Genomic DNA, 72,089 nt, shown 5'->3' with positions numbered 1-72,089 from the left:
AAAAATGCAGTATAAAAGTGTAGTCGTTACAGGTTTTTTTGAATATATTCTTTATCCGTTGAATATAAACTCTTTTCAAATGTTTTGATAATATCGTACTTCCACTAGAAAAATAATATGTGCCACTTAAAACATACACACTAGATATAATTATTACCTCCTTCGATGCAGAAACTCTCTTCAATATGCATGGTTCGGTTGGTGGTTGGGTTTCTGCCAATACATTCATATACTGTGTCTTCTTCACTGATGACACAGTACTTGTACTCGATTTTTCTCCGTCTACCAATTGATGTCAATAAAACGTCGAGTACCCCTTCATAGAGTCTTATGTCATTCACGACAGTTCTATTTAAAAAAGTTTATGTTCGAATCAACAAATGACGTGACGTGACATGTGAAGAGTATATGTGTATGATGTTATTTCTATGCAGCATTAACACAAAAATATTGGACTTAATTTGAATTAAAGATATTTTATGTTGACTCTAATGGAAATAAATTGTACTCCCTTGCTCGTTATTTTATTTCTCTATTTATATAAAGCTGAAAAGTAAAATCTTTATTGATAACTAACTGGCCATCAAGAGTTTTAAATTCACGGTCTAATGATATCAAGATGATCATGAAATTAAGGTGACTCATGCTACATACTAATATATGTATGTTCCTTGGTTTTGGCTTAAATGGTCTGTTTTCTACCAGATTGTATAACAACAGAGATGAACAATTTCACAATAGTCAATTTTCTACACCTCAACTTCAATAGTACCTATAGTTTTTAAGAAGACAGTGCTTTCTTTCGCCCGAACTAATGCAATATTCTATTGAAATAATAACTTTAATATTCAAAATATGCGTTTTGGCAGATATAATGATAGTGGTTAAACATGCTAAACTGTCTGCCTTGTGTTTTTTACCGACAGAATATGTTTATATGACTTGCATAACACCTAACTTTCTTTAAATTATTTGACTATGTACTGTAGTGTGCTTGTCATGTAGCTTATTTATTGAACCGTGGTGTACCTTATTATCATATTATTTGTAAATTCCGTGTAATGACTATTAAATAATTAAAGCTGTTTTGACTATGCTATTAACGCCATATCAATGTTGTTTATTATGTAGAAATAACAGGCAAATTGTTCTGTTGAATCATATGAGCAATGTTTTTCACAAGGAAGCATTTCACACAAGTAGTTTAGTATTTGATAATATAGTGTCAATTTTATTACTGATTGAGTAATGTGGCTAAACACTGCACTGCAACCCTAATATAGGAGAGTTATATAACAATGAATGAGTGTCCACATATTACCACTTGCCTTGTGGGGTTCATCTTGATACCAGGAGTTCTCCAACAACCTAGTTCACATATATCACCGCGTACAACTATCATCTGACGCAGCAGGTCCACTTTGAACTTTGGGGAAAGCCATGCATAGAAATATATTCGCATCATATTTGCCTGGACTGGGATTTGACTTGATCCGCTGAGAATTCAAATATAGAAGGTCAAGTTAAAATATGCTGTTATATATATTATTACGTCAGATTAGAACATATCTGTATATTAATTAATCACTTGTTGTGTTGATTATATTCAGCTCTGTTGTTGTGTTCAATTCATCTGTGAATAGGCACATCTGCTTACAGTGGCAAAGTACGTTTGCTGAGTTGTGAGTTTGAATCTTCTGTTTCTGTTTATATGTTTGTATATGTGCATGTAATTTCCAAGAACGTCTTCATTGAATTAAAGAAGCGGTTTGTACTCACGACGTTCCGATGCCTAGGTGAAGTGTTGATTCAATAAAGTACACCTCTGGTATCTATCAATTTAAACGAGAAATGTTTTCAATAAAATATTCTATATATTATATATTCTTGTTGCACTTTAAACCCATATTTGGTATACAGTGAAAAATATCAAGTAAGTTTTGTTACGTTGTGAGTCAACTAATTACTACAATAGTTCAGCTAGAATGACAACATAACTTATTTTTACCTTGTAAATTTCACTTGCAATTGATCTCTGAGATTCTGTATTCTTTGTTCTTGACTCACCAACATACGCGTGTTGACTTTGTAATTGATCATCACAGTCTTTATTTTTTGAATTGTGTGCATCATCAGCTGCTGGTTCCATGAGCGTTGGTGTTCGTGAGTTGTTGACATTTGTGTCATCAGACTTATTTTGCAATTGATCTTGTGATGGCGAGTTTATTATGTCTACAGAGATGGTTTCTTTTTCTTTAGCTGTCTGGATTTCATGTTGTCCGTGTTTGTCTGGGTTTGTCTTACTCGTGGAATGGCAAGGATGTACAGTCAATGCGGCAGAACTTGTTGCTTGTTCATCCTTTGTCAAATGAGATTTGATTTGAGAATGCAGCTTACTGTCACCATTTCTGATGCCACTGGTTTCTGGTTCTCTTTTATCTTCTATGTGTACAGAGATCATATCACTGTCTAGTTTAGTTTGTTCACCCTCTATCAAATGTGATATGTCATCGATTTTGTGTCCTTGTACTTCCTTCATATCTCCTGAAATAGTGTTTCTTATAGCAGTTGGTAAAATTTCATGTTTGTCACTGTCTAGTTTGGTTTGTTCTTTCTCTATCAAATGCGATACTGTGTGAGAACCTCGTTTTTTGTCCCCAGTTTTGCTGTCATCGATTTTGTGTCCTTGTACTTCCTTCATATCTCCTGAGATAGTGTTTTTTATAGCAGTTGGTAAAATTTCATGTTGTTTGTCACTGTCTAGTTTGGTTTGTTCTTTCTCTATCAAATGTGATACTGTATGAGAAACCAGCTTTCCATTCCCAGTTCCGTCGTCATCAATTTTGTGTTCTTGTACTTCCTTAATATCTTCAGAGATGTCTCTTTCTTTGGGTATTAAAACTTCATGTTGTTTGTCTGTCTTTAGTCCATCTATAAAATGTGGTACTGTATGGGAACCAAGCTTTTTGTCGGTTTGATCCACTCCTGTCATGTCTCTGGTGAAGGTGTCATTTTCTGCAGTTGTTTCGAAGACTTTGGTTTGTTTGTTTCTATCTGGTGTACATTCAATTACAGATGTAACTTCCTGTACACCCTCTGTCAAATGCCTTTGGATATGTGGACAAAGCTGATCATGCTTCATACAGCCAATCTTCAGTTTAGATTCATTGTTACTTGGAGCTAACTTAGGATCATCTGTGGCAGTGTATATATCAAGGAATTCAAAACCATTGTCATCCAATTGTAGTTCATCCTCATGTAAATAGTTTGCAGAGACATGGATTCCATGATTCTTGACTATCTCGTCATTTGGCGTATTATCGTCATCGTAAATGACAGATTGTAATTCAGGTTGTTGTACTTCTGAAAGTGACAATACTTGATGACTACTTGTAGTTTCATCTACCATGGCCATTGATAAATTAGGATCTATATAAAAGCGAGTTGGTGGTGGATTATTCTCTAATTTAGTGTCTTCTTGTGCAGCATTTTCATCTTTAACTTTGCATGTTCTTTGATGAAGTTGATCGCCTTGCGCTTGGGCTGTCATTGTTACATCCATATTTTGTACATCTGCAGAGCTAAGTGTTGGTGTTTCAGGAGTTGTATCATGTGAAAAAATGTTCATAACTGTTGTAGAACCTTCAGATTTTTCCGGTTGAATGAGAGTCCACTGACCACTCACTGCTAAGGCAGTGAATTCGGTTTGGGGTATGTTTTGAATAGTTTGATGCGTTTCTGATAATGGAGTATTGTCTCGTTCCTGTGTTCCAGAGAAAGGTTCCAATACTTCGATATCATCACTGGACATTGATAGGCTGGTCCTGTCTACATATCCTTCATACACTTGGATATTTAGTTCTTCTTGCTGGTCATCAGTACTTCTTGGATCGTTGGAAGCGTCTTCCACCATGTCCTGTGAAACAATTCTCACTCGAACATCAGATGGGATATTAGTTGCGGGTCCCTTGTATTTGTCTGGAGACCTGTAATCCAAATGTTTCATCTCTTTCTGCTTAGTGTCTTGTGCTTCGGTTTCTTTGTTTTTCGTGTCAGCTGAGATGTGCTCCCCTGTAACTGGTTTAGATACATCTTGTTTCTGCTTACCAACATCTAATTCCGATTTGGAATGTAGCAATACTGTACTCAAAGAATGCGCTGGAGTCTCAGCTTCATTTGTCACTTTCGTGATACAATCTGGTGAATGGATATATGGTACTTCACGATGATCATGTTGTTCTTGAATTATGGCACTATCACTATCACTATGCTGCATCAGCGAATCATCTTGTTCAAGTGCTGAATAATAAATAAAATTAACTTACATGACAGTGTTGTTAATAATAGTCATACATTGTTATTTCTCTCAAAACAATTATGTTAAGGTAGCGAGAAGGGGTTTTGAATAAAATGTGTCCTTACTTGGCACCTTCACCATTTTTCCCATGACAAAGCATTGTCTTAAAAAACCCAGATGTATTTCGCACCGTCATTATTGTCATTAAGTGTGAGTTTAAATGTCTAGGACGCAGTCGATTTGACGGCGGTCTAAATGAGTCGTACTCAATCATTTTGAATTTTCAAGGTGAATGTTCCGGCAAAGCACTCAACTATCATCTTGAAATATTTCATACGGACTATGTGTGTGTGACAGTGCCATCACAGTTTAGAATCGGTTTATCAACATCCAATCAAATGTGCACAATGGAAGCTGTGTTGGCTTGAATGTCGAGGCAATACAGCGACGATATCGATACATCATGCAACTCACATGTATTCAGACCAAAGCTATTCAAGCTATACTTAATTCCGGGTCTGATGTGTTCCGGTTGTTAGTCGCACTGGAAGTGGTAAATCATTATGTTATTATGCTTTACGGGGCCTTGCGACCATCGAGTGTGGTAACAGTGTTGTCACAACTGGGTATTATGGAGGAGCAGGTGTTATATCTCAGAACTTAAGATGTCACTGCAACATATCTATATATAAATGCTCTTTGGCAGTCATTTGTAACAAAGCCTTGGTCGGTAAACTTTCTATCGTGCAACCACGTGACATACACGGTTACGAATGCTGTTGCCGCACATGGGTGTGGAGGGAGGAATGTACGAACGTAACAACACCGTGCAGGCGGACGATTAGACTTGCAAAGTAGGGACTTCTTTTTTGTTTTACAAAAAAATATAAATAATTGTCAATTTAGCCTTTTTAACGTGACTGCGAAAGAAATCCCGACTGGACGCATCTGCAGGCTACCCCCTGCGTTGGAGTGAAAACCAGAGCGGAATTACTTCGGTGATTATGCTAATTAAAAGACGTTGACTAGCATTGGCAACGAATCGAAGTGCAGCTGTATACGTCATTTCTTATCTATGTTAATGTACGTGACCTTTCACTTCTGAAGTCCCGTCGAATTTGAAAGACTACTTATATACATTGGACATTTAAATCGACTTGTTTTCAGTAAACATGGATGAAAGTATCACCGTTGCACTTAAAAACGTTAAAGTGTACATATCTGTGTTCGAATCGAATCAAACTTTAAAAGATCACGTTTACTTTCACACACCCACTCATGAATAATCAAAGCATCATGAATAATTAATATCAGTCAAATGCTCGTATGCCCTGGACCCCCTAGTAGGGTCGAGCCAACGGCAAGGTTGGTGAGCAGATCTCCCCCCCCCCATGCCAAATTACGTGCCGCCGCCTCTGTCATTTAAGCGTGTCAGATAACAAATAATTACGAATGCCAGCGTGAAACTGGAAGAAAACATCTGGCATTTTGAGTCTTGCTGGGGCGATCATTGGCATGGCTTCCATTGTTATGCAAATGCTCAACGAGAGATGCGCCTCTGTCCCACTGTACAATTGGTTTTTCAATTGAAACGTTCTCTGTTTATGACTATGCGATATCAATTTTAAGTCTTCTTCATCATTAGCAAGTATATTTTTATGACTGCTTTCATACCTCAATCTGTAACTATGCAATCAACTTCATTCGATTTTTTTTGTAAGCGAACGTAAGTTCACCGAATGCAATCACCAAATATCTACGTCGATGTCAGCCACTACATATTTACTGTGCCTACATCTGAATCAACACTCGGAGGGTTGGTCGTAATATGACCATGTTGCACGCGTTTCTTTTCAACGACATTGCATTAGTAAAATGGTGTTAGTAAACTGGAATATTTCATTGGAAAATAATACGAAATAAAAAACGATTTAAAAGAAAGTTGCGTGCAGTTATGACCGTGTTTCTCCCACGAAGTCTTAGTAGACTTGCTAAGGGGGTAAGCGCTCCATTTTTTAGTACAAATGTCCTAGTTGGCACACATGTTCCTTAGGGCAATTGAACATTTTTCATCCAAAGAGACACTCTGTATCTATGCAAATAAGGCCTAATTTGCATAATTATTAAGAAAAATTTCTAAATATTAAAAAATATTTATTCGTGTCAAACAAATGTCTAGCTTGATATAAAATGTCTATGGACCAAGCAGAAAAATAGCATGCAAAATAAATCTTGTATTTATGCAAATAACCAGCTAATTTGCATAAATTATGTCAATTAGTACATGAAAATTATTAATTTTCGGGGTTTTTATGCACTGCATTTTGTGGTACAAACTTTCTACTTGGCACACATGTTCTTTGGATCAAAAGGAAAAGATTCATCAAAAGAGACACACTGTCTCTATGTAAATAATACCTAATTAGCATATTATGCATATTAGAACCTCAAAATACAAAATTCACCAATGGAAAAAAACAGACACGAAAAAATGGTTTTACTTTGAATGATGTCCAATTAGGCAGTATCTGAACTAAATTTTACTCAGTATTAAATAACCCCCAAGTTGCATATAATGTACAAGCTATGCATAAATTATGCAAATTGCTATGTGCACATGGGAATAAACAAGCAGCCTGTCGGCTGAGATATGAGAAGCGTTCAATAAGTAATGCCCCTGACCCACTTCCAGTTGTCTGATCTAGATGAAATTTTGCATGTTAATGATTTACATCTCTATGGGTTATGTTGCAAAAAACAGCTCTGAACTATAGTTTATGATTTACAGGTGTTTGAACTGAGTCAGGTGTGTAATGGGGCCAATGATCCGTTTTTTTGTATTTGAAAAGACGCACACCAAAGGAGACTTTTGTTGAAATGAAAGAAACTTATGGTGGTGATGCCCCATCATATGACCTTGTAAAACGCTGGCATTGTGAATTCAAACATGGCCGGAAGTCTGTGGACACAGCTCTTAGACCTGGTTGTCCCTCTTCTGCCATTGATGAGGCATCTGTCCGTCAAGTTAAGGCAGCCATTTTGAAAGATTGACACATTATTGTTCGCCAAATAGCCCAAGAGGTCAAGATTAGTACAGGGTCTGTGGAAACTATCATTCATGACCATTTGCATATGCATAAGGTGTCTGCTAGATGGATTCCTACTGTAGATAGCTCACACCTTTCCAGAAGCAAGTGCTCAAGGATGAATTTGGAGATGTGCCAAGAAGATGAGTCAAAGTTTTTCAAAAGACTGATTACACAGGATAAAGCTTGGGTCCATCACTATGATCCAGAAACCAAAGCCCAGTCAATGCAGTGGAAGCACTTGGACTCACCACCTACAAAGAAGGCAAGGGTGCAGTCCTCCGCTGGCAAGGTCATGCTCACAGTCTTCTGGGACCAGCAATGACAGATTTCCTGGCAAAGGGTACCACAATTACAGGAGCCTATTACGCTTCACTTTTGATGAAATTAAGAGAAGCTATTGAAATCAAGAGGCGGGGCAAGATCAGAAAAGGTATCCTCCTCATGCAGGACAATGCTCCAGTCCATAACTCGCATGTCGCCAGATCAGAAGCACAGGCGTGTGGCTATGAAATCCTCCCCAACCCCTTACTCTCATTTACTTTGCACCCTCTGAACTTTCATCTCTTCCCAGCCATGAAGTTGTTTTTGAGTTACGACGTGGTTGGAGGACCAACCCGGGGTGTCCAGAGCTGCATCAAACGATTGGAGAAATGCATAACTCTGTAGAGAAAGACTAATAACTGTACCAAGTTTCATTAATCTTCTGCTATGGGAAGTGGGTCAAGGGCATTACTTATTGAACGCCCCTCGTATATATGTAATGTAAAAGCAATCGGACTTGCGTTTTTTAAAAGAAATCGAAAATATCACTTTTTACCAAAAATTACAAAAACTAGCCATCAAAATTAGAGAATTGAAGAAATCAGCATGAAATGAACAAATCTAAGAGAGGCCCACTCAAGGTACATATACACCAAGTATCAAATCATTCAGGCTTGTAGTTTTTAAGAAGTCAAAAAAGTAAAACATTGACATGGACAATGATTAAGATGATGAGCTCCGCTTTAAAGAGAGAACTATCTTTATTTCAATAAGTCTTCAAAGATACTACTCTCAAACATTGATAAATAATTTCTAGAGGAATTAATACACAACTACATAAATATTGAAACTTGTATATTTTGTATTGTGATCTCAGTGAGTATGGTGAGTTGCCTTGCTTTGTATTAGTAGAGGATTTGTTAGCTGGCAATGGTGGACACTAACAATAGAATTGTCCAATTAATGACGACAAATAAAGTAGTATGGCACAAAAATTGCAGGAGCGCAGTATAATCAACAGAAGGTGGATTGGGCCAAAAGAAAAGCAGAAGTTAGCGTACAATGTCAAACCCAATTAAGACGTGGCGGCTGAATTCTTGCCGGGAAAATGTGCCATGACCATCAAACGTGAAAGAAGATTATCTCAATACCAAATGTTTCTTCTGTGAGAAAGCCGAGAATGTGAAGGACTAAAGAAAGGCATTGACACTTGGTCTTGATGAAAACGTCCATGATGCGGCAAAGAGGACTGGTAATGCGCATCTCCAAACTTAACTGTCAATAGGTGACATGATTGCTTTGGATGCAGTTTATCTGACATGCCTTACTAGCCTGTACAGTAATGTAGTCAATCTAGTCAATCCTATACAGCCAAAGTAATGAAGGTCCAAGCTTTTCAGGAACTCATAAAGTACATCAAAGATAATCGCACAACTGGCATGGTTTTCAACATGGCTCATTTGAAAGCACTATATGATAAGCGCCCTGCATCTCTTTGTTATCCTCAGAGTCAATGCCATACAACACAACTAAGAAATGATATTACCAGTCGTATTCCTGATATCAAGGCGATTCAAAAGCCATCTGATAGCCGGATTTAGTATTTGATGAGGACCTCAGTCAAGCGCTTCAGGAGATGAAAGACATGAGAACAGACATGAGAATATTGGCACAGGCAGTGAAGATCCTACGCAGAGATATGTTGGACAAAAGGCAGCCGTTCTGGTTCTTTCAACATAAACCCGGAAGCGGATTCTGTTGTGCCTTTGTTGAGATCCTTTTTGCATATGTTGTCCTGCTTATTCAGAGAAGATGGTATCATCATTGGCTCAAATGATCATGTATAACTCTGTAGGCAAAATGTCATCGAATGCCACGCCATCCACGTGAACAGGAAGCTCTATTATCCATCATGCTAGCAATGAAGGTGCGCAATGAAACAGGTAAGGAGAGTCTTGTGGATACACTTGCAGAGCGGCGCATGTGTGTGTCATATCAGCTGAGCACAGGCATTACCCATTGGGAACATGAAGGTTTTGTTCTACCTTTTCAAGCCATCAAAAGAGTCTTCACAGAAGGAGGGATTGAACATAGATTACAATCCATCATCTACAACTGCATCTCTCAGTCTGTCTTGCATGGGACGGGTATCAGTATCCTGCAGCACTTCTCAGCAGATCAGGTACATACAGAGCAGAAGATGATCTTAAATGCTGCACAAATGGGTCAAACGACCGTGAAACCACTCCCAATGTCTTACACATCAATGGAAGAAGTCTCTCTGTATAAGGATTAAATCTCGCAATTTCCAGTTTTGTACATCAGAATCTTTAGAGCATGTACTTCAAGAAGGCTTTGGGTGGCTGCAAAATGTAAATGATCACTTGCAACTGACAATGAAACACTGGATAAAGTAAAAAAGGTAAGTGGTCTTCTTGGTCAGCATGGCAGTCTCTACCAGATTTCACCCTCCTGCTCCAATTACTGTCTTCTTCCAACCCAACAGTTGAGATGATTGAGCAGCACAATCCCGTCTTCCACAATCAGCTCTACGGTGTGAAGGATGAAGATATAATGACAGTGGATGCTGCACGCTTGCATTATTTATTAAACTAATTGAGATTAATTTCTGGCTCAAACTCAGATGGATTGTTGAGTATACCAGGATATCAGATCATACTCTTGCATTCTCTAATATTATTTTTCTAGAGTGGTCATGTGTGGGGAAATTCTCTGAAGAGGAATTTCCATCCAGAACCTCCAACCAATTGGGGCTGGAAGCAAATGACTGAAGAAGCCGCCCTTGTACCAGTTTACACTACAATACCAATCATCTCAAAAAAGTTGACCCAGCTGTACATGTTGTGTGAATAGCCAACCCTGCACGAGTACAAAGAACTTACTTAAGTATAAGGCAGAAGCAAATGCGCCAAAAATGGTCCTTAGTGAGAGTAGAAACTCTGTGAAACAGACATTCATAAGTGTTCCACCTAAGATTTTCTATGACATTGTGATACATGCATTCCAATTTTGTTATAGAATAAGCAATAATAGAAGCAATAGAATAAGGAATAATTGTTTTTTCACTAGAATCTATCCTAACTCGTGCTTATGGGAGAAAGTAATCAACAGTTATGAAAACTTCCATAAATTCTCGATGTGTACACACACACACACACACACATACAGGTCTTACCGTAGTTGTAACGCCACACATTGAATTAGCGTTAAAAAGCGTTCCTATATAGGGTTGCGTTTTAATTGGAGTTCAAACTCAATTACAATGCAATACAATGTAGAATTGCGTTTTAAATAAATAAAAGATATTCCGTGACTGAACATAGAGATGTTTGCAAAGCTTGGGTTTAGTAACAGGGGAAGGTAATATAAATACCATACTTTCCCCTATAATATTCGATTAAATATTAATATAAATTATGAAACATTGTGAGTCCCCATTGTGAGGCTCCACTAGTTATCAGAACTAATTTGCATAATTTATGCTAATTAAAAGGTGGTTTGAAAGAAGAAATAGTGTTTTGCATTAAAGAGCCCTTAATCAATCATTTCTCGATAAAATCAATATTGATTTTAATATTTTGAGATTATCCAATTGGAATTGTTCTAATTTGCATAATTTATGCATTATCCATACCATTTATGAATATTTATGAATATTTTTGGTCAAACTTTATAACCACTTCATATCTGGAAAATTTGTTATTTAAAATTTGGTACTTTTTGCTTATTGGTGAATTTGGTATATTTAGTTGATATGCATAATATGCTAATTAGGTGTTATTTACATAGAGAAATGTCTTTCTTTGAATGAATATTTTTCTTTTGATCCAAAGAACGTGCTTGCCAAGTAGGACATTTTTACCAAAAAGTTCAGTGCATAAAAATTCACAAGAACCTCGATAATTGACAATTTTCATGTACTAATTAGCATAATTTATTCAAGTAAGGTGGTTATTTGCATAAATACTTGAGTTATTTTGCATAATACTTTTCTACTTGCTCCATAGAAAGTTTGTACCAAGATAGACATTTGTTTTGGATGAATATATATTTTTTAATATTATTTTGGGAATTTTCTAATTAATTTGCATAAATTATGTAAATTAGGCCTTATTTGCATAGATACAGAGTGTCTCTTTGGATGAAAATTTTTCAATTGTCCCAAGGAACAACTGTGTCAAGTGAGACATTTGTACTAAAAAATGCAGCGATCACCCCTTTTTTTGCCCTTAGCAAGTCTACTATCTTGACTGTTTAAAAGTCATTGGGCGTTAGATAAACACGCACTGTTTGCGTAAGTAAGCCAACAACAGTATACAGGTAAGATGGCATCATGTAAGCCGTCCAAAAATACACAGGATGCAAATATCGACGGCACGGCAGCAGTAACTATTCGTTTAAAACACTAATCGTAGCATCGTCTTACCGAAATTCAAGGTCTAAAGTAAACCGTTTTGTCGATTTTTGAAGAAAAAAATCAAGAAAAAATTTAAAATACCCCTACAATTCTCCAATAACTCCAATTGCACCAAGTCAATCAAAATTAACACTTAATAGATTGGAAAAAATACCATATTGTGATGAACTTTCTTCACTAGAGCTGTTGTCTTCCCTGGACAGCTGACAGTTACAAAATGGACATGAATGTTGGTTAACGACTGACTGTTCACACCTTTCACAGCATTGGACGTTGTCTGTCTCCATCGTGTTTACTTCGCATTTTTGCTAATAGACCTATAAATATAGTCAAGTATAGTATAGTTAGCATTAACATAAAAGAATGTATATTACATTTCTGTGCTGTGCTAGCGTCGACATACAAACAATGTGGCTCTATTCCATTGCTTATTTTGTCTCAAAAAATGTATACCTTCATGTATATTTATGTGTTGATTTTACATCGTTAACTATTCTGTCTTGTAAAGTCTGGTGTAAATTGTAGGATTCAAAACTTTCATCTAATACAGTGATCAGCAGACGATTGATGAAGTCGATGATTAAATTAATTGACTAATTAAAACTTCAGATTCAATTTTTTTATAATATAAAGTGTGTATGGGAACACTAATAACTCAGGCATTGAACTTGATGTGGCTTAGAGATGTTGAGGAATACATAACATTACATTACATTTGACTCAAAACAGATACCGGATTCTTTTTAGTTTTTGTTTGTTTGTTATATTATATTTTCCAAATTCAGAATTTACTGAATTTCATTTATTGGACTTGGAAAAAGAATAATTAATTAAACCTAACATCGCGTGTGGTGCCACTCGTGACTGCTACGGACCAGTTCTAGCTTGATGGGAGTGAGTGTGTTGACCTATGATGTCCTCAGTAGTACACATCGCCCCCTACCATCATAAGATGACACGTATCCATTGCTAGTATACTACTGCAAATTGGTAGTAACCTTTAAGTGGGTCCCGTAATGACCCAGTTATGTTATCTATACACATACTCATCTGATATATTGAGTACAATGTCCAACTACAGATATACATTATAACTGGAATAGACAGGTTGAGATTATCAACTGATAATTGAAGGAGAAGCTATACACTAAAATACTGTGTAACAATACAGTTGACAATAATTTGTTTTTTCTCTTGTTTTGACAATGTAAGGTGTAATCTAGAGCTATGTAGTGTTACAAAAGTCATTTTATAAATATAAGTTGACTTTCTTCACTGGATTAAATATATAACATCACTTCCGCTCATTGTTCAAATGTCAGAGAATGATTTATTAACAGCATATTGAAGACAACAAACTTATGACCTTGGTGTCGGTTTGTTTGATCTCATTCCACAGCACGTTTGATTTATTTCTATTACACATGGCCTTTTCGTTCCTAGCACGAAATGCGGGGTTATTATTGACTCATGAGTTGAGAGCTAAATGAATGTACTACTGTTCACAGGCTTATCGCCAGTGGGTGGTTGCACCAGGCGCACTTGCAATTGGTTGTCCTTAGATTAGATTAAATCTTATATTTTTGTAAATTTTATTTAGTATGCCCAGTTGAAATCATACAATTTACGGTTTCAGTAGAATATTTAGCATATTGACACACGCATGTATAATTTCATTAAATTAAATCTGATAATTTCAGTAAAAAGTCTTCGTTTCATAACGTGATTAAATTTTGCATGAATATCTTGATTTTGTAAAGCATCCAGAGAAACAGGATAGACACGCTATAAATCGTTTATACTGCACACTGAAGCGACTTCTGAGGTTAAAACTGTATTTTCGTTCACAGAGGTAAATATAACAATTATTATGGAAAAGATTGTTTTATAAAAATTGACTCATTTTGTTTTATTTTTATTCACATTAGCCATGATCAACTAATTTTGGGATTTTTCTTTCTATGTAGTGACTAAAACTTATACATGTATTCAGAAAAATATATATTCTGAAAAGCAGCTTATCTAAAATAATTTCTTTAGTTAAACAATGATTACATTCTTGCAAAAGCCTAATAACAGATATTCTACTAATCGTCACGTGATGAAAGGTCATCTTTATCAACCACTTTTTGCGAATTATTCAATAACAATTGTACTGACTGACGCACTGTTTCTATGAATATTGTGATAAAACCAGCTTTGACAACCTAGAAATTCCCAGAAATATGAAGATTCATGTTTTAGCCAGCGTGACAACAAAGATGTTAAGGGTAATATTTTTTTCTGTCAAAAGTTTGTTCACCAGACGGGGTTACTTGTTGTTGTTTTTTTCGTTGTAAACTTGGCATTCAAAAGGGTAGTATGATATCTCAATTCAATTATATTTGCTGCTTGTAAATACATTGGTGGTCTTCGCGTGTTTGAATTTGATATAAAGAAACAATGAATTTTACGGGCGTTGAGTACCTCGCTATCAGTCCCATTTCGCATAGGACATGTCACGGTGACCACCGCCCTTTGAGCACAAATCGGCTGACGGACAGACTAAATTTAACACTAAACGATAGCCAGTGTGCACATATTCTCTTATGGCTGTAATGTAGTTAAGTATCTTGCTTTGTTTCCATACAAACATTACAATGGCGTACATTGGTTAAATATTTCAAAGAGTTTTGTTTAAAAAAACAAAACATTGACAAATAAAGTGCGTCATGTCTGGGACGATTTTAGGCTTCACGAAACAATATGGCGTCGGAACGTTCACGTTATCGAATTTATCATGGAGTGGAGATTTAAAAATAATCCGAGCAGCAAGTTAACACATGTAAGCTAGTTTTTCATTGTTTTGGTCTTGTAGGGAAAACGATAGTTGAAACGTATATTTCCATTATTCAAATTCTTCACTAACTCATAAATTGTTCAGATGAGCATTTTTCCTTATATATAATGATTCGTATGTAGTGAGACTGTACGACAGAGCCCCAGGTTGATAGATCGGCTAAACACGTAATTCCACGTAATAGATTCAACTTTGTTTGAATCGATGAATAAAGCAATGAACTACAGTACTCACCTGGTCAGTGTCTGGTATAAAGACAACATTTCATCAATTAGACGCGTTTTGGGCTGCAATGACGCTACTCTACCATGTATTAATGAACGAGTGATGATATGATACGTTGCTTAGGTTGGTGATAATTGAAAATTACCCTAATCGGACGACGTTAATGAAGGGCGTCACGTGAAGTCACAGATTGCAAGAAATTGCGTTGCGCATGCGTATATAAAACAATACTCGGAAACATGAACTACTAAATTCCAGTGAATTGCGAGTAGTGCGTACGTGATTGGGTTAATAGTTATAATATATTGGACTATCAATAACCCATATTTATTTATTTAACAGGATTAAAAACAAATAACGAAAAATATCAAATAGTAACCTGGCTCTTCCTAATTGTAAACGAATCCTACGACTGCTGCCTTTATTCAAAAAAAAAAGATTTACACATCTTAAATTATCCCTGGCAAAATATCAATCGTTATCTCAAACTAAAAGCATGGTTGTATGGTTCATGTTGGAACTGATAGATCCTTTAACAATTAAAGAGAAGTAAATGCAATATAATGCAATTGATTAAGTCTAAAAGTATTAAACCTACAGTACCTTAATCTGATCACATATATCAAATAAGTGTACGTGATGTTTGAAGTATAGCGCCCTCGGTGAAAAAACAACTGAATTTGTTTGAATGCAGTGTTTGTTTCACGATGTGGGATGTCTGTTGTTAGAAAAAGTGTCTGAAAAGGATTAGTGCTGAAAATAAACCTTACAAATCCCCGTGACAACAAACTATTCAACCTTAGAAAACAAATATTTCAAAATGATTTTTATTGTCGTAACTAACCAAACACAACTTTATGAACTCGACCTATTTTCTATCATTGTGATTTAATTATTATTTTTAAAGCGAAATGGTTTTACCCAATCTGAATAAAATGATATCCTAGTTTGAGGATTTTTTTTATTTTTAAATGTGTAAAATTATTTTTCTCATTTTTTTCTCATCATATTTATTTTATCATGAAAGCGTGATAATTGAGATAATGCAAAATAAGATGTTGGTACTGAAACAAAATAAAATTACTGAAGAATAAAATTGTGCTTGTATTATTTTCATTAAGACTTGGAACTCTACAAAGCAGAGCAGAATACTAAACTAAATGAAGTGTTTATATTTACAATTTACAGCTGTTCCAAATATTAGGTGAAATTGTACTTGTTTATTTGGTACAGTGGCTTTGAGTTGTTTGCAATAAGTAAATTAAAAAAAGCTTTCTTCATTCAAAGAACACCACTAATATAAACCTAATATGCTAAGCCTGAAACTTTCTATCATTTCTCATACATAGTCGCGTATATGAAGGGAATGCATATATATAATTCGCTCATTCTACTGCAGATAAAGCGCGTCGATGATTCTTAAGGGCGGTTAACAAAGTGTCAGCATCCTTTATTTTATGTTTTTGTCATATTACCTCAAACCCACAGTCAGCTGGCACACACGTGATAATAAAATAAATACGATTCCTGGGGTATTTGAAACTAAAAATTGGCATTCCAGCTCAGCAGCCAATCAGCAACGGCTTAGTGTTCTGGGTTCTTTGTGTAATTAGATGTTCGTATGCAAGGGATTTTTCCACACAAAAACGACGAATTCGGCCGAATTTTGTTATCGGTTGGCTTATTATAACCCCAACGGGCCGTATTTTTGTGAAAGATTGGTAAAAACGCGTTTCACAACTTGTCTCTTATTTAGTTTTATGCGTCATTTCATATAGTAAATATCGTATTTATTTTATTATCACGTGTGCGCCAGCTGACTGTGCTCAAACCCAGGAAATGGAAGTGTGCATGGAGTCATGGGAAGAAACGGTGTGCATTGCCGTGTGATAAAGGTGATTGACAGGCCATACTTGTTTTCAAGTAGAATGTACCAGGTGTGCGTGTGATTAAAATAAAGTGTGTTTACAACTTTGGTAGGAGAATTGGAATCTACCAGGGGGTGACTCTGAATCATGCATATAAATTGGACAGACTCAGGACAGTTGGAGTTCATTATTTCAGTTTGGTATCCAGTGTGTGCTGCTACGATATTGTGTGACAAGTAATACAGGCTACAATCATCATTCTGTGAGACTTGTATGAACTGCTCTGCGATCTCCTGCTTTCAGCGGCGCCCTCTAGAATACCTGTGTACCTCTGCAAGCAAGACTCCTGTATTTCTTCGTTGTTGTGTATGGGGTGAGAATACCGCCAAAATTAGCTTGGTGTCATTATTTGAACATTGTTTAGTTGTTTGGTCTTTATTTGGAAACTTGTTTGGTTATTATTTGGTCATTATTCGGTTATTTGATCTTTATTTATTTAAACATTATTTTGTGCTTATTCCATTAGTGTGTTATTACTGCAGCATCGTATTGCCATTGTTTCATTATTCCAACTTTATTTCTTAATTATTTCATTATTGTGTATTTATTACAATATTATTTTGTCATTGTTTCATTCTATTACAATTGTGTCGTTATTTAGACATTATCTTGACATTCAATTGTCATAAGATTCGTTTATTTTCACGTCCAAATGTCTTGACATTCGGTTCGCTTGACTTGCGATTACCTCAACATTCGGTTCGCTTGACTTGCGATTACCTCAACATTCGATTACCTGACCTACATTAGCTGACCCCGCTATACATGTAGTATTCAATCCATAGTCCCGGGCCGCCTCCGATAAAGCGTTGCTCATGATGGCAATGAAGCCTTCGTAAAAGTTAGCGGGAATTTCTGAATGATGGCCGTTTCATCAATGTCCAGGGAACTGACTGAGGTCGTCAGAGCCTGTCGTGACGAAATATCAAATGCCGCAAAACTTGTTGTTGACTTTATCATTATATGATGACCACAATGTGCTAAGAACCGTTCACAAGACTCGTTATCGTGTCGTGAACTCGCAAAATTTGAAAGAGCAACTAATATTCTTCAAGCTGGTATTTTTATAGATTTTATTTTTCATTCTTTTTCGCCTATTTTTCCAGTTTAAAAATGTGAGCTGACTGGAGCCTTTTTTGTAGGGGGCGGGAAATATCAGTACCCCCCCCCCAGTGGGCAGGGCAGATTTCTAAAAAAAAATGGACAGGGGAACTTTTTTTAGTGAATAGGATACTTACAGCCAAACAAGGTCAGCTTGGACGTTCAGTTGCGAGACATAACAAAAAAACGCAGCCAGTGTTACATTTCGAAAATAAAAATACAAAATAAACTCAATCAGAGGCGTCGACCAGCGCGTTGGAAATAAATATTACACATTGTGACACAGTCTCACCAGCCTCTTTCACTCAGGCAATATAATTATGCCATTTCCCAACGCACTTATAATTAATACCTTGACAAAAACACCACAAGAAAAAATGTACATCAGGCTTGTAATTACTAGTAACTCAACTCGAACGCAATATTCATCACTGTAAAAGTGGATAAATAAATTCGAACCAGCCAGCTCATGACCGGAGACGTCCAGTCGTCTTCGTTGAAAACTCGCCAATTCACCATAATCGTGGTGGTGAACTGTTTAGCTGATTTTTCAAAAGATCTTATGGATATTCAATTCATATTCATCCCAACTTATTTGAATATATCCTTTCGGGAATTTGAGACATTGTTCAAACGATCCTGTACAGGGTTATGTCTGATGTCAACTAATAATACGCAATTATCCAGGCAGTACTAGAAACTATTGCTGATACTAATCATGTTTTGTAAGCTGGGAAGTTGGATACTTGAACGTGTAGTCCCCGGGCGTGTAGTAGACGAGAATAATCGTACTGTCACATGTGTTCGTCTTGGCCTTGTCTTTTCGTTTTAACCGTCACAGTCCGCTTCATTGAATGTTTAGTTTGATAATTGATGAACATATATTCATTGCTTTCAAGTTGTGTTAATACAAATATGATTTAAACTTGTCCTTTCCGTTGCCAACGTATTCAATATATGGAAATAGCATATGTGTGTGCGTTTGCGTGAGTGATTGGGGGAAATAACAGCGAAAATTATTTCCAGCTAAAATATAGTATTTTACTGTATACGAATTAGCCTTTGCGACCCCGGAATAAGATACTAATAGTTGACCCTAAAGTACTCCTAACTTTAAGTCATAACATCTCAAACTACTATAGACGCATTGACATGCGTGCATCAGTGTTTTTTTTTTTCATTCAAAAGATTTGGGGACACGGAAAAACACGCAGAAATATTTTTCCTTGTTTATACTCCACACAACGTAATTTGTCAGTCGTGGCGAGTATGTGTGACAGTTTATTACTTCTGTGTGAATATAATTAAATTATGTAATTAAACGATATGAATCTATGACCCGCGTATGTGTGTGTGGGGGGGGGGGTCGATCTACTTACCAGTGAAACTGAAACGGGCACGTGAAACTTACAACTCAACCTCGATTTATTTTTCAATAGCATACATACACATTGGCAGCGGCAGCGGTCACCCCACGAAGAAAATGTTGAAAGCGTCGCCCCTCCAAATTTCCCCCTAATGCAGGAAATAGCGTTTTAGATTGTCTACATTTCAAATTTTTGCATGCCCTAGAGGTTGTGAGCAGATCTCGCCCCCGATGTAAAATTTCGTGCCGCCCCATCTGAATTGCAGATGTGCCAAAAACGTACAACGTTGCCATAGATCTCGTCGAGTAACAATTTTTAGGGCGGAGGCGTTCTCATTGACCTAATATAAATACGGTGTTTACTCCGATGTTCGAACAAATACTGGCCAAATTAATGCTCGGTGTGCTTACTAGTAGTTTCCTGTAGGATTACATGCATAAAATGAAATACGGAGAAAACATATGGCTATGAAATGATGATTCTAAGAAGTATACTGTCAATAAATGTGATATGAATAAACACAAACATACATTATACTATAAACCGTCAAAGGTTATATATAAAGATCCATAAAACGAATGAATCCCGCCATAACACATACTGATATTTCTGGAAATTACGTAAATACATTGTGTGGTGATACTGAACAGCAAATGTTTTTAACTGCAGTGCCATCTATCAAGAACCTTGTGCAGCAAGCGAAATTTCACAGTTACAACTGCAACCCAGTTTATTTAGTTCACGGCGCAACTTATGAAAACCCGTTGCAACCGGGGCACGCGTTTCGATGGAATTCAGCTCCCCGTCTACTAATTTTTATAGCAAATTACTAGTCAACTACCGAATTGGGTTTTGTCAACCGTCGGAATAAGCTACTTTGGCCAGTAATATATGGGGGAATTTGACGGATGAGACATTCACAGCAATCGAATCAAAACAAAATTGAAACTACTTTGCGAGCGGAAGTCGACATTTACGAAAACTTCGAAGACAGCCAGGGGCGTCGATCATGGGGGGACAGGGGGGACACGTCCCCCCCCCCACTTTCTGAAGGGTGGGAGACACAATATCAACTGTCCCCTCCACTTTCTAGACTTACCCAAATATCAATAATAGGCTTATATCAAAGCCTGTGTTTGTGTAATGCCTTTGGTTCTGTGTACATGTACTGTATTCTTAATGATCAAGAATGACAATCCCCAAGTATGCTCCAAATGATTTCATTTTGGTTGCATTTTTCAAAAATTTCTACCTTCTGAGGGGGGCACATCCCTTCTCGGGGTTACACCCCTAAATTCCGACACCCCTAAATTCCGACACCCCTATGTTCCGACACCCCTAAATTCCGACATTCCGACAACCCTAGGTTCTGACACCTACGAAATTTTAGAAACGTTTTTGACATTTCACTGCGTTTTTATCTCTTTACTATAAGAACAAATATTATTATTCTTCTTCAAATATTATTCTACGCCCACCTTTTGTAACAGAATGTTACATTTCTTTACATTAAAAAATAACTATGCCGGATTATAATACTTGCCACTCTTCTGGCCATGGGCTTTCATGGAGGTGTTTTTGTGATCATCGTCGGCAATATTCTCAGACGCGATGTATCCTATCAAGCTTCAGACGCAAAATATTTATTTTTTTAATTATTGCCAAACGTTCAGATCAACAATAAACTATGTACCTGACAGTCTTCATGTGGGCCCCTGACAACTCGTACTCGGGGAGACCTAAATTACATTGTTTAGTACTTTTATGTTCGACGATCATTCAATACATTCTGAGCCGGCCAGAATGTGCCATATTTTCAATGGAAATATGTACGCTAGTGGTCGGAAGCCAACATTGGATAAATACCCCTCCATATGATAGAACAAAGCAACATGTTTTTTCTCTGTTCAGGGAGATCAGTCTTGTTACAGAATACTGACTGTACAATTAAAATTAAGACAAGGCTGTCAAATTTACATGCCATAAAATAGACAGAAACATGGGAATTAATTCGGTCAATTTTGGCTGTAGAATCTGAGCCGTTTTGCCCCAAAAATCAGGGTAAATATGTTAGCTTTAAAAAATTATACACAGCGTCAAATAAAAGGGAATTTTATGGGATCAACCTTATACAAAGATATAATTACGTAATAGCCTGTCACATATTAAATAGGAATACCTCAGACAAACACCATCATGTTATATATCAAATTAAAGCTATATTGATGTAGCGTACAAGTATTACGTTGGATATTACATCGTATAATCCATTACTTATTGACATTATGAATTCATTAACTTTATTATACGTTATTCAAAATCATCAAATGACATATTCATGTATTTGAAAATAAGTCTTTTTATGCTTTCTCAATATTTTATTTATTTAATAAACGTAAAATACAAAATCGACGACTGCACAATGGAGCGAATAGGCAGTTTCAAATACGTCTGCAGAACACGGAGGATATTGACAAAGAAATAATGTAAAGTATAAATACGGAATATACACGTTTTGGCAGATATAAGGATAAGTATTTAAATTGTGTATTATACCAAGGCCACACCGACTTAATTTTATTGATGACATCCGCGCGCATCAGTTTTCGCCTGGTCTCAAAAAAAAAAAAAATCTCCGACGATGAGTCTCCACAGATCGGTTTTCTGTCCGGAACTTGCCGACTCATATTGTCGCAAAGCGCCGACTTGTCGTTAAATAGGTAAAACTCATTTTGGACTACCTCTAAACTCAAAACCAAACTCCGCACAGTTAGATGCGCGTTACGTAAAGCGCAAAGACCTATGGGAAGGAAATTGTCTCAAAACATGCCAATTTTGTCATAAATGATCCAACATGGCGATCCACGCCACCAAAATACGAGAGCATAAAAGTTCAGAGATAAAACGGAGGGATTGTTGTAGACTGGTACGCAATTGACGTTGGCCTGGGAGATGTGACGTTTACACAGCTATACGATGAGAGAAATGGGAGAGGAATGGAGGTGTATGGTGGCCTAAAAGTCGAACAGATGAAAAGTCAGTTCGGTTGCTTTGTCCGCATTGAAGTCGACAAAACTGCAACGAAAGCAGCGGAAGTTCCTCGGCCGAAGTCCCCTTATTTTGATCATATGACAAATTTTCATCAAGATACATGTACATAATTTTCTGCATCCAATTTTTTGTTGACTCTCTGTTGGTGTTTTTTTTTACAATATCGAGCCTGTTATAATTTGTTACATAGTTGAAGTAGTTTGTGTCTACACTTAGTCTATCTGAAGTGTCACTTTAAAAGCTGTAGTTTGAATGTCAAAGAAGTTAATTTCCAGGTTGCTATTGACAAACTTATTGTTCATTTTTAATTTTTTTTTCAATACAACACAGTATTTTTTTCTTTATTATTGAGTTGATGTGTATGCCTTTGGCAAAGCTAACATCTGCCTTATCCTCCTGCCTTTTCAAAATCAAAGATGATGATACCTGTGACAGTAATACAGTACGAGATGTGTACATCAACATGTGCCTCCTACAAATAAAGACTTGTTGTTTTTTTGATACACTGTGGTTCAATTCGTAATAACAGTTCCGTAGTCCTGTGGTTTTAGCAACATTTTTTTTTTGGCAGGATTTTTTTTCGCTCTCTCGCATTAGTTTTGGGGTCTTCAGAGGACGTCATCCATAAAATTAAATCAGTGTGGCCCAACTGTAATTTATGAGTGTAACATATGGGAATATTTTCAGAATAAAGAGGAATATCAGAACAATGCAATAGAACAACGAAGAATAAAATAGAATAGTGCTTTCTGACGTCCTTAAGGAAATCTGTCTAATATGGACCTTAACCCTGAACGATGAATTATGCATCAAATTTGGAGGTAGTATAAACTTGTGCAATGTCCTCGCATTAGAGGAAGCCGGCCTATTGTACATTTGAATTATTGGATAAATATCTGATAATTCTCGATGTTTTAGATTGGTATTAGACAGGGTCTACAGCTGGGTGGTGGTTTAATTTTTTTAAACATGGAATTTTCTGAGACCTATCAAAGTCTTAGATTGATAGGAAAACGTATAACGTGTGGAGGTAAACGAGGAATGTTGGCCGAAAACACACAATATAGGAATGGAAAAGGATTGTGTGAAACCTTTGTATTTTTTGGCAATCTCAAAAACTTATGCAAACACTACGGAATGCTAAATGCAGTGCCTATTCATCTCTCGCATAATAAATAAATGATGATGAATACCGAAGTACAACTTTCATAAAAAAAGGTAAAATAATTCTCCGATAATTATCGATCTAAAACTTCGATAGTTAGGCAATCGGAGGATTTAAGGTTGGAACACCGTCCCTCGGGACGGTGGTTGGAACCACATCCAACAGAAACGGATATTGTCAAATAATTGTCGAAGTATTAGAATGATACAATGGGCAACATTGTTTAATAATTATCCGATAACATTATGCAAGATCCCGCCTTCACGGACTTTCGAGCATCATGGCCGGACTACACTACAGTTGAATTTCAAGTAATAACCCGCAGAACATCCTGGTTATATCAAGGTAGTAAAAGGTCACGCACGACTATTCAGATTAAGTTTGACACAAGTATACTATGTGTCGGAACATAGTGGTGTCGGAACATAGATATGTCGGAACATAAAGCAGTCCCCACTTCTCAGACACCCACTGTTCGCGCAAGCGCGGACATTGGCCGCTTACGCGGACCCAAAAGTGTCCCCCTCACTTTTCAGAATGGATCGACGCCCCTGAAGACAGCATAATTATGATTACTGCAGATGCGAGGCATGGCTGGCGAAAAACTGTCGTGACACTGACGTGATTGCTATTGGCAATGAAACCCACAAATTCATTGCCAATGCAGTTGTTACCAACGAAGACATCCGATTTCGTAGCGCCATGAAATGAATGGCGCGCTACAAATCAGCCATATCGACATCTTGACAATAACGGAGTGAACGTAAAACAAAACACGCCCATAACAGGAATATGTCTGTCAATAAGTACATGAGATAAGAGAGGCCGGGGAATGAGAATCAGAATGATACATGGTTCAACTTTTTACTAAAAAAAAAAGAACCGTGATGGCACTACCAAGTCCGCTGAAAGGCCGGTTATTGACCGTGTCAGCCGTGTCACGATCAACTGTGTAATAATTCCTCCTCACTTGAGTCATCGCATTTGGAGAAGTAATATTCTCTAACCAACAGGCTCTGACGACCTCAGTTAGTTCCCTGGATGTTGGCGAAACGACCATTATTTAGAAATTCCCGCTAACTTTTACAAAGGCCGCATTGCCATCTTGAGCAATGCTTTATCGGAGGCGGCCCGGGACTATGGATTGAATACTACATGTATAGCGGGGACAGCTAATGTAGGTCAGGTAATCGAATGTTGAGGTAATCGCAAGTCAAACGAACCGAATGTCGAGGTAATCGCAAGTTAAGCGAACCGAATATCAAGACATTTTGACGTGAAAATAGCCGAATCTTATAACAATTGAAAGTCAAGATAATATCTAAATAACGACACAATTGTAACATTATGAAACAATGACAAAATAATATTGTAATAATTATACAATAATGAAATAATTAAGAAATGAAGTTGGAATAATGAAACAATAGCAATACGATGCTGCAGTAATAACACAATAATGGAATAAGCGCAAAATAATGTTTAAATAAAGACCAAATAATAACCAAACAAGTTTCCAAATAAAGACCAAACAACTAAACAATGTTCAAATAATGACACCAAGCTAATTTTGGCGGTATTCTCACCCCATAGTTGTGTCCTTGGATCTTTGTATTGCTGCAGAAGCCATTGACTGTCGTCCATTACTACATCCTGGAACTGTGAGTTATCACCAATGCACACTTCCCTAAGCAATCCCCTATTTTAATGACTCTATTCATTGTATTTGTCTGTGCTTTATTTCTTGTAATTATTTTGAAAGGTATTAAAGCCAGGAGTTTTAACTCGATATGTTGGTGTATGTGTATTTCATTTCCAGTAATATTGTCTTGTCTACCCCATACTAGCAGTGAAAGAACCCCCTATCCAGTGCGAGTTCTGTGGGTGGCCCTCTCATTAGCGATAAGCAGGTCTTGCACTGTGACACAAAGTAGCTGCTGATCTATAGTTTTCCGCTAATAAATATTTTTTTTTGAGAAATTTTATATATTTTAATTTACGAACAACTACCCAGAAGAAATAAAGTTGGTCCTTGCAATTGTCAACAGCATTGCTTTTCGCAACATTCTTCCATCACAATGGAACTAATTGGTCTTTTATTGAAGTAGATTTTCTCTCTAAGCAACGCTAAGTAGTATTTAAAGCGCGGTGGTCGCCGCGCAGCGCGTGTTCGAAATTCATGTAAATAAACAATGTGTTTTACTAGCGTTGTATACGTCGCTATGAGCCCCATATCGAACAGGAAGCGGCACGACGACTGCCGCCCTTTGAGTTTGAAACCAACCAAATAACCGACACAAAGGTGAAATTTGACACCACAGTCGGAATGTGTACCGAGGTAATTTGATGCCACGTAATGTTATTAAGTTTAAAAGCAATTTTTTGCTGTATTTCAAATTTGTATTACAGCAAGTCTCTGAAGTATTGGGGCAGCCAATTTGCAAACTCGCTAGCGAATTGGCTAACTGCTTGGGTTTTGATAGACTGGCAAAGTCGAAGCATACTATGATAAATGCGATTAATCCACCGATATTTACTATATGGGGGTGGCCATTTTGATCATTGGTTGAAACTAAATAAAGAGACAAGTTGAGAAACAGTTTCCTATAAATCAGGGAGAAAATAACGTTTCACATCTAAACGATTCATTGGGGTAACATTAAACCAACCGCTAATGAAATTCCACTTCATACATAGATTTTGCGTGGACAATTCCTTTGTATACGAACACCTCATTACCCGAAGAAAATGGAACACTTTCCCTGGTATATTTGAAAGCGAAATCGCCATCCAACTAAAGTATGGCGACCGTCCCCTACTGTTATATAGATTCATTCAGAGTTGGCGTGACCACAGGACGGCGCCAGCGAGATTCGAAAGTCAATCGTTTAGTCAAAACCAAAGCAGTTATCTGATTCGCTAGCGAGTTTGCAAATTGGCTGCCCCAATACTTCTGAGACTTACTGTAAATATTATTCGAGAATAAGCACGCTTTAAATTTGTGAATAGAATCTAAGCAAAAACTATTTGAAATGACGGACTGATTCATTAGAGTAAGTAGTCAGCTGGGTAAATATTGCCTATATCTACATAGATTGCTCTACATATTGCACATAGCAACGTCATGTCACCTTTGGGACTATTTTTCGTCAGCCCCCCCCCCCCAAAAAAAAACATTATTACAAAGCTACCAGGGCAGCTAAGACGGTGCTCATCAAACCGTATGACAAGAAGCTTGATATAGTCGTGGCAAAGGCAAACTGCAGTATTGTATGATTCTTAGTTAAATCATAAAAAAATACCATTTTACCATAGTAACACTGAATGACATCCTATGGAGTTCAATACATGGATCATTTAATGTATGTCGTTAGGATTCGTTAGATGACTGCTAGTATCTGAACTATTCAATACATTCTACAGTCTACGAAATCCAAAGGTATTATGTTGGTTACACGGGTTAGTGTGGGAATTATGCTGCAGAGCATATAAAGTAAAGTAACATACACTATAAATCAGTTCCTTCATACATAAACACAAGTTGGGTGTAGTGCACAGCATATATGGAGATTTATACAGTGTGTTGAGAATGTTAGTGATGACCCAACGAATTAATTTATAGACAAACAAACTCATTTTCGATTGTTCTATCCATAGTAATGATAACTGGATTTTAATATTGAATAATACCGTAAAGTTGCAAATAAGCTAAATATTACTGAAAGTAATTGATGTGGATGTAGTCGAAAACGCCATGATATCTTTATCTTAAATTAATGTTGTTGTCATTAACTAAGTACATCAACTCGATACATTCAGTGCAAGATTCCTGTAAAAAATTAAAATATTCAGAATCAGTGCTTGATACAATAAATGTAAACCAGGATCACTTTGCCATATGGCGTATACGAATAAATTACATATTCCTATGTATGAATTGACCTCATGCACTGTCTAGTTATCTTCTGAGAGCTGCATGGGTAGCTCACAACATATTTTGCGGTTATTGTATGTTACTGGCGACTGAATGATATTTGCATGCGAAATTCACTAGTTCAATTCGGTTCAAATATTCCACTTACTACAAAGCACACATAACTTAAAGTTTGACAAGTCGTGGTTGAATGGTCGCTTTCTTATCATATAATGACGTTATGGCAAACACAATCGGTGTCGGTCCATATCATTGTTAGTGAATATGTCTCTATCAGCGGCATTGAACATAGTACAGGTATTAACCCCGGATGGGATCTAATTTAGCGATAAATACTCTTCAAGAAATCTGGTATGTGTAGAATACAAGTTTGTGAAAATGCTAAAAATAAATTACCAGTAAAATAATTTACCGCTATTTTTGCAAGAGACGGTTCTCCAGTTACCTAAATTCGTTGTGTCTTTGTTTCAAAATATTAATGGATACTCGTCAAAAGCATAATAAAACATGGTTGTTCCAACGCAGTACTTTTCTTTAAACTATATTTTTTATTCAGGTGATATTGTTTTTACTATGCTAATATTAATAATGAGTGACTTAACATTTTTATCTATTTGATGTAAATAATACGAAATAATAATACACAATACTGTACTTACTATACACATGCATATTCCACTTCAAGATAATTTTAATTATTCAATGTGTAATTCACCACTAATTTTATTGCCTGCAAATAGAAATTCACATACAAGTTCACACAGTAGAATAGTGGCTAAGTAAATATTATTTCTTTGATATTGAAATCAAGTTAGATGGATACTCCAATCAATTGGTTACAACCAAATGATTTGCCGTATTTTTATTCACAAATATTTCAAACCCAGGAAATCAATTACAACAGCGTTGACCGTCCCGAAATAATCACTAAAATGTGGTTAATTATCTTCAATTTTGCTTTACATTACATTTCAGTGAGCTATTTTGCAAACAATCCGAGTTAATATGGAAAACGTTCTTTCTTTATTATTATAGAATTAACAAAATATTCAACAAACTGTCATATAGATCAAAAATTGTGTTTATTTTGGTTAATATTCATAAATGTCTTCATAGCAATTATTTGTCCTCTCTTATTTCTCAATGTCCTGAATTACTTTGATATTGTACATATTTTGAGTAGTTTACTATATTATAAGAGGTGTGTTTTAAACTCTCGGAATTCACGCTCATACATTTTATAGAGATTATGTTATTGCATTTATTTCATATTTTTTTGTTTTCGTTTCTTGAATAAATAATACGTGTTACTCTTGATAGAAAAAGCGGTATTTTTTTAAGTAACTTTCCGAAAAAAAAAAATTAGGCATGCATTCACGACAAGAAAACTGTTTTTGTTCTGTCAGTTTTCGTGAATATGATCAAAATTTATATTATCACATGAGCCCGGGACAGCTTCAACAATAAAATCCAGACCCCATTCGGTAGCGCCGGCATAATTGAATGTTTCTCCCACATTACGGGCATACCAGAAACGGTTAAGACACTCCGGGATGTGTATCGTTCAGATTCCACCAAGGAGCAATGGTTCGACAGAGCATGTAGTGCGAGACGTTGGAGCACTTTTCATTATCCCGAATTAAAACACGGCACACATACTAAACTAAAATTAGTGTGGACATGTTCACGATCGAGTCAGGCATTGATTTAAATGAAAGTTACTTTTTCCGTGGCTGGACACGTTTGAATGGTTTCTCCTGAACGCCAATAGTCTCACAAGCGTTGATTAAGCGTACATTGGCTGAAGAGATCATGTCTAAAACAAATGACATACTGCTGACTGTACAAAACAAGGCGACAACAGCAAGTAATATTATTTTTTGGTGCGGATTTAATTACATTTTTGAAAGTACCTATCGAACCACAGAGGAAATGCACAATTACAATATACTCGGCATGAAAATGCATTTGACATGTGCGCGTATGGCAGAGGTCACTCTAAATATGTTTATTGTTAATCATTTAGTGTTAGTCAACAATATTTGCACTTTTTAGTCAAACTATTATTCCAAAATATCTGTCAAATCGTATACATAAAATGACAATTTAGCTGTGATTTCCATATAACATGATGAAAACATATTTCAACATAAAGACATGAAAAAAAAAAACTTGTAAGACACATCTTTTTTTTGCACCATATGTCGCCGAAAAAAAATATCAGTCATAATTCTGAAAAAAGTAGGGTTTTAATTGAAATAAAATCATGGTTAATGATATATTTAGTATATTTATGTGACAAGCACCATTTTATCAATAATAAGTTGATATTAAAGAGCATATTTCAAAGCATCAACCGTTACTTCACATCTACGTTACTCACAGTGGTATTCCACTTCAAGGTACTTGAAAGTACCCACACACGGATCGCCAAACACATCATTCTCGGCAACCACGTCACATGATATTTCTCCGTCGCATGCACCATAGACGATATTGTAGCTAGTAGTAGCAGAACAGTCAGTTGTCTGTACAGCACCTCCACACGTGACTCCATCTTTACGTCCATAGTTGGCGCTCAGTATGTAAATAAAACCACAATCACACTCCAGGTGGAGAGTTTGATGTTCGCACACCAACTCTGTTTGGATAATTTCATACACCGTATGCTTCGATGACGTCCCTGTCGCACCACAGTCGGTTGTCTCTCCAAAATTGTCCTGATTCTGACATGCATCGGCATCTGAGTGACAAGCACCTCCATCTAACAATGAGAAAGTTGTCCACCCTCTAGCTGCAGCTGCCTGGGCACACTTCTCAACATGAAGCTCACGCTCCAGATGGTGGAATACTAAGTAGTCATCTCGGCATTCCAAAGACTCAATGGGTTCATCATCTGTATTGGTGTTAAAGCAACCAACTTTAACTACCTCTGTTAATTCAAAATAAAACACAATATAATGCATTGTTCGAATGTCAGTTCGTGACTGGACATAAACCTAACTACACACGCACACGTGTCAGGTGTAAATAGAGGTTTGTACTAGTGACTTTATGACTTACCAGGTACCGGTTCTACAGGTGTCACACCTACAGTAATTGTTAAATAACAAACAACGTTAGTAATGTAGTTCACGAGTTTATATTTGAAAATATTAACACAATAACTTGGTTATTTTCAATGAAAATTACTATAATGAATTAGGATGAAAATGTACACGAGCAGGTGTCTCCAAGAAGATTTCCACTACAAAATATGATTCGACGGTAATGTGTGGCGGTTATCCGCCATGTTTCATTACGTTCTGGTTATTCTAATAATGTGTATTAGAAGATATGTACAATGCATTGATACACTCAATCAATATGCGCACACTTAATTAAGTAATTTAAATTTACCACCGTAGTCAAATCCGCACACGAAATCAAGTAATTTTACGTATATTCGTAATAAAATCTACGATTCGTGAATTTAGTAATTTATACTTACATTCGTAATCAACTTCGAGATATTTGTATGTTCCATGACAAGGATCACCAAATATACTATTTAAAGCAGCAATTGAACAAATTGAAATCCCTTCACAGGCAGTTGTGACGATGCTCAGACTATTAGTAGCAAAACATGCCTGATTGCTCATTGCACTGTGGGGACATGTAGTTCCATCTGTCCTACCGTAATTTGCAGCTAAGACATGAATGACGTCAGAACCACAATCTATATTCAGAGTATCACCCTCGCATACTGACAAAGCAACCAGCTGAAAATGTCAAATTTTCTGATTTGAAAAATCGAACCTCACAACCATTCACTAAAGGTTATTAATACACATGGCCAACTGGTTTGGGGATTGTTTGATTTGAGTAAGCCGGCAATATATTATTAGTGTAGGAAAAAGAAAGGGGGCAATGCTCACCAACGTTATGTTATAGTAAATATATATACTTGATAACAATTTCAATGGAAAACTGTGAACAACAGTATTAAATTGCATACAGTACAGTACAATAAATGTCTATGGGTTAGAAAAGCCAGTCTTTAAGTGCTATCAGACAAGTCCTCCATCCTCGTCCATGGCAACTTTTGTTGTGAATGAAATACCACATAAATAGTGCCTAATTAGTGTTGCCATTCTATTGTGGGAGGCCATTGTATAAAGGTATCCTATTTATATTTATACAACAATTATGAATTAAATCATAAATCATAGGATTTTTAAACAAATACAATTTATACTAAAACCGTGTTATTGAAAATGGATATTGACGTTACAAATACATAGCAATGGAAACTATACGGACTCACCTTGTCTGGACAGAAAACGGAAATCGCTAGTATCAAATATAGCAGCGTCGACATGGTAATCTAAACAAGAAAAAAAAACTTTTGATTTGGTTGGGATTAGCTAGATTCAACGAAATGGGATATAGATATAGAAAGTATAAAACATATTATGAGCCGGAAATGTCGATTAGAGTAATTCATGTTTAATTTATGTTGAACCTGAACCCTAACGCTATTCTATCCTTATTCTTCTATGATGATATAATTAGGGTTGAACAGTTTCAAGTTGTTAATTAAAAGTATCAACATTTCAGTACATGCAAATAACTATATTGCAATTATGATAGCACGTCGAATGATTATGATACTCGTACTCATTGTAATGTCTTTGTTATACTAAAAAGCAATACTGCCTATCAAACGTTAGTGGTCTGTCTCAGTGTTGCATATCGAACATTAGTGATATGTCGCAATGCTGCATTTCGAACGTTAGTGATATGTCGCAATGTTGAATATATCAAATGTTAGTGATCTGTCACAATGTTGCATATCGAACGTTAGTGATATGTCGCAATGTTGCATATCGAACGTTAGTGATATGTCGCAATGTTGCATTTCAAATGTTAGTGATCTGCACAATGTTGCATATCAAATGTTAGTGATCTGTCACAATGTTGCATATCGAACGTTAGTGATATGTCGCAATGTTGCATATCAAATGTTAGTGATCTGCACAATGTTGCATATCAAATGTTAGTGATCTGTCACAATGTTGCACATCGAACGTTAGTTATATATCGCAATGTTGCATATTGAACGTTAGTGATATGTCGCAATGTTGCATATCGAACGTTAGTGATCATTCACAATGCTGCATATCGAACATTAGTGATCTGTCACAATGCTGCATATCGAACATTAGTGATCTATCGCTATGTTACATATAGGAAGTTGGAGATCTGTCACAATGCTGCATATCGAACATTAGTGATCTGTCGCTATATTACATATAGGAAGTTGGAGATCTGTCACAATGTTGCATATCGAACATTAGTGATATGTCGCAATGTTGCATATCAAATGTTAGTGATCTGCACAATGTTGCATATCAAATGTTAGTGATCTGTCACAATGTTGCATATCGAACGTTAGTGATATATCGCAATGTTGCATATTGAACGTTAGTGATATGTCGCAATGTTGCATATCGAACGTTAGTGATCATTCACAAAGCTGCATATCGAACATTAGTGATATGTCGCAATGTTGCATATCAAATGTTAGTGATCTGCACAATGTTGCATATCAAATGTTAGTGATATGTCGCAATGTTGCATATCGAACGTTAGTGATCATTCACAAAGCTGCATATCGAACATTAGTGATCTGTCACAATGCTGCATATCGAACATTAGTGATCTGTCACAATGCTGCATATCGAACATTAGTGATCTATCGCTATGTTACATATAGGAAGTTGGAGATCTGTCACAATGCTGCATATCGAACATTAGTGATCTGTCGCTATGTTACATATAGGAAGTTGGAGATCTGTCACAATGCTGCATATCGAACGCCAGTGATCTGTCGCAGTGTGAATGAAAGAACACACCGTAGTATCAGCTCTATGTGAGTGAGAGTGCCGTAGAATAATGCACACTTGTACATTGTATGTTTTATATATAATTTATAATGAACTCGTCAGCATATGTTAGTACGCCATACGCTGCATTCACATCAAGATGAAAAATTAACATTTCTGTTCATGTTGATTTCATTACTTTGACGTATGTTAATAATTGACTGTTAGAGTTTAATCTAAATTAATATATTTATAATTAGTTGAGTCGCAAGAAAACTGGGAATTGAAATATTTAATACGCATACCGACTTGGGATGAATATACTGTTTTATTGAGATGCAAAAAAAATCAACTTTCTTATTTAATTACTGTATATTTTGTGCTGATTATTCATCGTATTTTCGGATGTTTCTTTAAATATTTCAGAAATAACCAATACGGTCTTTTGTCCTTGGTGATGCACAAGATAATGTATTCATTATCATGCTTTGTGCTGAAACTTTGACGTATGGTTTGCAAAGTCAATTAGTCCTAGCACAGAGATGAACTACATTCAAAGATTGGTTGAAACAGTAAAATTGCAAAAGATCCGACAGTTAGAAGTAACTGTTTTCTCACAGGATTTGGATTTGACTACCGTAAATTTTAATGACTATTCTTGAAGGTTTACACTTTACAATGTAATTCACTGGTTTCCACATGGTTCTGAAAAGTAGACAATGTAACGGAAACAACAATATGCTGCTCCAAATCATTATATGGGTAGTTCAGTCCGTCAGAATGTCAAATATATTGAATGAATGCTCTTTATTGATGTGCTCTGTGCGCATTTCACACGAAAATCAAATACATGAAATTGCACAGCTCATGTACATGTATAATTGGAAAGGGTTAACTGCACAAAACATCAGTGCAATGTACTGACGACATTGAAAACAATGACTGAGAAAATTAACATGAGTGGTAAATGAAAAACTATTTGATTTGACAGTAATGTTTGAAAAACGCCATTGGGTCTAATGTTATACATACGAGCTTCTTAGTAAAGTATTTTACGCTTTCCGGGATAACATCACTGGTTTTCTTCATTAATATTTTTTTTCATTGAATTCTTTGTGTATTTGTTTTCGAATAGACAGCGTTTGATACGCATGCACTCATTCAGCGTGTGACTTCTATTGTTGACATATCAGTCAACAGATCATTACTATAGATTGCCAATTCGAGGAAGAAATGTAAAACTTGTGATGTAATACCTCGCCTGAGTCGGAATATGGCAGTGGTCGTCATTCGTCCTGTGGATAGGTCATCAAAATCTATGTAATTGTAATTATGATATGATATGGTATGATATTTGGCACGCACATTAGGTTTTGCTTGGTAAACTTTTCAAAATATAGTGTTAAAATTAACTATTTTAGGTTTCAAATATTTATAAAATATGAAAAAATAAGTGATTAAAAAACATAATATATTGCATGAAAAAAATATTTTTGTATGGAGATCATAGTAAGATCATGTTACAACTATAGAGGGGACGTATGGACATCACTTACGAGGCGTCGCCATACAACCAATACACTCTGTCCTTGTCCCGGGTGATTGAGTAATGTACAGTAATGTTCAGGTGGCGTGGGCATATCGAATCAACTGCGGTTTTAATATACCAGGAATTAGTAGATCCAATGAAAACACCCAAGACCTTCCAGGTTAATGTTGCAATGTCACTAACTGATGAGTTGGAATTCTTATGTAAATATATGACAAGATATACGTGTCCGCCTAATAATAAGGATCTATGAAAACACCAGTCATTCGATAGTGGTTGCCCCTGTAGTGTGATCTGCAGATGATGTCATAAAATGGGGAGAACCATAAATATGCCTTATCCACCGTGTTGAGATGGCAATATAGAAATGTGGAATTATGGGGACTGAGTCAAATTCAAAATTACACCTACAGGAATATGAAACATTATGGGAATTCTTGAACTGCAGTTTTAAAAAAATTGGGAACATTTTACAACACTACATTTCACTCAGTAAATAAGACAGTGCTTGTATATTTATTGATTACACATATGATACTAATTATGAAATCGCGATTTGTAAAATGTACCCGACAGTAGCTGTATGAGATGTAATGTATATCAACGTTTATGCAATAGTGTATTAATGTTAACATAATTTCTAACAATTGTAATGTTTCCAAGATGAAGCCAATTTCCCAATCGAGACAAGCTGTATATGATACTGGCAATTTACTTTAATAATATGCATGGGTTTTTGTTTGAAATATGTGTATGCTTCGAGATGACCAACAAGTCGTGACTATGATTTGATAAAAATATACTGAGCAAGCTGTTATCGGCTTACTTAATAAAGGTACGTATGGCTCAAACAAGTAAATCTACTTATTCTGAGCGAAATGAGATTGCCAATCCATTGAAATATATTTGAATAACGCATGGTAATTGAAATAATTGTGTTGAACCAGATAGCTTACTTTTGTATTTGTTAACGGATTTCCTAACAAATACTATATATTCGCCAATCAACCTCTGTAACGGGGTCAACAATGTACATATTTGTTTATAAAACAAAGGCGTTGATCAGGTATTACGAATTAAATTATATAATTTTCACAGCTTCATCTATCGTATATGAATATGTTCTAAGTATGTGCACATCTGGAAATTATTCAATAAGAACAGTTATCGCATATACGTATATCTGTTACTGTAACAGATTTATCCACCAGCAAAAGACAGACAAAAACACCAGAAACATCCAAAAAAACATAATTCAACCTAAATCCAAATGTATTGAGTCACTAGAAAAAAATTCTATAGGATTTTCAAAAAAATATAATAAAAACGAAAAAGAGATACAAGAGTGCGCGGAATAATGGAATGAATCAAAGTCAAAACAGCTTTTTAAAAATGAAACATTGCGGGAATGCATTCACTGTAGTTCAACAAATATCGTGTTACGTTAGTGTTTAGTAAATCAACATACTTCAGTGTATCAGCGTTATGCACAAGTACCCACACTTGAAACGCGTTGATATTGTGACTATTCTCAATGTGATTATTACCACCATGTAGTCTTTTCGTGAGTTATGTTTCCGGTATGATATATTATAATGTTTATCAACGCACAATTCTCGGCTTGGAAGTTTTTACCCACTGATTAATATAAAACGCATTCAAGACATGACCGCTGTTGTAAACATGTCTTGAAATTTGTTACATGTGAGCATGTCATGTCTCAATAACTGTAACATCAGAACACCGATAAACCATCATGCTTTTATAGCTTTATTTGAGTATTTATGTTGCCTTGATTCACCAATGCGCTATCGCACGGTTAATAAAACAAAACGATGCCATTTGACATGTATATCTCCAAGCTTCATGACTACATGGGCTAATTTATACTATTTTAGCCAGACTCAGATACACATTGCAGGCAGTGTGAAATGTTGCAAGCTTAATTTATTGAAACTTCGTTAGTCTTAGGGACACAAAACAGTTTGGTCTAAACACAGAATTAACCAAGTAAATCTGTCAAACGAAAAATTGTTGACATTCACATTCTATCAAATCTGAGGAGACCTCAGCATAGCTTTGCCCGTGGGGGATCTGATTGCCTGGGATGCTCCCACTGTAGCATCACTGAATGTTGGTTTCAGATTGTGGTGGAGAGGTTACTGATAAAGATGAAAGTTTGATGGTTTGACTACTGACTCCCTCATTGATTGCTCTACATACTGTGCATACCAACATGTTCCAGCATTACTAGTTATTATAAATCGATATAAAGTCTACCCCTGCTAAGTCTGATGGTCATCTACAAGCCAGCTGGTGCCAAGGGGAAGCAATCCTGATTTTACATAAAGTGACCTTGAGTGTCTGTAAATCCATTCGAGATTCATACCTACATATTTGCTTGTTTGGATAAATACTGTAATTGTGTAAACAACTGCCCATAGGTTCATGGAAGGGAAACAATCTCTGACCAAAATGTTCAGAATTTTCCTCAAAATCGACAAACGCCTCTGTTCACCGCATTTTACTCTGCTGGGCATTGCTCTGATGACAGAAATCCTTGAAGCTTTTAAAGCGCCCCACTGGTAGTTGTCCCCCTCATCCAAATCAAAATGTCAATGTAAAGGTTCAGATAATATTGGATGAGATCGTCAAGCTTCGAACAAAAGGGGGTGATAGGCTTGTACAATGGCAAAGAGAATATTCTCCTGTACTCCCAGTGGCAAAGGCAAACTGAAGTATTGCATGATTCTCAATCTAGCGAAATTAACAAACAGTCACCAGTACTCAGCTAATTCGGAAAAGTGTGCGTGTGTTAACATAACAGATGATTGAATACACATATTTGCGTTGTGGATTTGGTTCAGTTGATGACAAGCTGGCTTCTGTTGTCTCATACAAACTTGCATAACATTCTACGCTATTTTGATGTTTACGATGTGAAGATACATCAAAGACAAATCCCGAAAAAAATGTACTACAAATTGCGTACTTTCATATTTATATTTTTGTAGAAGTATGCATTCACGACGATATATCGCATTTTTTCTATTTTATCCATATTTTAAAGATGAGTGTGCCATAGAAGCTACAATCTATTGTTTTATCAAGTTTTGCTAATTCAACTCGTAAAACTCAATTATCTGATATTTGATGTCATCAGTATGCTACGTATTGGGGAAACCATTTTACGTACAATGTGAATAGGTGAAACAGTTCCAAAAATTGAATTCGTTCGTATTTACGCACTCAGTGATGACAATGGTAGCATTTGCGTTTTGCCTCTGACACTTTACAATGTCATAGACTAGTTTCCACGTAAAAGTAAGTGCTGCTACAAATATGCAAATATGAGTCAAACTTATTATTATTAGTTACAATATCCAAAATATCCCATATTTTCACTAATATTGGGCGTCGATGTTACTTTTTATTGATGTGTTATGTGCGCATTTTACATGGAAAATATAATACAAAAAATGACACAGCTCTTTTATATACGTACCTTAATGATAAACGCCGAATTACAAATGTTCTCATTCTTTTTGAAATGTTTGACTGTTGTTATACATCACCATATATATAATACAAAAAATAGATGCACAGGACAATGCATATGGTTGTATCTGTTATTCAGCGGCGTGCTTACGATGTTAAACACGGTGATTGAGAAAATTATCATCAGAGGGAAATTTCAAAAAAATTGTGTCTAATGTTGTATGTACTTAATAAACTCGCAATGAGTGTGTAGACAAATACAGTCTGTAATTAATCTCCTTTTCCGTAAACATTTTGATCAGCAAAACCATACACGGACAGTAAATCCTGTTTTAAAACAACATTTGACAATATTTATTATGTAAATGAAGAGCTTTTCGAAACAGCAGTGTTGTTGTTAATGACTAACTTTATTCATGTGACTTTTTAAACTCTATTACTGCATGCATATTAAATAGGGAATTTCCATATTAAAGTATATTGGCACATAAATATCTTTTTTTAATTCTATGTGTACATTAGTTTTTTTATAGCAAATGTTCACATTTACATAATCAATGCTGCCAAAGGAATCACCGTGTGGAATGGAATAATCACTGTTTTGGATGAATAACTATTATGGCAAAACCCTTGTTTAAAATGTATTTATTTGACGTTGTCAGTCATGAATATAATGACAATGTAGCGACCTAAATCCAGAGTTATTACCTTTTAGTATTTTATTGTTAATGTTTTCTGTATACCATTATTGTCAGATCATTTAAGACATTTTTCACTTATATTGTAATAGTATGATATCTGATTTAGTTGGGCATTTGACAATCTAGCGCCATCTATAGACGGGTTCTGACTATGTCATTATTGGAGTTGAGAAACCGGAAGTAACAAACATATGGAAAGTGCTTGGATCGGCATGGTTGCCGTCAATCTCCTTCCCAGAGGCCTTTGCGCTTTACGCAATAGTGTCTCTGCCACAGGCAGCCTTCAATTTTATGGTCAATCACTTCACTACACACGGCCATTTTCCTGCAGTTGTTACATCTGAAAACGTATTACAAAAAGTGGAAAAAAAACGTATGTAACATCCGAACTATTTATTAATGTCAGACTTCAGTAGAAACGTAAATACTAACCATTTTATCACGGACTATGTTTTGCAAGGTAATGTTATTGTAGTGAAATGGCGCACTAATCAACCAATGGCTGCTCATCAATTTAAATGTCTAGCAAGAACCAATGAAATTTTTTAAATATTTTTTTTCTCAGGTGCTCCCTGTTTGAGGGCGTAATCACCTGAATCAGAGGTGAGACCAACATGTGGTCTTTTGTTTACTACTTAGCGGCTGTGTACCTGTGGGTTTATTCTGCGTGTATTTGGATGTTCTAATCTTGGTGTTTTTTCAGTGATTTCTCTTGGTGCAATCCAAATACAGTAGGCGTATCTTGTTTACCTGAGATTTGCAAGAGTTTGAGCTGGCCAACATTGATTACTGGCATGTTGATTTCCCATTTTTGAGCCATATTTTCAACTTTCTTCGTCATTTTTATATAGCAATCTTGTCATATGTTAACATTGTCGTCTATGGAAATTCAATTAGTGGTATGAGCCCTGACATGCCAGTGTTTTGAGGCCAGAAACTCAGATATATCACCGTTTACTTCATTGTAGTGGTCGATACGCTAGAGTGATCTATACATTTCACCAAACGTTCTATCAGAATCATCACCTTGTGATTGATGTATTAAACTGTGGTTCGAGTGAAATGTTATGGTACAACATATACTACTTGGTTGTAATACGATAAAGGTCAAGGCATTTATATACTGAAATATACGTCTCCCGAGTTTTATGAAGAACGCATTGGCGAGGATGAAATCCAGCTGTCGACAGTGTTTATAAACATTTCTAGAAGCCGTACCTACACACGAATTGATGACGTCACAAAATACATGAGCTTTAATTGGGGTCGTTTCCTCGGTATATGCGAATTGGTATATACAAATTACAATAAAGAAACTTAAGACATTACACGAAAGGTGGAACAAATCACGTGACAATATAATGATTATAACGGTAATAAATCCTAGCTGAAGCAATCGGAAACCAGCAATCGTTTTGGCTTTTTCCGTTCAACTCATCGGAACATTGAAATGGTTAGCAAAATGAACACCACTCATCGACCAACGTTGTGCGTGGTACACAAGCGTGCCATCGAGATAAAACAAAATTAGCTTGAAAAGGCAGTGTGTTCGAGTTCCGCTCAGAGCTACCGTGAAAACTGAAAACCCTCAAACCATAAGAAGTAAACAAAGAACGTCGCGAAAAAATAATGAATCTCACGAATCTCCACCATGCAAAACTGAATGAATAAATAATAAAATAACTTACGGCTTAAACTGGACGACGCGCAATTTGTTCAACAGTTTCCAAATTGTGACAAGAGATAAACCGAAGAGCCAAGTCAAGGTAAGTTTTGTTAAAGTGTCGATGGCGTTCCTATATCACGAAAACAATTCAGGCTATAGACGAATATCTTCTGTGGTGTTGTGGTATTTATACGGTGTCTGCGGAATGTTGTCTGTGGGTTCGAAGTCAGCAGTTAACATTTTGTTAATTAAATCAAATATCCAAAGATACCAGTATATTTATTTCATTATTTTAACAACTTGCAACGGTGGAAGTTGATCAAACACAAGTTCTTACACCAAAATAATTTTCAAATATTTGTTCACACATTTATTTTCCCAATTTAACAACTTGTAATGGTGGAAGTATAAACGCGACTTTTCTACACCAAAATAAGTCTCAAATATTTGTCCATACATTTATTCTCTCAATTTAAAAACTTGTAATGGAATTAATTAAATGCGAGTTGTCTACACCAAAATAAGTCTCAAATATGTGTCCACATATTTATTTTCACAATTTAACTTCTTGTAATGGTGGAAGTTAATTAAACGCGACTTTTCTACACCAAAATAAGTATTAAATATTTGTTGAGACATTTATTCTCTCAATTTAACAAAATTGTAAAGGTGGAAATTAATTAAACGACAGGTACTCACAGATATATGGCCAATATTTGTCTACACATTTATTCTCTCAATTTAACAATTTGCAATTGTGGGAATTAATCAAACACATAATTTAAAAAAAATCATAAAGTGTAGGTACGTTTCTGAATACCAATAGGCATCTTGAATTTTCAAGGTGAATGTTCCGGCGAAGCACTCCGCTATAGAGGGAGGAATATCCGAACCACAGTCCCTCTATCACGTGAGAGAGGGACTGTGTCCGAACGGAACAACACCGTGCAGGCGGACGATGACCAATAGGTGGATCGTGAACTGCAAATTAGTGAACCATATTGTATATTTTGAAATCTATGTATAATTTAAAATGTCTAACAATTGGAGTCGTCAATCTTATTTTATTTACTTTTCCTTCTCCCATTTCGAATAGGTAGCGTGTGATACGCACTCATTCGGCGTGTGACTTGTTGGTATTTCACTAGACACACTATTACTAAAAATTGCCTATTCGTGCATTAAATGTAAAACTTATCCGTGGATATAATACCTCCCTTGAGTCGGGATATGGCAATGGTCGTCATTCGTTCTGTAGATAGGTTATCAAAATCTATGTAATTGTGATTACGTAATGATATGATATGTAAAATTTCTATAGACTTTTGAAAGATTTCCCTACATCAGTTGACAAAAATATTAACATAATGTTCATATTTAGTTCAACGTTTTGTTCAATCAATTTTCCAAAATCGATGACATAAATTGTGCCCCTACCAATACCAGAAAGTATATATTAAATACTTATCACACGTTTTGTTAGAACCATGATTTTCTAACCTTTTGACCTATAACGTAAGTTGTGTTCCTTCTCTATTAAATTTTATGTAGAATTTTGTCGGCATTTGATTAGTTTTAGTACAATTTACAATAACCATGATTTGTTATTCTTTTGAATCTGTTCTACTTCAATCCGTGATTGGCTAATTAGATTTAAAAAAAAAACTAAAAAAAAAAAACCTAAATATTTTGAGAAACTGTTTGGGAGATCAGTTACTGAACACATTGAGATAGATGTTCCTGTCACTACAGATGAGTGATTTACACATCATGCAATACATCTCACCTATTGTGGATTATGCTGTTATATTAACCTTGTAGTATGGAGAAACATTTATGTCATAAAAATTATATATTTTTATCATATTTTCTCTATTAATAGCGCAGGTTGAGAAATTGATTCTATGGTAAAAATAAGTAATATTTTAATAATTTATTTTATAGAGAATGCTATATTTAGTTTATATGCGTTTCTATTAGAACAAATACAATATAATATAATTCATGGAATTAATCCATAGACAATCAATCAACACATTAGCTGCACTAAACTGAAATAATTTCTGGTTAAATATATTCTCATATTCGAAATGTGGTATGCTGTAGCTACAACACCCCATCTTTGGTGTATACACCTACCGCAATTTTCCCTGTTACAGTGAACATTGTCTATGAAAAATACAATCATACATCATATGTATCAACACGTCTGCAATTATGTATACATCACACCAACCGATGAATGCCACCTATGAATTTACTTACAAATTGATAGAATTTTATGCAAAGTGAGAATAATACAAATTTTCGATTATGAAATCTAGTTTAAATTTGAGTGTTGCACATTTGCTGATGATATACCACTTTCGATACAATTGAGTTAATATAAAGTTTTGTGTTTTTCATTTATTGAATTATTAATGAGCTAATGCAATACATGTCTACTTATGTAAATTTATCTTAGTTTGGCGCAAATTAGGTGAATGCTAAATTTTACAATCTAACCGTTGTTTTTTCCATGATGATAGTTGGATAGTTTATTACCACTGTAGCGTGTACAACCATGAAAACACTAACTCGCGTTATTACCTACACCAAATCACATTCCTTCTTATCAACCATGCTGTGGAGTAGCCAATCTACCGACTGATCTTACCAGGTTATCATTGAAGGAGCGTAAACTCCCAAATTGGTGGCTTAACATAGTTAAGCAGCGAGTTATTCGGTCTCCGAGGACCGCAGATAAATTTATGAAATTGTTGTTGTTGTTTTTTGAGAAAGTAAGTGTTCTCATATCTGTTTTTTTTTCCTGGTTACAAGTAATTGTAGCTCGACATTTTTATTCCTACCTGCTTATTAGTATTCGGTCAGTGTTGTCAAAATTGTAAACAGTTACATTGCATACATTTCATGAACACATCACACTCAAATACTAACCATGTTATAAAGTGTCAATGTGCGCTTGATGTCTTTTTTACATCATCAACACATTTTAATTTGGTCACTACACATGATAGATGTAATAATATTCTTACAATGCAAATCTGTATGTATAAGCTGCTGGTTTTATGCCAATATACAACGCAAATCTATTGTCTCTGCAAATCTACACGATAAACAGTCACAGTTTCAAAAAATAAATAAGTCAATATATGAAAATAAAAAAACATTTCATTATTTTATTTACAGTATTTTTATATTTACAGAAGATTATATTTCGTATTAGTACAAGTTATCACCACACAGTTTTTTGAGCAAATCCTTATTTTGGCGACCTGTTTCATCAATTAGTGAGAACATGATTGAGCTGAAGACATTAATTTGATTTTAGTTCAAATGACAGTTAGGTCATATACAATTTTAAAAATTGTAAAATATTTTACACAGTAATATTGAGATTCAATCCCTGCATTCTAGATTATGCAAAATAGATGAGTATAAAAATTGAGTATAATCACTTTTTTAAAAACCATATCTTATCATATCATTTATAAATATGAAAAGATGAAAATATATAAACATATTAATTTGCTATATACATTATTAGCATATATACAATATTGAATATCTGATTATTTACAATTAACATGTGCCATTATCCTTTAATTCATAAAAGATGAAGGGGTCAATCAATAAATTCAAAAAATTAGTAAGAAAAAAAAATTGTAAATGTATCAAAGAGTAAATGTAAACTTTCACATAGAAAAATATACATTTATATATTTATAAATATATAAATGTGTCTTTATATAAATAATGGAATATAAAGTGGCACACATCGCATAAATTAGTAGAAATTGTTACAAACAAATAATAATGCCTTTAACAAATAAGTGTATAACTACATTGTAGTTGTGAGAATTACTGACTTGTCACCAAAAATAATGAAATATGTCAAAACGATCTAAATATTAAATTAAATGCCAATGTATGATATGATATACAGTCATTATTTGAATCATTATTAATGCACAGATGCATGCTGATTAGTTTACCATTCATTCAGGTTAAACAATAAAATATTTCGCAAATCATACATCCTACAAGTATGATTTGGAAGTAAATAATTAAATAACTTAGAATTAACCAATCATATCACTTGATTGTAACTAATGAAATTACATTAGCAAAGGTTACATGTATAACAACAATACTAAGTGTGTGACCTCAACGGTCAAATTGCAGGCCAATATGTATTTTGAAGAAATTAGGACTGAATATACTTGTGGGTTGAGTAAATTTAGAACTATATCTCTAAATAAATATATATTGTTATGAGGTTTCCAGCCCTGGGAATGCCAATCCAGTGTATTGGAAGGAACACATAATCTATTACATCAAAATATTTCCCATATAATGTATATATTATGTAGAGCAGGCTATGTCACTCATTCAGGGAATCAACTCAAAGTGATGATTAACTACATTTACATGTCTTTAAACATCAATATTACCTGGTAAATGTTCTGTTGATTTTGAATAAAAAACTATTATAAAATCATTTTCGTAAATATACTGTAAGAAAAGTAAATGTTTAATGTCAGGTAATAATATTGCTCTTATTACTCAACATCTTCAATAACTACAGAGTCAAACAATATCGATGTCCTCATCTTGGCTGTATTTTTCAAAAACCCAATTGACAAGCAAGTCAAAAATGTCATGTCTTTTGATTTCCTGCAATGCTTCTAGCAATGATGTAATATAGCGTTGTGAGGTGGTTTTCATATAATCAAGAACATCTCTTGCACTATTAACTGTATTTCTGTATGGCACATGGACAACATCAGCGAGTTCCCGTTGGTAAGCTATCGTGTTGGTGGAGTTTACAATAGGTGGAGTAAGCATCCCATTTATATGAAACATTATATTGTTGTCTCCTAGTAAATCAGTAATTGGTTTGTCTATGGAAAGAAAAAATACAAAATGTTCGATTTCACACAAATACTTCCAAGTACGATAACTGAATAAATTGACTATAGTTATGGTACAAGAAATTACAAGTACACATGTAAGTTCTTGGTTTTTGGAGGGCACTCTAATATTAGGCAACAGACATCAAAAATGTAATACAATTCATCCAGCCATTATACTTGCTTCAATTGCTTAATAATTCAATGACATATCCCACATACCTTTTCCTATATCTTTAGCTCTGAAAGTTTTCCAAAGTTTTTCCTTCTTCTGAAGCAAAACATCAATAATACATGAATAAATTAATGCTGTGAGAAATGAATTTGGTTTCACTGTATTTAATATAATATACTCATCAACACTCATCAATTGTATTTGTTAGTCCCCGTTCGGACGCAGTCCGAAAACGGAGACTTATTTTTTTTACCTCCGTGCGTCCGTGCTTCCGTCACAATCAAACTTCACACACACATCATACATGATATTATACATATGCACATCAATTTGTTTCACGATCTGTTTCAAGATGGCCGAATGGCGGCCATTTTTGTTCTAAAAATCATCAAAATCAAGCATTTCACGGCTGTTTACGCATCATTTGTTTTCAGATAAGATTCAAAATGGCTGACTCGCGGCCATTTTGTTTTAATAAATGTGGTTCTAGTGCCATATCTCTGACTTGCTGTTACTGATTGTGTTCAAATTTGAAATATTCATTATACATCATGTCTTAGATATATAGATATATTGATCCTATCAAAAACGGCCGAATGGTGGGTGGCCATTTCTATGCTAAAAATCATCAAAATCAAGCATTTCTCGGCTGTTTACAGATGAATTTTGTTCGAACATAGTATATACGTTGGACGTTATAGGACCTTGATGCACATCATTTTGTTTTTCAGATAAAATTCAAAATGGCCGACTGACTTGCTATGACTGATTGTGTTCAAATTTGAAATATTCATTATACATCATGTTTTAGATATATAGATATATTGGTTTGACGATCCTATTAAAAGTGGCCATTTTTGTGCTAAAAAATCATCAAATATCAAGCATTTTTGGCATTTATGGATGGATTTTTTCAAACTAGGTACATACATCAGACATTGCGGGTTCCTGATGCACGTTATTTCATTTTTTAGACCAGATTCTGTATGGATGAAGAGTGGCCATTTTGTTCCATAGAGCCATATCTCTGACATGCTTCAACTGACTATGTTCAAATTTTATGTATATTCGTTATACATGTATTCAAAATGGCTGATTTTGTTTTAATTCATGCTGTTCCAGAGCAATATCTCTCAATATTCGTTTGACGATCAGATACAAATGTCAATCATTTTAATGTTAAACAATCATCATAATCGTATTCCTGACATGTTTATATTCCAGCTATATTACTATAAACAAAACTATATATCTTAAATTCGATAACTAACGGGGACTGCATGGTTTGTTTAATAAAACTTGCCTTGAGTTCATCCTCATTATCTTCAAGCTTGTACTCTGTATTAGATTTGGCAATGGGTTCAAAAGGGTCATCATCTTCATCATAATCATGATGAATTAGTTTGTATTTTTCATCTTCATCTTCTTCCTGTGTAGTCATGCTGCATCCTGAAAAGTGTCTCTTATTTTTCTTTGTTACAGGACTTTTTATGTCTTTATTGTCATTCTCATGTACTTCAAGTTTGATAGCACCATTAGGCAGAGCAGCCTCAGTTAATCTAATTGAACAAAGGATCTATGAGTTATATTTCTTCAATTCTTAAATATAAGAGTAAAATAATATTTAAAAAGCAAACTTCATTAACCATATTAGCACCAAATATTCCCCACCTACATTTTGGGACAATATTTGATACACTGTAAGATATGTATTTTTCTACAACTTCCTAAAATTTACATACATTAGCATGTCATCAAAATTTTTTTGAAAACTTTGGGAAACAAATATGCAACTTTAATTAGTACAAGTGTTAATTGTATGCAAATTACCTAATTAATATGCACAAATGGTACATAAGAACTATTTTGTGAAAGGTGATAAAAGTTTACTTTGGTGCTCAAATGTTTAATGATATGCAAATGACCTAATTATTACGCACAAATGGTACATGGAACTATTTTGTGAAAGGTGACAATGTACCTTAGTGATGAAAGGGTTAAACAAATATTTGCCAGATATAAAATAGATATATCAATTTATACAAGGATAAATCTAAGAAAGATTGTCTGATATTTATGGTACACATCAGCTTACAGAGGCAAGACCCTTTGCCTTGATCATTACCTCAGTTAAAATCTTGTGTGTTTATATGTTTGCAATTTGCCTGTACTTACACTAGATTATAACTTTCTAACTATTTGATTGTGTCCCATAAAGATATGAACAAAGAAACAGGATATACTAGGGTGTGCTTACTCTTACCTGATATCACTTGTAGGATGCACCTCAAGGTTTACTAACTTCTCTCACTGATTTTACCGTGTATTGTTAAAATGTTAGTAGATCATTTTTGTATATTGTTTTAGTGTGTTCTCAAAATTTGAATTTCTTTCATGAATTATAATGAGACTATTAAGTGGGCGACGTTGTTATATGATATCATTGCCATCATATCTGAATATGACACTCAATACAAAATCAAAGTCATCATTAATAAATTCTATGTTAGTAGAAATCCATGAACACAAATGTAGAACATATATAAATGACAAAAGATACAGAGTACAGAAAACAACAGAACATTACACGGTCAAATCAATGAGAGGAAACTAAAAGTTGGGGATTGGAAAGGATAACTGCAACAATATACCTTAGACGACCTAAAAACAAAATATCATTCACCTTGATGATCCTTGGGTATCACTGTATACAATCTCTTCCAACTCAATCTCCTCTGAAAGAAATAGAATATCTTTTATTCATTGTAAAAGATAGGTATATGGAATATAGTTCAATAAAGTAACGTAATCAGAATTCAATATATATAGAGACAGTATTTAACAAGAATATTGGACTGAATATAATATTTAAATGACATAACTGGGATCAGATTAACAAAACTTTAACATATGTTTTCAACATAACCTGTTGGTACTCATATAAGTAAGTACCCCTAAGGCCGTAATTTTTATGTGTGGCTTTATAAGTGTAGTACTTAGATAGACACAAATAATTGTTTCACCTTTTTGACTAGATGAGTGAGGCTTATCAGTATTTGTAAACACTTCGGTTTGGGAAGATCTGAGAGAAGCACTCCTTTTTCTTTGTTGTTCTTGTTTTTTCCGCCTCCATATCCATTCTGAAATACCTACTAGTAGTATTATTAATAATATAATAGCAACTTTAGGTAACACAACAGCTGCCAGTATAAGTGGACCAGCATCATAACCAAATACTTTGCTCTTCTCCAAGCCATCTATAAAACAATATAAAAAATAGGTCAAATGTGATTAAATAATCATCATCAGATCAAATAATTTATTAATAATTTATTTATTAAAATTTTTACTTTTATAAATGAAATAAATGAATACCTTCTTCTTCATCGTGTACTTTAACTTGTAGGAGTTCAGGAGTACCCGTTGATTGATGCAAAGGTTTTCCAGTAGTTATTTTAGGTGCCTGGGTATTTGTCGTCCATGCTTGACAGTCAGCATGTTCTGGGTATGTTATGCAAGTGATACAATTGCCAAATGTATCTTTGAAAAACCTGAAAAGTATGATTTAAATAAACACTTTGTATATATATATTTTGTATAACACGCGTTATGAATACATACATGTAGTATTACCCACAATAATTAAGTTTGTAAACCTACACTTTGAATATATACATTTAGCCAGGGGCTTTATAAGTGTACTGTGTTAATTTATGAGGTAATAGTAAAATGTGAGCTATACCAATGTGGTTATATTTGAGTTATTGGTGATACATTTTAACTATAATTTGATGATATACATGAGTTATAGTGCTGTTATGTGCACATATCACCAATATATGTGAGCTATATTTAATAGTGATCTATGTTGAGCTATCATGTCATGAACTATGAGTTAACATTGATTTATGTGAGCTATAGCATGGTTAATTTTGATATATGTGAGCTATAATTTTGTTATATATGAGTTAATGGTGATATATATTGAGCTATCATGTGATTCTGTATGAGTTAATAGTGATATATGTGAGCTATTGTGTGGTTATATGTGTTAATGGTGATTTATGTGAACAATAATGTGATATATATACGAGTTAATAGTGATATGTGTGAGCTATGGTGTGGTTATATGTGTGTTAATGGTGATATATGTGAGCTTTTGTGTGGTTATATGTGTTAATAGTGATATATGTGGACTGTTGTGTGGTTAAAATGTGTTAATGGTGATTTATGTGAACAATAATGTGGTAATATATATATATGAGTTAATAGTGATATATGTGAGCTATGGTGTGGCTATATGTGTTAATGGTGATTTATGTGAACAATAATGTAGAGATATATACATATGAGTTAATAGTGATATATGTGAACTGTTATGTGGTTAAATGTGTTAATGGTGATTTATATGAACAATGTGGTGATATATACATATGAGTTAATAGTGATATATGTGAACTGTTGTGTGGTTATATGGGTTGATGGTGATTTATGTGAACTGTTGTGTGGTTAAATGTGTTAATGGTGATTTATGTGAACAATAATGTGGTGATATATACATATGAGTTAATAGTGATATATGTGAACTGTTGTGTGGTTATATGAGTTAATGGTGATATATGTGAACTGTTATGTGGTTAAATGTGTTAATGGTAATTTATATGAACAATGTGGTGATATATACATATGAGTTAATAGTGATATATGTGAACTGTTGTGTGGTTATATGGGTTAATGGTGATATATGTGAACTGTTATGTGGTTAGATGTGTTAATGGTGATTTATGTGAACAATAATGTGGTGATATATATGAGTTAATAGTGATATATGTGAGTTATGGTGTGGCTATATGTGTTAATGGTGATTTATGTGAACAATAATGTGGTGATATATGTGAACTGTTATGTGGTTATATATACATATGAGTTAATAGTGATATATGTGAACTGTTGCACAGTTATATGTGGTAATGGTGATATATGTGAACAATAATGTGATATATATATGAGTTAATAGTAATATGTGTTAACTGTTGTGTGGTTATATGTGTTAATGGTGATTTGCGAACAATAATGTGATGATATATACATATGAGTTAATAGTGATATGTGTGAGCTATGGTGTGGTTATATGTGTGTTAATGGTGATTTGTGAACAATAATGTGGTGATATATACATATGAGTTAATAGTGATATATGTGAGCTATGGTGTGGTTATACAAAATGTATGTGTTAATGGTGATTTATGTAAACAATAATGTGATATATTCATATTAGTCAATAGTGATATGTGTGAGCTATGGTGTGGTTATGTGTGTGTTCATGGTGATTTGTGAACAATAATATGATGTATATGTATATATATGAACTGTTGTTTGGTTATATATACATATGGGTTAATAGTGATATATGTGAACTGTTGTGTGGTTATATGGATTAATGGTGATTCATGTGAACAATAATGTGGTGATATGTACATATGAGTTAATAGTGATATATGTGAACTGTTGTGTGGTTATATGGGTTAATGGTGATTTATGTGAACTGTTGTGTGGTTAAATGTGTTAATGGTGATTTATGTGAACAATAATGTGGTGATATATACACATGAGTTCATAGTGATATATGTGAACTGTTGTGTGGTTATATGGGTTAATGGTGATTTATGTGAACTGTTGTGTGGTTAAATGTGTTAATGGTGATTTATGTGAACAATAATGTGGTGATATATACATATGAGTTAATAGTGATATATGTGAACTGTTGTGTGGTTATATGGGTTAATAGTGATATGTGTTAACTGTTGTGTGGTTATATGTGTTAATGGTGATTTGCGAACAATAATGTGATGTATATGTATATATATGAACTGTTGTGTGGTTATATATACATATGGGTTAATAGTGATTTATGTGAACTATGGTGTGGTTATACAAAATGTATGTGTTAATGGTGATTTATGTAAACAATAATGTGATATATACATATTAGTCAATAGTGATATGTGTGAGCTATGGTGTGGTTATACAAAATGTATGTGTTAATGGTGATTTATGTAAACAATAATGTGATATATACATATTAGTCAATAGTGATATGTGTGAGCTATGGTGTGGTTATACAAAATGTATGTGTTAATGGTGATTTATGTAAACAATAATGTGATATATACATATTAGTCAATAGTGATATGTGTGAGCTATGGTGTGGTTATACAAAATGTATGTGCTAATGGTGATTTATGTAAACAATAATGTGATATATACATATTAGTCAATAGTGATATGTGTGAGCTATGGTGTGGTTATGTGTGTGTTCATGGTGATTTGTGAACAATAATATGATGTATATGTATATATATGAACTGTTGTGTGGTTATATATACATATGAGTTAATAGTGATATATGTGAACTGTTGTGTGGTTATATGGGTTAATGGTGATTTATGTGAACTGTTGTGTGGTTAAATGTGTTAATGGTGATTTATGTGAACAATAATGTGGTGATATATACATATGAGTTAATAGTGATATATGTGAACTGTTGTGTGGTTATATGGGTTAATGGTGATATATGTGAACTGTTATGTGGTTAAATGTGTTAATGGTGATTTATGTGAACAATAATGTGGTGATATATACATATGAGTTAATAGTGACATATGTGAACTGTTGTGTGGTTATATGGGTTAATGGTGATATATGTGAACTGTTATGTGGTTAAATGTGTTAATGGTGATTTATGTGAACAATAATGTGGTGATATATACATATGAGTTAATAGTGATATATGTGAACTGTTGTGTGGTTATATGGGTTAATGGTGATATATGTGAACTGTTATGTGGTTAAATGTGTTAATGGTGATTTATGTGAACAATAATGTGGTGATATATGCATATGAGTTAATAGTGATATGATGTGTGAGCTATGGTGTGGTTAAATGTGTTAATGGTGATTTATGTGAACAATAATGTGGTGATATATACATATGAGTTAATAGTGATATATGTGAACTGTTGTGTGGTTATATGGGTTAATGGTGATTTGCGAACAATAATGTGGTGATATATACATATGAGTTAATAGTGATATGTGTTAACTGTTGTGTGGTTATATGAGTTAATGGTGATATGATGTGTGAGCTATGGTGTAGTTATATGTGTTAATGGTGATTTATGTGAACAATAATAGTGTGATATATACATATGAGTTAATAGCGATATATGTGAGCTGTTGTGTGGTTAATGGTGATGTATGTGAGCTATATTGTTATTATTGTCATCGTGCTAGAACAAGTCGTCATACTACATACCCTATTTTACATGGCCCACACTCGGTGTTCTTTTTTGGGGTACACTTTTGCTCAGATTGTACATTAGAACAAACTGTACAGGGTTCACACATATAGTCAAAAGAATCTGAGAATTCTACACCGTCCAAACAAGTAGTACACTGAGCAAATTTGCCTTCATCATTACCACACGTCTGTGAAATAGATAAAATATCATAAACAGTAAATCATATTACAGCATATAACAAACCATAATTTTTGATTGCATGAAAAACAATGAGCAAGATTTTCATTGCATTCAAATATTCAAAATATGATTTGCGAATGAGCCAAATTTGGTTATTGTAATACATTTTTTGGCCAGTCAAAACTAAATCCAAATATCTTGGATTTAGAAGTTGAACATATTGACCAATTTTTTGGACAATAAAAGTATTTTTTTAATACAAGATACTTATAAACACTCATAATTTTGTAAATAATTAACTCACACAAGAATTAACGCAAATTGAAATTTTTTCAAAACAAAAGCGAACAACATTTATTTTTTTAAGTCAAGGTTAACTACATATATAAATAAATATTATTTCAAAAACAGAAAGTTCTTAAAGCGGAGGGGTCGTCACCTACGCACACGCAGGAATTGAGTCCCAAGAGACGATAACAACACACGCTAAAAATGCAAAGGCTCATGGGTGGATGCTTGTTTGTTAACAATGACACACTATGGCCATCTGACGCATGCGCAGGTGCCGACACTCTTGCTTTAATATAATTTTATGACTTTTTGACTTGGTCTTTTAGGTACGACTTTGAAATTAGCCCAGTCTATCAAGTGGTAGTCGATAAATAATTTTTATGTTGTACCTAATATTCACAATGTTCTAGTCTAGTGTATGTTTAACTACCTTACCTCATTAAGACCAGTACCAGGATTACACCGTGGACACTTCATACACTTTTCATCTACTTCATCCCAGAAAAACTTATAAACGCCTTCATCAGGACATTTGATTTGATTGGATACCAGGTTTGACTTTTCGGCCTACAAAATTAATATCAAGATGATTATGTTTGCATTTTTATTCTCAAAAATCGGATGACAATGTATTTAATTCAATATAGAATATCTATCTAAATTATCATTCTGTTGTGTACTGGTAAAAGATGACAAATTTCATAAAACAAAACAATCATAAAACATTTCACTAAATTAATGTTTGCCTGAACGATCAGTATATTTCATTACGTATTCTGTTTCTGCAGGTATTATTTTTTATAAACTTCTCAAGAATTAACTTTAAGTTTGATTTCACTGACTGTATCTTCCGCTCTCAACTACATCACCTACAATGTCAGCTTTAATATTGCAGAGAATATTTCACTGTAGGTGTAATAGAGTGGATTAGGCAACACAAAATGTTTACAAATTAATTGTAATTCAATAATTGTTTGTTTCTTTGTTTGCGAGAATAACAAAATTAAAAACACACAAATATTAAACTGGTCTACTGTAGTGCCTTATATCTGTCCTGATATTCTGTTTCAGTTTAGTCTGTAACATACAAATCATTACAAATTCACTAGAGAAAGAAGAATTATCTCACTGATTTAACCATTTCCATGCCATAATTTTTCTTGCCAAAATTTCCATATATTTATCCACCATTTATTACATACTCATTTTATGTTTACTTTAGGGGCTTTCATGGGAGAAAATCTTGAAAACATGCTTCTTAATTGTACAATACATGTAAATATCTAGAGTTACCAAACTATTCTTCATATTATAAGAGTGGCTATATTTGTTTGCCTGAACTTTGACCTGAACTAACCAGAATTAAGTAAAAACAATCATGGAAACTACTACAAGCGAATAAATATGCAAGTTGTAATTCTAGATAAAATCCCTACAAAATTACATTATAAGGAAATTGTTGTCTTGACTCCATTGTTATTATTTACAACACAGAAATGACCTTATGAACTCTAGTCAGGAAAGTACTGCAAAGTGTGGAGTCAACAGTTTTAAATGCAAGATGACCACTATTTATGACATACTTTTGTTTGTTTTGATGTAGTGTTAGGAACACACATAAATTTAAATTAAGTATTACCAGTGTGTTATGTTTTTACTTTCTGTCTTACTATAAAAGTATTTTATACAATTGATTACCACTCAAAGCCTCGCCATTCAAATAATTTTTAGACAAAACACAATGAAAGTTGAATTTAAAGTGTTCCAACCCCAACTGAATAAATATAGAAAACAGACTCAGTACAATGATGGCTCTAAAAGCACACACATTGAACTAGGTATTCTACCTCCCCCCCCCCCCCCCGCAAAAAAAAGATTTAAAAAACTACATGTATACCGCACAAATGATATCAGAAAAATATTATGGTAACGAGAATTATTTGTTAGTATTAACATATATCGATGTCAATATTTTGAATATACCAAGTTCATGACTCACCGTGACTATTAATGGTGTAAATAATAATATAAAGCATACAACATATAGGTGCGTCATCAATCGTTGCGGTGATCTGATTTCTATCAAGCTGCACGGAGAGTGGCCAGATCTGAGAACAGACATCGTGTACATGGGAAAACAGCAAATCTGCGAGGTAAATTAAACATATCCTCAGTACAGATTCAGTATCGTCAGTAAAATATAAAGTTTGTAAACAACGATGTTTCCTTCACAACAAACACCTACGTATTCCAATAGTTGTACGGCGTCAGTGCGAAACAGGCGATTGTAATGCTGCGTTCGGTTGACGCTGTAGTTGTTTCAAGTTCATGTCTACCGGTACTTACCTATTTCAGGCTAAGTATATATTTCAGTACAGTATTACCAATTAATTGTTTGCGTTTTCTTTGGCAAGTCGGCTTACTGTTCTTGTTTTTGCGAAAGCCTATGAATCACATGACTATGACGTAGGTACTTGGGAAATCCCCAAGACCCCGCCCAAGACGTACGTCATACATACGCAAGGTCATTTCATAAAGTGAGTGTTTGAATAAAATTACTGAAATGTCCATGTATCTGTATTATATTTTACATTATACACATTTCACTTATCTTTGCGTACAATATATGAGATCATTCCACAGATACATAAAACATAACTGAAGCAAAATAACTATTCGCTGACTTCGGTCGGGGTCATCTCAAAGGTCGCAAGTATCACTGTCACACACCGGTTTCGCTGAAGCTGTATGATGTTGGGGCGAATAAATGAACCTTAGCGGGCGAAGATGACACAGCAATTTATAACCATAAAAGTAGACGTTATTACATTTATTGGTAAATAGTAATAAAAGAATTGTATCGATAACATATATTTTTATTAGACGCATAAAATCCTTAGGAAAGGATAAAAAGGGTCTTACAGAAAGAAATAAAAAAAAAAACAAAAAAACTACAATCTAAAAAAGAAAACAAAAAATAAAAACTTTTCTAAAAAAAAAAAAAAAACAAGTCAAAAACAAAAAAAATACAATTTGCAGCCAATGGTGAATACAGAATATAGAATGAACACAAAATGTGGCCTAATACACTGATAGTTGTTGCTGTTTTGTTCCATAGCTGTTTTTTAAGAAGACAGCTAAGGCTGGTGCTAGAGTATGGTTTGCCATAATCAAAATGAATTTATTCTGACTATTTTTTTTATCAAAATTTGGAATTTTATTTTGTGCAGTCAGGAATAATTTGTCCCTATGGTGACTGTAAGCTGGACATTTCATTACAAAATGTTGCTCATATTCAACTATATTTTGGCTGCACATATCACATGTTCTTTTATCGAGCCACACATTATTATGTCTGCCTTTCTCAATTTTAAGGTCATGGTTGCTTGTCCTGAATTTTGCAATTAACCTTCTAAGACCATGGTTCTGCATATTAATTAGGTAATTTTCAATTTTTAAATCTTGTTTGAAAAGTCTGTATGTTCTTAGTTTGTTTTTAGCCAAGGTTAGTTTTCTATTATCATTATGCATGTCTAAGATCCATTGGTTCTCAAATGATTTGTATTTTTTTATGAATAAAGTCTAAATTTTTCTTAATTATTTTTTCACTTGAGTTTACAATGGTGACAACATCTAAATCTTGCATGAGGGTTTCTACACTTGTAAACCATTTACTTTTTACATTCTTGTTTACTAAGTAGGCTTCTCTTAGTAATGTGTTATCAGAGTTTGTTACCCGGTTGAAATATTTAAGTTGTTGTTTCTTGATAAAACAGTCAATGGGGTACCTTCCTAGCTCACCATAAACAGCCATTTTTGGTGTGAATTTTGAGAGACCAAGAATGAACCGACAAAATGAAAGATGGACATCCTCAATTGCAGACTTAGTTGTGCTTTCATCACCCCAAACATCACTACCATATACAATAATTTGTCTTATCAGTTTGTCAAATAAAGATAGTTGGAGGGGTATGTTTAGTGAGTTGTCATAACCAAGTTTGCATTTCAAAGCAAAGAGAGCTTTCATCCCTTTATTTTTTAAATTATTGATACCCTCTTTATGTTTGCCATTAGCACTTATAGTTATACCCAGGTAATTAATTTGCTTAACTATGGCAATTTCTTTTTCAGCGAAGAAGAATATATTATTGCTCAGGGCTCTGTTTGATTTATTGAATACAATAACCTTTGTTTTCTCTGTATTAACAGCCAGGCGCCAGACCACGTGTGTCTTTATAAACATAGAATAGAATGGAATAGAATAATCACAGTCCCTCTATCACAGTATAGATAGAGGGACTGTGATAGAGGGACTGTGGAATAATGCTTTATTAATACCGTAAAGAAAGAGTTAACATTTCTTTTTAGGTTTTCAGATTAATAAAGTAAATAATAAAAGTACATGAAATGTAAAAATTGATTTAAAAAGAATTTAAAATTAGTGAACGACAAAAATACTACAGACAATTATTAATAATATAAGAAATATTAAAATACTGTGATATGTAAGTATCACTGTATGTAGCATAGAATATGTATAAAATATAAAAGAACATGACAAAATAAAATTAGTGTTTATATTTAACTAAATATTTGCAGAGAGCGATAAGATGATTTGTGTTTGGTGACTGTAGTACAAGTTTAAATTGTTCTTTTTTGTTCAAGTTTTGGTAATCACTGTTAATTTCTTTAAGGATATTATATATGTCATCTCTGTGTTCTGTGTACAGTTTACATTCTAGTAAATGATGTAATTCATCTTCTATCTCTTTACAGTGGGTGCATGATCTGTCTTTTATCAGTGTTTTTGGTTTTGTGTACCTTCCTGTTTCTATAGCTAGTTTGTGACTACTTGTTCTAAATTGTGCTAGTATTTTGATGTTAATGTCTGTTATTTATGTGTTTTATGTAATGTTCCATGTCTAGTGTGGTTTTGTATGTACTGTAAGTGCGCAGTTTTGCATCATCTCTTTTATTGTCATTGTTCCATGTGTTAATGTAATATTCTCTGATTGAAAATATCAGTTCTTTTTCAGTATTGTTATATTATCTATATTACATTTAGTGTATATTTCTAAGTTGTCTTCTAATGACTTCAACCGTGACCCCGGGTAATTATTTTTCTTCATTTCTTTCAGTACATAGTATGCCAAGTTGTTGTAGTCAAGAGTTCTTAGGTGTTTATAATACCTAACTGCTTGGCAGTATATTTTGGAGATAAGGGGTTCCCGTCCCATTTCCATCCTACAGGCTATTTTGTTTGTCTTATTATTTAAATTTAAAATTTGTCTGCAGAAACGGATGTGATACTTTTCAGTTTCTGTCTTATCCCATGTAGTAGGTTTGAGAAGGACACCCCAAATTTCTTCTGCATATGTTAGGATTGGTAATTGGGTCATATTTAACAGCTTTAATTTAATATTAATATTATTTGTATTATGTAAATATAGTTGTGATTGTATACATTGTGCTTTGTATGCCTTATCTGCTAGTCTATCAGCTGTAGTTACAATATTACTATTTGATTTAAAAATTACTCCTAGGTACGTGTATTGTTCTTTGACTTCTATTTCTTCTTTTCCATAGGTGAATTTTTGTGATAATATTTTACACCAGTTTTTCCTGAATATGACAATTTTTGTTTTTGATGTGTTGACTTGTAGCCCTCAACTAACTGTATATGTATGAATGTAATTTAGTGCATTTTGTAGCCCTACGTTTGTAGTAGACAATAATGCAATGTCATCTGCATATTGTAGACAGTTAATATGTTTACCATCTAAGTCTGGTGCTGGCATTTCAATATTTGACAGTCCTTCAATAAAGTCATTCATAAAGGTGTTAAACAATGTTGGGCTTAAAGGGCAGCTCTGTTTAACACCATTATCTAGCTTGAAATGTGGTGTTATAACGTCTCCTAATTTTATAACAAAGTCCATGTTTTTGTACATCATTTTCATAATGTTATATACTTGTCCGTTAATGTTATTTTTCAGTAGTTTATATTGCAGTGCTGTTCTCCATACTGTATCAACACATTTTCTTAAATCAACAAAGCAGCAGAATATTTTTTCTTTTCTTAATTGATATTTTTTATTAATGGTGTGGAGTGTCAATATATGGTCAGTAGTGCGATGTTTGTTACGAAAACCTGCTTTTTTTGGATGTATGGTGAAGTTACTTTCTAAATAGCTGGATATTCTTTTGTTAATAATACTACTAAATATTTTAGCAATGATGTTGCTAACAGATATTCCACGGTAGTTATTAACATCCATTTTATCACCTGTTTTGTGTACTGGTGTTATAACATTTGTGTTCCATGACTGTGGATAAATACCAGTTTCCAAGATGTGGTTAAACATTTGTTGTAAAGCTTGTTTCACTATTTTGTTGCTATATTTCAACAGTTCTCCTGGTATTCCATCTGATCCAGTTGCTTTATTGTTTTTCAGTTTTCTGGTTGCATGAATAATTTCCTGTAATGTTATAGGTTTGTTTAGTTCATGATTGTTGTCCATTTCTTTCTCTAGCTGCAACAGCCTGTCTTCGATTTCTTTTATTCTCTCAATGGGAGTTGTATCATTTCTACTGATTTTCTGAAAATGTTCAATCCATGCTGTATATGGAATTTCTTTAATTGAATTGTTTTCTTTTGTCTGTATTAATAAGTTTATCTTCTTCCAAAAAGTTTGTACTTCATCGTTCTCATCTGCTTGTTCAATGTTTGATAATAATTTTTGTTGTTTCTCTTTCTGTAGTTTCTTTACATATTTTTTGAATTTCTTCTTCTTAGTGTAGTACATTATTCTTAGTTTACCATCTGTTGGATTTGTTTGTAACATTTTTGAAAGTGTTTGTAATTCCTTTTTCATCATATTACATTGTCTATCAGTGAATTTTACTTTGTGTTGTTGTGTTTTCTTCTTTACTTTCTTATGGAGCATTTATTTGTCCATTACTGTTTGAAATTCATGAGCGATCTCATCACTTTCTTTGCTGTTATTGTATTTATTTTAAGAATGTATTTGCAATGTCTTCGCTCTCCTTTGTTTTCATGTAGATTTTATACAGTTCTTTATTTATTGTGTTCCATTGGTATTTTGATGGTGCCTGCGCCTGTAGGTTTTTATTTATATCCATGTTCTCTTTATAACTACTTTGTGTTTTTAGAATTGTTCTGATTGGGCAGTGGTCACTGGTTGTATGTAGTTCTTGTACTTCAAAATGAATGATACTCTTAATAAGTTCTTCACTAGCTATGCTGTAATCAACAGTACTTGCACCATGGTAACTATAACATGTCAGTTTTCCTGACCAGTCACCGGGAGTTCTTCCATTTACTATTCTTAAGTGGTTTGTCTTACATAATCTAACAAGATCTTCTCCAAATTAATTTTTCCATGTGTCTGCGTTTCTCCTTTTCTTGATGTTTGTATCATAAATGTATGTATCTGGTATTGGGAGGTTTGTTTGTAACTTGTCTTCATCATCTATAATAATATCTTCAAGTTCTTTGGTTCTTGCATTCAAGTCACCTTGTATGATTATATTTCCTTTCATTTTGAATTCCTGTATTTCATTGTGCAGGTCTTCATATGGGTCATTGTTATTTTGGTTGTAATAACTTGAATTTTTTGGTGGTATGTATGTTGTCCCAATGTAAACATGTTTTTCTAAATGGAAAAATTCTTTTCTTAATTTACACCATATTGTATAGCTATTTCTTGTTGGTATGATCTGAATTCCTTCTTTTATACTATTTCTGATAAAAATGCTGATACCACCTGATGATCTCCATGCTTTCTTATTTGTTGTTCTAATTTTGTGATACACATAATATCCCATTGGTTTTGGTATCAGTCCTTTACTTTCCTTGTCAAGCCAGGTCTCAGTCATTGCATAAAAGTGGTAGTTTTTGATGTGATGTTCAATGTCTAATGTGCTTTCCGTTTTGCTATCCAATGTTTGATGAGTTGGTTTGTAGTTATATCTTAGGCCTGCTGTATTCCAGTGATCAATATTGATGTAATTTGGTGTCATTTCATTGTATATACATTGTCTCTTTTTTTTCTTTATCGTCACTGTCATTACTGTTAATTATTTATATTTTCGTTGTTTGTGTTGCTGTCCTGACAGTGTCTGTAATTCTGTGATGTTTGCCATTTAGTATCATAGTAGCTCTTCCATGGTGTTATATAGCTTCTGTATGTAGAAGAATACATCTCTAGATATATATCATTAAATCCTGGTTGATAATTCTGTTTTTTATATTCTTCTTTGTATCTTTGTTGGTGATAGTGTACACTTCTTGGTCTAGCTTTTAGAAAGGTGCATTTATTTACTTCATTGTTTATATTTGTAATAAACATGGTGGTTGCGTTATATTTATTGATGTGTATTCCATCTCTGCTTAATAACTGTGTTGTGATATTGCCCATTGGTATAACATGTATATCTTTAATTTCTTTACTCCTAATGTAAGAGTTTATTTTGTCCATTATATTTGTTCTCTTTACCTTCCAGTGTTGACGTGGTATCATTTCACACAGAAAAATTTCTGTTGACGGATATTTCTTGTGTGTTATATTTATCAGTACATTGAGTTCATTCTTGATTGATTCAGAGTCTGTCTCTTCATCTATGTCATTTCCACCAATATTCATTGTTATACTTTTTAGACTTTGTGGGAAATGATTATTTTAATAACTTGTTGGAATGTTTCAATCTTTGCACCACTATAAGTGAGAACCATCTGGTTCTTTGCAAGATCACTGTTATAGATGTGTTTAGATTGAGAGTCACTGATTATCAAATGCTCTAGTTGTTGTGGTATATTACGTTGTTTAAGAATGTGTCCTTTTTCAGTAGAATTACTTGTAGGCTTGTCATTTTGCTTCTCTGAATTTCCCTTTACAATATCACTATATTTGGTTTTATTTTGAAGTGGGTCTCTTGGTGGGACTTTTTCCTGTTTGATACCAATGACCATTCCTGTTCTTGTGTGTTATTTATTCCCAGTACGTCTATCTTTTCATTAATTTGTTGGAACTAGTTTGCTATAGATTTTGTTATTGTTGTAGTCATGTATGAATAATTTTTTCCAACGCTTGTGGCCAGTGTCTTTGATTGCGTTTTTATGATTTTATTTCCAATAGGTATCACTGGCAGAGTTTGTTTTGTCATGTCTCGCAGCTGAAAGCCCAAGCTGACTTTGTTTTGTTCACAGAGTGAATAACTACTAAACTTTCTTTTGTGAAGTTGGACACTTGCAGGTAGCTCATTTTTTACCATGGGGGGGGGGGGGGGGGGGCTTGAGTTTTTTTTGAATTGTAAATGTTAGAGGTCTATTTATTTATCCATTCATTTGCAATGTCTGTTCACTTTGAAATCACTCAACATTTCTGTAGAATAATGCCTACCCAGGTTTTCACCTCACTCATCAGAAAATATTCAAATTTGCCGAAACTAATCAGAATATTTATTCTGTCAACATTTGGTGAAACATTCAACACAAAACAGAACAATATGTTCACACATGCCTGGTAACTTAGGTAAAAAAAAGGACATTTCATTGTCGTATATTTGTTTTAGAGTAGTACAATACTAGTTAAACTGAATATCTTGCCCAGTCAATTCTCCATTAGCTTCCTCATACATGTCGAACAATTGTGTGCAGTCATTTTGGTGTTTGGTTCAGATTTTTAATAAAATGAAAATTTAACACTTTTAATCATTTATTGCTTAAAAATCAGAATATTATCAAAAAGAATATTATGAAATATACAAGAATACAAAATGTTAAAAATTGATTATATTTATAATTATACAAAATTCTGTACAAAAATGTATTGAAGTTCTTTTCACAGTGTGTAATATATTTCATTGAGACATATGTACCAAATTATGCATCATTCTGATGAAACGAACACAGTACACACTAAGATGCTAAGCTAACCACTTTAAGCTAAATAGTTTTGTCATGACCCCCTTAAGGTCACACGTCCTGGTACACAAATTCACTGAGTATACAAATTCACTTTTTAAACAAACACACAATTTTAATTTGATTCTTGTACATAAACAAAAATAGCCTCAAGTTAAACCTGTATACTTTATGTAGCAATATATTTACAAGCTTTTATTTTGCCCAGCAAAAAATAAAACTGAAAGGGGAATTGGAACCAGCCATTTCAAAATACTAAGATTAAACTATTTAGCAATAAATCCATGTGAGGCAGTAACAGCATAGAGCATCAAGGTGTTCAATGTTTAAAACTTAAATTCTATATAAAAACTGTTTTTAAAGATTCTATGGACATGATTATTATAAATTTAAACTTCAGGGTTTCCCATCATACACCTGGTAATGATGGTGATCAATAAACTCATAAATGAATTGGACAGATCATATGTTGTAATATTTTAAATGTCACTATGTTTGAAATATTAGGCTTGAAATAAATATGCATATTAGAGAGGTCGCGCAACTATGATATCTTTGTCAATTTTTCATGGTATTCAATCTACATTCTGCGTTATCTTTTGATCCAGTGTTTTTTTGGAGAGTGCAACTCTGTTCCAGAGATAACATTATTTTTTCTAGGATCTTATCAGTGTTACTCGATAATAGCTCACATAATTATTATCGATATTGACAACAAACTTATCTTCTGACTTTGATATTTTAGGCAAAGAACCTACATTAAAAGTATAATATTCTTATACAATCCTTCAGTATTTTGACCCCTTTCCTATAGGATTCCTACAGGATGGTCCTGTAGGTACTGGCTGTCCTATAGGAATCCTTTAGGATTACTATAGGTCCTATAGAACATTTTCTGATATTTATTCTAACACTATGTACTCAAAAACATAAATACTGCTTCTCACAATACCATACATTTGGTATTTCTAATCTTATTATAAAATCTAGTTTCATCTTCATAAAACCATTTTAGCAGTAAACATAGCAGAGATAATAAAAACTCTAATATGTGCACACATCTTACCAAGCTAACACTAATCTTTGCTGAATATCATGTTTTTTACTTTATAAAATCAAGATATGATATAAAGTAATTTTAAAATACTCAACGTTCTCCATAATGCCCCTGCAGGCACAATGACAAACAAAAACCCAATATAAACAATAACATTTACCGGTAAGTAGCATGACAGGGCTTTTAATTACCCGCACATCACTACAATATAGTAGTGTACCTATGTGGATGTGCCTATATATTTTAATACTGTACTACTGCATTCACTACATCAATTACATTAAACTCTAACTAAATACTAAATATATTACTACTGTAACAGTGGTTTTGAACTACTGCACCTACATATCTATGTTACAAAACATATTTTAACATCAGTAATTTCTTGCTGTGTTTTACCACACTGGTATAGTATTAAAGGGCGGCAGTCGTCGTGCCGCGTTCTGTTCGATATGGGACTCATAGCGACGTATACAACGCGTGTAAAATACATTGTTTATTTACATGAAATTCTAACACGCGCTCGCGACGACCACCATGCTTTAAACTGGTTCAGTGTAATATACATTCCATATGCCAGCATTTATAAATGTACAAGGCCTACTATAAATATGTCTATAGATAGTGTGACATCATTAAGTATGAGATTGTCCATAAACGTTCAAGTCTTCTCTTTCTGCCTATTTAATAACCAGGCATATACTTCATCCATCACATCGAAACTCTTTATAGTGTTTAATCCTTTCATTAGTGTTGAAACATCACGATCACCTTCTGAGCTCGCCTTTATGTATTCTATCACGTGTCTGGCTGATTTTGCCACATTTATATATGGCATGCCAACTGCTATTGCCAAGTCACGATAACTTTTAATATGCAAGGGTGAATTTGTTTCACTTTCCGGTGTCAGCAGACCATTTATCTTATCCATAACAGTATAATTACCAAGTAAATCTTCAAGTGGCACACCTGAAATGAGGAAATAAATTTGACCTTAGGCTAAATTACTGATAAATTTTTGACTTCAAAAACATATATTATATTAAAGTAAATTTTATGAGAAAACATTACAAAATAATATTATACATAAATTATCTGAACTTTCTTTGAACTCTCTAGAGTGTTAGCAAAATCTATAATTGAGAAAAAAAACCTATTATCTGAGTTTGAGTTCAAATTCAATTACACACTTAAACTTACACTTTGAGATTAGTTTCAAAGCTTTGTTGGGGTCTTAGCAATCATATAAAATATTTGATTGTGTGAAACTGTGTGACAAATACATACTAAATAAACATCTAATTTTAATACAGTATGTTAAAATGCTGATCATTTTGGCATCCCATTTGATGGTTTGCTTCAATTTAATTTCTTAATAAGTTTTGAATGTAACAACATGTATAGATTAACCTCCATTCATGGGCAAACCTGTTGAATCCTGAAATATTTCCCACAATTCATCAACAATAATACAGTATGTCAAAGACTGCATGTGAGATATGCAAACGAACGCAGCTTGAACATGGTCAATCCAGGCCTGTCCAAGATACAAGTGTTAATGAACGCAGTTTGAATGTCATCAGTCTGAGCTACAGAGCTGAATCTAAAAGTCTCTATTTTCTGACTTTGATCAAACAGAGACCAATAATCTGCTCTCCACTGAGAAAACTATACTGTGTTGATGACTAACGAAACATACCTCTTGCTAATTTCATCTTTTCTTCCAAACTAATCTTCTTAGCACTATCAATTAATGATGGATCATTCTGTTCAATGAATAAAGAATACATATGATTAGATTAGATTCATTTCAACACAGAATCTGTAAACAAAAAGTTACAAATATACAGTACAGTCCTGACACAACTTAACTTCCAAGCTGGCTTTTAGCTACCTTTGCTTTTTCATTTCAATGCCATTAATAATATCAACTTATGTTTTGTAGTATATAATAATAATAATAATAATAATAATAATAATAATAATAATAATAATAATCTTTATTGAAACCGTATCCCGGAGTGGGATCTTAGTTAAAAAAAACAACACAAGATATTCAACTACTGTAAAATATTTTATTTTAGCTGGAATTAATTTTCACTGAAAAGGCTTTCTGGTGTTATGTATGGAATTTTTTATGAGTTGAATGTGAAATATAGGAAAAAAGATATATTTGCTGGGTTTTATTTTCACTGAATATCCCTTCAGTGAAAATAGCGAAAATAAATCCCAAGCGGAAAGTATTTTACAGTATGTTACTAATAGATTACTCTGTGCAATTTAGGTATGTTGTAGTTTTGAATAAAGCGATGCTAGCGAAATGTTACACTATATATGTACCGTACATGTAAGTAAGTAAGTAAGTAATTATTTATTGCTATCGTATCCCATTTGAGATCTTGACATAAAATACAATAAAGTCAAAAACATGTAATAATAAAAAAAAATGAAAATAAAAGGAAATACTAAAAATACTGTAAATGAATGAAATAAATACTTATCTCACAATAAGAGATAAATGAATAATCAAAGCAACTAGATCACAGGAATGTTGATAGGGTAAAAATAGTGAAAAATACTAGTATATAAAGATTCATTGTAACAAGCAAAATTGATTTGGAATTAATAAAACTTTGCTCTGGTTCATGACCCTTGAAGTTCACACATCCTGGTTCTTTCTTGTAACAAAGTCATTACAAACAGAAATTTGTTTTTTCTAGAAATATTCACCCCATCCCCCCCCCCCCTCTACAAAATACCAGGATGTGTCACTTCCCCTTATATATCCTTGGTGAAACAATGCTGTAACATTTATATATAGTAACATATATTATTAATATTATTAATAATAATATAATACATAGTAAAAATTTGGTTTTAGAAAAATGAATATGTAAATTTGTGATAGTTGTTTTGTTATGCTATTCATCCTTGCTGCATTTTGATTCACTTTACTTAGCTAAGATACACTGCATCACATACATACTCAACAAACACCATGGCAAGGCCACAGGGTTCTGTCATAATGCTACATTATAACTAAGTTGCAACAAAGATTTACAAGATGTGGTAAGCAAGTTGTGTATTATGTGATGAAGAACTCATGCAAACTGATTTTGCATGAATTGATCACAAAAGCGCGAGACAAGCAAATATTTTCTCGAAATCATAATGTAAAATTTGTAGTTTGTGAAAAACTGGTTAATGTTCATTTGGTTCTATCTCACCTTTTTTTCAATAAGTGTCAATAAGGGGGAATGACATAGGTAAGTCTATGGTTAATTTAATATTCTCAATTTTCTGCATACAACAAATCCAATTATTGAGTAATGTGTGCTTCTATTAGCGATGAGCTTCTAATAGAATAAATACTGTATTATTAGTAATTTACCGGTTGTCCAGGATAGTGAACATCCGCAACAACTACAGCAGACTGTATACCCTTTAATCCGCTAGACTGTGCAGGATTAGTGGAAGCTGCATTAGTGGATTCATCATGATCAGTTGGTTGTGCATAAATCCCATCCCTATTCTGTGATTGTCTTTGGGTATCTTCATCAGAGTCAGAGTGTGGCTTATCATTATTAGTTCCTGTAACCCCCAGTCGCAGTAGTGGTTCAATCTCATCTGGTTTATCCCCATCTTCCAAATTGTTAACAGGAGTAGCACCAAGAGCTCTGAAATGAAAACAACACCCACTAGTAAGAAGGGTAGAGCAGTTGAATTCACTTGATTATTCCAACGATTCATAAGATGAGAGTATGCAAGTGATGGAGAAGTCGCACAAATTACAAGATGATAACATTTGTAGAAATACTAAATTTTGATTCTGTTTTAAGCTGTGTTGTGTTTTTGATTATTTGCAAAGTGTATATTACCAGGGGTACGAGCATTTTTCGCAATCAAACATTTCCAAATGTCCACTGCGTTCTATTCTTCCATCAGTTAACACGAATTCAATTGACATGTATATAACTCGCAAGATTATGAGATCTTCATCACAAATTATCATACACAGATATCAAAGTTGCATGACGTTATCTATAATCCTTGGCCTTTATTTAAATATCGAGCACATCTTTTTTTTTAAATATTTTTGTGCCAGGAGAAATTTTCAATAATTTGCTGTCTCTTCTAAAGTTTATTTTTTGTTTTGAACTAATTGAAAAAAAGGCTAACTATTGTGCAGTTGCCTAGGTCTTTATTTATGAATGTTGGTTCAGTCAGAATTATCTTTGGACAACATGACGATAAAATAATCTGGTACTTTAATTGGCTTATACTGCTTTTATAAATTATAAAACATGGCATTTTCCTATCAGGCTTCTTAGATAGTTGAACTATTTCAGTTGACAAGATAAATTTCAACAAACCTCCCAACTTTGAATTGAACAATTATTGTCAGTTACAAAATAACATTAAATAGACAAGAAACTACAGATTATTAAACTTTTTTTCAATACTAGTATTTTAAGACGTGCACTTTACACTTGGGTATAAACCAATTTTATATTTTACCAAGAATTCAAAAAATATTAACAACTTTTCTAAACAATTACAGAATACATAGATTGATTGAAATTACCGTAGTGTGTCTGGTGTGCGTGTATACGCATCATTCACATTTTGTGTGACTGCATTGTATTGTACAGCTTCATTTTTTATAGTGGCTGCAACAAATAAGTTAAACTGTCATTAATAAAATAAATAAAATATGAACTACTGTATTAAGCACATAAAATGGTTTAGTCAGGAATTATTTCTCATAATATTATCCCAGAATGCTGAACTATTAAAAAAATATCTACATTTACAGGCTAAAGTCTCACAGTAAATTTATTGAATTAAAATTGAAATGAAGATGATATAAAAAATGGTGTCCTATAATCACGCCCTCTAGTGGTATGCTTGTAAGACGTAAATGGGTGACACAAAAGCCGTCCAAATATTCATTATCACTTTGATCTGTAGTCATGAAGCTGATCTTTTATTTTGTTGTCATAGAAACATTCTATCACTAGAAGGTGCAGTTTATAAGAACTTTTTGACTGGCAACAATTTGGTGCAACATTTTGCCAGTTTATATTTTTTTTTTTTTGATAATTTTGTATCAAATATATTACAGATATTGATCACAATTTAAGTGAAAAATTTGAAAATAATTGTGGTTTTATTTTGTGACAACAGTTGATTTTCACACTCAAATGTTTTTGCATAATTCTTAGTTACAACTTGATATAAACTGACAGACTGGGGGATCATACAAGTTATGATAGTGCACTCTTGGTTGGGCAGTGCGGCAATTAAAACACATTATGTAAGAAAAGGGAATGCGATCAATGGGTGACAAGAATGCAATAAATATACAAGGCAATTGCGATATGTCAAGTTACAAGAAAGCTGTTCTGTAGCTATAAATTAAAATTAACATGGTTCTATTGTGAAATCCCAGGGATTGACAGCATCCCCTTTAATGAATTATATGCTACATGTATATAAAAGTTCACCTTCACCGCCATCAGCAGTAGTTCCAGAATGACTTGCAGACTGTTTCTCACCATCACCACCAAAGTGACAAAACTTCAAGAACTTCTGTTTTGAGTTCTTTTTTAGCAGCACTATCATTAAAATAATCATGAATAAACAGGCAATACATGGTAAGATAACAGCTGCCAACACTAGTGGATCAGGTTTATAGTCAAGCATATGGTATTCTCCTGTATCATCTGAACAATAAAAAAGACAAAATTAAAACTTAAATCATTTAAAAAGAAATTTGCTTTAAGTAATAACATTATATCTATTATTATACACCTAGCTCTGCAATACAATAATTTTCATTATTGTACTCTTTTAGACCTTTGATCTGATAAATGAAAACACAAATAATATGATCACGGAGCATGTTTGCCTAAGTGATGTACCTAAATTCTGATATTTGATATTCAAAATTTGCATAAACGAGCACACCACATGCATGCACTCCGCTGACGCAAATTCTGAACATTCATTTCTTATTGTTAAACCTCTCTCTTACACTTAAGCAAATGTATTTGTGCAGTTACATCACGAATATCTTCAGAAATTATTATAACATGTAGTAATGACCAGAAAATGTGATCATCTTTAATGATCAGTTGCTCGGATACTACTGCCTTGATGAAACTTGTTGTTAACCACTGCCAAGATTTCCTTGTATATAAATCATTGAAATTTGTTCAAAAGTTCTACAACAGCATAATAAATTTCTAAGTGTCAGTTATCCTTGCCATCATGATCCAGTACATTACAACTTAGACTATGTTTAAAACAGCAGACTGCATGCAGTGTGGAGGAAAGTGAAGTTGGGCACAACTTTGACACTGTACAACACAACTTTAGACTGCTCTATTTTGTTGTTTTTTGTTTGTTTGTTTTAAACCACAAATGGCATATAAGTATATACCGGTATACATTGGACAATACCTTCGTTGTATGGTGCACTTGGACATTAAAACAGTATTTTGTGAATAACCTTGTATTATACATATGTATGTAATATGTGAAACCATCCATGATGAAACTTATATGGAAATTGCGTGGTATGACAACTGCCATTTAACTATATGACAAATTAAAACTTGTTAAAACTGCTTAAGAACCACATACCTTCATCTTGAATGACTCGAATCATTTTTGGAGTAGGAATGCCAATATTTTTTTCCAATACTTTTTGAGTACTCAACTGCTTAGTAAATCTCAACCGTGTAGTAGTGGATAGAGGTGGTGACATAGTCGTGGTAAACTCACAGTCTTTGTGTCCTTGATATTCAGCACATGTGATACAATTACCAAACTCGTCTTTATAAAATCTAACAGTACAAAGGATTCATAATAAACGTAATTGAATTCATTGTATTTTCCTTCAGAAGTCATTATATGTATATAAATAGCAATGCTAACAAACTATGACTATTTTCTCTATCATAAATGCATGCCATTATATGTAAGTAAAAGACCTGTTACAATGTTAGCATTAACAAATCACTTTGGGCTTTTATGTGCCACTAATAGACAATTCTTTTGGCCTCAGAAACTGAATTCCATGTTTTGAAGACACACACTATAGGAATGTACAGAACTTTCCTAGGATACTGGCATTATTTGGTTACACAGAGTAAATGTAAATACATGTAAACATTATCTATCCAAATTTCATATACTGTAAAAGGATTAATTATTTACTGGGTTTTAATTTTGCTTATTTCGCT

At 34.0% G+C, this 72,089-nt stretch overlaps 3 protein-coding genes across 3 annotated transcripts in view; all 3 read right to left on the bottom strand.

Moving 5' to 3' along the window:
• Window positions 1-27,396: 27,396 nt before the first annotated feature.
• On the bottom strand, window positions 27,397-33,628 carry LOC102804720 (L-rhamnose-binding lectin CSL3-like). The gene is made up of 7 exons (XM_085498597.1): window positions 33,593-33,628; window positions 32,002-32,061; window positions 31,186-31,456; window positions 30,759-30,785; window positions 30,079-30,627; window positions 28,355-28,425; window positions 27,397-27,590 (listed from the first exon to the last, which is right to left on the bottom strand). Exons 2-6 carry the CDS (start codon window positions 32,053-32,055, stop codon window positions 28,391-28,393), a joined length of 936 nt encoding a protein of 311 aa, XP_085354723.1. The 5' UTR covers window positions 32,056-32,061; window positions 33,593-33,628; the 3' UTR covers window positions 27,397-27,590; window positions 28,355-28,390.
• Window positions 33,629-44,129: 10,501 nt separating this feature from the next.
• Window positions 44,130-56,286, bottom strand: LOC100377452 (uncharacterized). The gene is made up of 10 exons (XM_006811278.3): window positions 56,183-56,286; window positions 55,836-55,982; window positions 54,272-54,403; window positions 53,380-53,552; window positions 49,440-49,615; window positions 49,088-49,321; window positions 48,748-48,799; window positions 47,368-47,623; window positions 46,112-46,160; window positions 44,130-45,880 (listed from the first exon to the last, which is right to left on the bottom strand). Exons 2-10 carry the CDS (start codon window positions 55,965-55,967, stop codon window positions 45,567-45,569), a joined length of 1,518 nt encoding a protein of 505 aa, XP_006811341.1. The 5' UTR covers window positions 55,968-55,982; window positions 56,183-56,286; the 3' UTR covers window positions 44,130-45,566.
• Window positions 56,287-63,294: 7,008 nt separating this feature from the next.
• Window positions 63,295-72,089, bottom strand: part of LOC102805782 (uncharacterized) — a 12,929-nt gene continuing 4,134 nt past the window's right edge. The window contains exons 5-10 of the mRNA XM_085498048.1: window positions 71,488-71,690; window positions 70,347-70,565; window positions 69,425-69,509; window positions 68,231-68,516; window positions 66,539-66,605; window positions 63,295-65,808 (exon numbers count right to left, since the gene is read on the bottom strand). Of these exons, the coding sequence (XP_085354174.1) occupies window positions 65,501-65,808; window positions 66,539-66,605; window positions 68,231-68,516; window positions 69,425-69,509; window positions 70,347-70,565; window positions 71,488-71,690 (1,168 nt within the window). The 3' untranslated portion in view covers window positions 63,295-65,500. The remainder of the gene's footprint in view (window positions 65,809-66,538; window positions 66,606-68,230; window positions 68,517-69,424; window positions 69,510-70,346; window positions 70,566-71,487; window positions 71,691-72,089) is intronic.

This window comes from Saccoglossus kowalevskii, chromosome 4 (genome assembly GCF_978046115.1).
Source record: "Saccoglossus kowalevskii chromosome 4, keSacKowa6.1, whole genome shotgun sequence".
In the NCBI taxonomy this organism is placed as follows: Eukaryota; Metazoa; Hemichordata; class Enteropneusta; family Harrimaniidae; genus Saccoglossus; species Saccoglossus kowalevskii.
The sequence above is the reverse complement of the archived record's forward strand: the minus strand, read 5'-3'. Positions and strand labels throughout refer to the sequence as shown.

What these genes read in the sequence shown, in the direction of transcription:
- LOC100377452 (XM_006811278.3), bottom strand. Translation starts at nt 55,967, where the DNA reads ATGTACACGATGTCTGTTCTCAGATCTGGCCACTCTCCGTGCAGCTTG. An exon ending in TGTGGGCCATGTAAAATAGG is followed by an intron (nt 49,616 to 53,379) that starts GTATGTAGTATG and finishes CATACTTTTCAG; the next exon opens with GTTTTTCAAAGATACATTTG. An exon ending in ATAATGAGGATGAACTCAAG is followed by an intron (nt 46,161 to 47,367) that starts GCAAGTTTTATT and finishes GTTTTGCTTCAG; the next exon opens with AAGAAGGAAAAACTTTGGAA.
- LOC102804720 (XM_085498597.1), bottom strand. Translation starts at nt 32,055, where the DNA reads ATGTCGACGCTGCTATATTTGATACTAGCGATTTCCGTTTTCTGTCCA. An exon ending in CCGTTTTCTGTCCAGACAAG is followed by an intron (nt 31,457 to 32,001) that starts GTGAGTCCGTAT and finishes TGACATTTTCAG; the next exon opens with CTGGTTGCTTTGTCAGTATG. An exon ending in CCTTGAAGTGGAATACCACT is followed by an intron (nt 28,426 to 30,078) that starts GTGAGTAACGTA and finishes TTCTATTTGCAG; the next exon opens with GCAATAAAATTAGTGGTGAA.